This window comes from Carya illinoinensis, chromosome 1 (genome assembly GCF_018687715.1).
Source record: "Carya illinoinensis cultivar Pawnee chromosome 1, C.illinoinensisPawnee_v1, whole genome shotgun sequence".
Lineage (NCBI taxonomy): Eukaryota > Viridiplantae > Streptophyta > Magnoliopsida > Fagales > Juglandaceae > Carya > Carya illinoinensis.
This window is the reverse complement of record NC_056752.1, coordinates 8138811-8202468: the sequence shown is the minus strand read 5'-3', so window position 1 is coordinate 8202468 and position 63658 is coordinate 8138811. Positions and strand designations below refer to the sequence as shown.

The window sequence follows — 63658 nt, the reverse complement described above, 5'->3', positions numbered from 1 at the left end:
AGCAGCATTATCTTCGTATAAAATTGTTGGACTATCATTAATCACTGGAAGACCATACTTTTCTTAAATATGTTGGATCACTGATTTTAGCCAAATACATTCTCGACTTGCATCATGAATTGCAATGATCTCTGAGTGATTTGAAGAGGTAGCAGATAGTGTTTACTTAACAGATCTCCATGATATAGCATAATTTCCATAAGTAAATACATATCTAGTTTGAGATCTACCTCTGTGTAAATCTGAAAGATAACCTGCATCTGCATATCCAACTAATTGTAGACATGAACCATGTTGATAAAATAATCTCATATCAACCGTACCTTGGAGGTATCGAAGGACATGTTTAATGTCATTCTAATGTCTTCGAGTTGGTTTGGAACTATATCTTGCAAGTAAATTAACTGAAAATGCAATATCAGGCCGAGTGCAATTTACAAGATACATCAGGGCTCCAATTGTACTGAGATAAGGTATTTCAGGACTAAGAATTTCTTCATTGTCTTCACAAGGACGAAATGGATCTTTCTGCATATCAAGTGATCGAACAACCATTGGAGTACTCAGGGGATGAGCTTTGTCCATATAAAAGTGTTTCAAGACTTTGTCTGTATAATTTGACTGATGAATGAGAATTCCATTTTGCAAATGCTTTCGTTAAGGCGTTTATACCACATGCGTCTGGATTGTTTTAACCCATATAAAGATCTTTGAACCTTAATAGAATACATATTTCTGGATGTACTCAGATTAGAAGCTTCAGGCATTTTATAACCTTCAAGAATTTTCATATATATGTCATGATCTAATGATCCATATAAATATGCAGTGACCACATCCATCAACTGTATATCTAATCTTTTTGTAACTACCAAACTTATAAAAAATTTTAATGTGATTGCATCCATAACAGGAGAGTATGTTTCCTCATAATCAATCCCTGATTTCTGCAGGAAACCTTATGCAACAAGTCATGCTTTATATCACGCAATTTCATTACGCTTACGTATAAATACCCATTTATATCCAATAGGCATTACACCTTTTGGTGTTTGTACAATTGGTCCAAAGATCTCTTGCTTTACTAGCGAGTTTAATTCAACTTCAATAGCTAATTTCCATTTTAGCCAGTCATTTCTACGTTGACATTCTTCGACAGTTCTTGACTCAATTTCTTCATTACTTCTGGTAATATCAAGGGTCATTTTATATGAAAATATGTTATCGAAAACAGTTTTATTTCTATTCAAAATTTCTCTAGTACTCATGAAATGTATCGAGATCTCGTTATTTTCAAGTACCTGTCCCTCTTCAAGAAAGGAAATTTCATTAAATACCTCTTCAGAAGGTTCTTTTTTAGGAGATTTAGTCTCTTCAAGAGCATCAATTACTCTTATAGCCTGTGTTGTGGGTATGGACTCTTCAAGAGTACCAAATTCATTTTGTATTTTTCTCTTCCGAGGAATTTTGTCCTTAACACCGATAGGTCGTCCACGCTTCAGGCGTATCTTAGACTCACCTATTGTTTTTTTGGCAACTTGTCCTTCAGGGACTGCAATCCTTGCTGGAACATTAACAGCAGGAATATATGATTTTATCACACCTTTAGTGTCAGTAAATACATCCGATAATTGGTTTGCAACACTTTGCAAATAAATAATCTTTTGAACCTCTAGTTTACATTCTTTTGTACGAGAATCAAATTGGAAAATAGTTTTATTTTTCCAAGTAATTTCTTGTCGTGCTTTAGGCACCGACTTCTCATTACCCAATGTTGGAAAAATGAATTCGTCAAAATGACAATCCTCAAAACGTGCCTTAAACATATCCCCTGTAAGAGACTTAAGGTATCTAATAATAGATGGAGAATCAAATCCAACATATATCCGAAGTCTACATTGAGGGCCCATCTTTGTACGTTGTGGAGGTGCAATTGGAACATATACCGTACATCCAAAAATACAAAGATGAGAAATATTTAATTGCTGACCAAATGCAAGCTGTAATGGTAAATATTTGTGATATGCAGATGGCCTAACTCGAATCAACGATGCTGCATGAAGTATAGCATGTCCCCAGGCAGAAATATGAAGTTTTGATTTCATAAGTAAAGGTCTAGCGATTAGTTGAAGCCTTTTAATTAATGATTCAGCTAAACCATTTTGAGTGTGTGTGTGAGCAACTGGATGTTCAACATCTATTCCTATTGACATGTAATAATTATCAAAAGTTTAAGATGTAAACTCCCCTACATTATCCAATCGAATAGTTTTAATTGTATAGTCAGGGAATTGTGCTCGTAGCTTAATTATTTGGGCAAGAAGTTTAGTAAATGCAATATTTCTAGTGGAAAGTAGATAAACATGTGACCATCGACTTGATTCATCAATTAAAACCATAAAGTATCTGAATGGTCCACTTGATGGTTGAATAGGCCCACATATATCCCTATGAATCCTTTGTAAAAATGATGGAGATTCAAAAACAACATTTGAGATAGATGGTTTGATAATCAATTTACCTTGAGAACATGCAGAGCATGGATATTCATTGGGTAAGATAATCTTCTGATTCTTTAGGGGATGTCCATATAAATTATCAATTATTTGTCTCATCATTATTGATCCCGGATGTCCAAGGCGATCATGCCAAGTCATAAATATTTTGGGGTCAATGCACTTCTAGTGCATTACAATATGTGATTCAATTGTTCTCATTTCTATATAATACAATCCATATGAGAGAGCAGACAGTTTTTCTAATACGAGCTTCTGGCTCAAAATTGTTTTAGTAATGAGAAGATGCTCTTTATTGTCTTCGTTAGTGGTTTCAATATGACAACTATTACGACGTATATCCTTAAAACTCAGTAAATTTCTTCTGGATCGTGAAGAAAATATAGCATCATCAATACAAAATTTGGTGCATTAGGCAACACAATATAAGCTCTTCCAGAACCTTCAATTAGATTCGATGAACCAGAAATTGTATGAACATAGCATTTACTCAATGTTAGATTTTGAAAATATTTTTTATCCTTAAAAATCGTGTGAGTTGTAACACTATCAGCCAGACATACATTTCTATTATTCATCTCAAAGATAAAACGTTCATCAGTAAGACTCATGATTTTACAAAATATGTAAAACTTTTATTACTACAAAACATTGCAAAATATAAAAAAAAATATTTTATAATAAGATAAAGGAAATACATTAATTAAAAAGGAACACTTCCATCACCAATCAAATGATCAACTCAACCACTAGAATCCTCAAAGAAATTAGAAACATCAAGGCTTGTAATATCTTCTCCATCTATAGAATCTAAAGTATATGATGGTTCAGCAAAATTTGTTTCAAACTTTTTTGTTTTTTCTTTTATAGAAGATTGGTATAAGTCAACCAAGTGCTTAGCTGTATGACAGGCACGAGACCAATGTCCAGTCATACCACATCTATGGCATCCATCTTCATCTTTCTTTAAAAATTTGTTTTGAGGACGTTTGCCCTTCTCTGAGTTGAACCACTTCTGGTGGTACGGTGTATATATATTATTATCCCTTTTAGTGTGGTCACTTCTAGGACCTCCACTTCTATAGTTTTTCCTACCACGTCCACGCCCTCGTTTTCTTTGAAAAGATTCACCATTCGTTTCTGCGAATGATGTAAATCTAGTACCATTCACTTCAGGAAATGATATAGAACCAGTAAGACGTGACTGATGATTTCTTAATAAAAACTCACTATTTTGCTCAACTAATAAAAGACAAGATATAAGTTCAAAATATTTTTTGAACTTTCGCTCTGGATACTGCTGCTGCAGGAGCACATTCGATACATGAAAAGTAGTATATGTCTTCTCTAACAAGTCATCATCAGTGACTTTTTCATCACATAATTTCAATAGTGAGCTAATTTTAAAGAGTGCAGAGTTATACTCACTAATACTCTTAAAGTCTTGCAACCTCATGTGCATCCAATCATGACAAGCTTTTGGGAGGATTATAGTTTTCTGGTATTCATATCTCTCCCTTAAATCATTCCACAAAATAAATGGATCTTTTACCGTTAGATACCCAGTTTTTAATTCTTTATGAAGATGGTGCCGAAGGAAAATCATTGCCTTAGCACGGTCCTGCAGGGACCCTTGATTTCCTTCTTTAATTGTATCTCTCAGGTTCATCGCATCCAGATAGATCTCAGCATCAATGATCCAAAATAAATAATTTTTTCCAGAAATGTTAAGAGCAACGAATTCCAATTTTGTAAGATTTGACATTTTCTACATATATAAATCAGGAACATAAGTATGTTTATATTATAAATAAGAAATACATTCACAAACTTAAGAGAATAAACATAGAGTTTTCATCAAGTAATAATGAGTAATGTAACTTTTCATATAAACTACAAAAATATATTGAAAAACTTACTTGAAGTAGAAGACTACTAGCTTCAAACTCGTCAGAACCTTCGTACTGATAACGTGTTATGAAACTAAAAGAGAAATGATATTGCAAGAGAAAGAATATTGCAAGAGAAAGAGTTGTTATTCAAATGCAAAACTTGATGATATACAAGTGAATGATACCCATATATATAGGAGTACAAAGGAGTAGGTACGGTTCAATGGTCTTAATTGATGGCTTCAATAGTCTTAATTAATGACTATGTATGGACATACAAATAAGTTCATACATAACAAAACTCAAAATTTAAATTGATATAATTTTTATTAAAATCTAATTTTTTGACTAATTATATTAGATAAATATACATATTAATACACAAAATTGTTTACAATTAAATTTTTCCATGCCTTGATTTTTTTTCCCATTGATTGAAAAACGTATTGGATGAAGAAAAGCTAAGAACTTTAATTTCAAAGCCTTGGGGATTAAGGTATATGTCTCTACTTTGGTTGAGATCAGAAACCATTAGTTTTATGAGGAATTGAGATTAGTGAATGTTAGCTATTTTAAGGTTCTTCAATCGTTTGCTAGAAGTTGCCTCAATTGAATACATCTATGATCTAACATATGCGAACGATAGTAAAGAAAAAAAATATCAAATACATTGCACTTCGCACACATGGTTAATTGGCATTTTCTCCATCACAGACCACCTGAGTCTTTCTTTAATCAATAGTTTCCAACTTTCCATTCTCTATTTCCCAAGCAAAACTCCATAAAATTGTAAATTACAAGCGGAATTTTTGGTCATAAAGATTCTTCAAAGGAAATAGCATCAGCTCCTTCAAACCAAAGTTGTTACATAAAGTTTCCAAATGTAAATTTTGCTACATTTCTTGTATGTGATTAATCGGATTTCACTGCCATCTCCGGACCATTGAGTTCAAAATCAGTACAACACCTGTTACAACTTAATAGGATATCTAATTAAATCCCTTTATAAATAAGAAGAACCAATGAAGGTAAAAACTTTCAAACTATTCATTTTCATCCCCTTGTCAAAGGATTTTCAATTTCCCCTTAGCCACAGAAGCCTTTGCATGCTCCAGACGACACAATGCTTTTTGAGCTCCGGTCAAACCAGAACATGACCCAGTAGCCCCCAACGTGACAGCAAAATAAAGATAAACAGTGCATAGGAATGCCAGGAGAGCTAGAGCTGTTAAGAGAAAACGGTGCCTTTGGAGGAGTGTTGCCCAGCTCAATGGATCATCCCGTGCGAATTGCTTCCTGAATGATGGTGACCTACGATGAGGAGAGGCTAGAATGCTGTCAAGAACCATGGCTTATGCACTGCCTTTCTCAGCCAACCTGAAATTTGTGTGGAAGATGGCAGGTAAAAGGAGAACGTTAACGATTAAGGTGGCAAATCCAGGGATATATTGCCACAGTGCATATATGATCGTTCGCACACAATTAGAAAGGAGGAAAAAAACTCAATTCAACAGACCTGTTGTAACTGACAATCCACCAATTACTATAAGCATAATCATAAAACACTTTTATCACTAGAATTAATAAAAGAAGCAATCGACGAATAAAAAAGTTAGGTGATATATAAACTGTACTATTAGCATGAGAACAGCAGTGACAAAAGGGATCCCTTGTTTACTATAGAAAACTCAATGGAATTACTATTAGCATCAATGACTCGCGTAGAGGCTTTGAGGTGGTGGTTATATTCAAATCACAAACATCAGAATAAAAATAAAGGCTACAAGTATTTTTAAGGTCATTATAGAGACATCGTTATATGAAAGCAGAAAGGGAATTCTTGGCAAACCATAAGCCTTATATATTAGGGCTTGTTTGGATACTAAGAATACCTCCGAATATCTGTGAATAGTAGTGAAATGTGAAATGGTTGAGAATATTTGACAAAAGACTTGAGATGTGTTTTTTATTGGGTTTTGTGAAAGTAGATAGGAAAATTTGGACAAAAAGATTTTTTAAATAAGTTTTTTATTAATGTTTGTGAAAGCAAATAAGTAGATTTGTAAAATTATTTGAATATAATTTTTCTAGGGTTTTTTTTTTTTTTTTATAAGTAAATAATTTTATTGATCAATGAATAGGCATAGCCTATTACACAATGAGATATACAAAGGTATGCCCTTAACTATGTGGGCGCAATAGAGACAAGAAAATCATGTAAAGTGAGGCCATTAATGAAGGTTTTTACAATTTTCCTTCTTCACGGAAACCTGGGGAAATGAGTGGATGAAATTTTTCTCGCAGAAAATAGAAAAATATTTTAAGATTTTCTCATATATAAGTAAAAGAAATTTTATTAATACAAAAGTAGGCATAGCCCAAGTATACAAGTATAAAAAATCTATTAGGATTTAAAGATGTTTGCATTGAAGTTGAATACTTTTTAAAAAATACTTGTACCCAATCATGCAGTAACTCTATTACTTCTTTTGTAAATGGCAGTGCCCTGGAACCAATATTGAGAGAGAGAGAGAGAGAGAGAGAGAGAGAGAGATGCTAATTCCATTAGGAAGAACAGATCATTATCCTGATCATCTTTATTCACAATAAAGTTGCTCATACAGAATTCATGGCCATGACTACTAAAGTTAACTTTTCATTATCATGCAACTTCCACTAGACAAAATATTTGTTCAAGTGCATAAGAAGGAAAAACGCTAAAAATAATTTTCATGAGAACATAAGAACCCTTGGTGAAAAACTACCCATCTGCATTCTTGAATATTTTCATCTGCATTATTGAATATTTTGAGAAAATAAATGCACACGACCAACCAAAATCACAACCTAACTGGGCTGCATAGGTCTTACATACCTTGAACTTTAGCCATGAAACTGAATCATGAATAGGAAAAATCCAACATAAATAAAGAAACAACCCCAGAAGAAACAAAGATTAGCATATAGCAAAGAACTACTCAACCTAAATAAAGAAACAGTCATCAAAGTATTTTCAAGGATATAAGAAAGGTAGATTTCTTAGAACCTGCTTCAAGGCATTCTAATTCACCATACTTTTCAAAGCCATATATAATACAGCAACTAGCTATATATTTCCAATCAGTGAGAGGATGGTAAACCATGTAACCTAGATTTAAAGCAATACCACAGCAGCATAATTACCCAGTGACACTTTGAGTTGGTAAACAATACCTATCAAAAAAAGCCAATCAAACAAGACGTAATTAACCAGAGTCCAGAGTACAAAACCCAATCCAACAAGACGCAATTAACCATCTGATATTAAGCTAGAAACTTTCAGTCATACAAAATCTCCCCTGACAAATCCATTGGGAAACCAACTGCAGACAGCGTGACCTTTCATCTCTACATGGATGGGTCACCTCCTTGTCCAAAACAAGCTTTACTGTTAACAATTTATCACCATTTCATTGGCCTCTAGTGAATGAAGAGCTGTATGTTATAGTATCAGATTCTTTAACAACCTAAAGCCACTCCACATTTGCCTTTTTTAGGTGTCAAGTGAAAAGCTCATTACATTCTCCATGATTATATTTGTAAACAGAATCAGGTGAGCAAAAAAATAAAAGCTAGCAACTTGAAAAGAAGACATTGATGCTTTGGTTTCATTTTAAGGAACATGGTTATATACTGGCAATTCAAATAAAAGACCGATCCATTATTCAATGAGAAAAGGTTACGTCTGAAGGATCTTTCACACATATCATCCTATTGAGATAAGATGAAACATAAACCCTTGATTTTGCATAACCATTATGCAATACATATAATATTCATTCCTAAATCTCGAGTCCTAGCCAATTGCATGTAATTTGAGAGACCTTAATGCAAGCAAGTCATCTGGTATCCTTTTCTGTTTAAGGGCAAAAGTCACCACCATTATGTTTTTCGTATCTAGTTTTTGATTTACTACCTTGCATCTGACCCCATATGTAGCATTAATAAGCAAAGCAATAATTGACCTGGTGCCAAAGAGTTTCCGTAATCCTGGTTCTAAATCTATGTTTCTTCGTCCAAATCACAATCCTAAAGTTATGTCGAAACTCAAATGAAAATAAATCTGACCTATTATACACACACACACACACACACACAAGTACATCTGACCCACATGAAGATACGCACCCTTAAATCAGACATCTTATCACACAAACCAAATCCAGTTCATCTCCACATGAAAATTTATATCAGCAAACCCACCCCAACCTTCAAGAATAATCAAAACGCATAATCAAGAACCAAAATTTATCCTCAAAAATTGATTACGTATTCATACATATAAAGTCAGAACCTTAGATCTGAACCCAAATAAACAAGTAGGAGAAGAGAGAGACCTGCCGTTGAGGAAAAAGGGAAAATGAGATCTTCGCGAGGTGAATGTGGGAACTGAAGGGTATCGTTAGATTTACGTATTTTTTCAACTTTTTTTTTTTTTTATTGGTTTTTCTTTCCGTTTGCTATGCGTGTGCGATCTCCGCAAGACTCGGTTTGAAGATCCTTCACCAGGCCGAACCATTCACAGACACCATTCACGCGGTGACCACAAATAGTTAGCTTATTTAGATAGATCGAGAGAGAGAGAGAGATATTTGGTATGGTTGGCAACTTTGCGTGTGAACTGTAGAAGCCTCGCTGGTCTGAGTTGTTCCGCACTCTTTTTCTACTTAAAACTGATAAATCATGGCCTTTGGAATGGCTACTGGGGCACTACTCTCCATTCTCCAATTGGAAGCCTCTTGGCATTTTTTACTTTTTGTTTGTTTTTTTTTCGTTCCTTTTTTTCTCTATTCCTTTTAAGTAGCTTCAAGTATCTGGATTCCGACTATTGGGTCATGTTCCGGTTCAATATTTTATTCAAATAGTAATGTTAGATATTACTGTATTTATGGGTGAACATTTTATTCAAATAGTAATGTTAGATATTACTGCATTTATGGGTGAACGGCCACCCCACTCCCCCGCCTCTGTCCGCTCAGCTCCCGTCCGCCCTGCCTCTACATGGATAGGGCGACCCCTATCTATCATATACGAATAGGCAGAGGTGCGGGAAAGGAGGTGGAAACATCCCGCATATGCCAGTGCGAGGAAAGGATGATCTAGTCGTCTCATATGCAGGTATCACCCGTCAATATTTAAGTTTTACGTACTCATTTTAGAAAAATAATATTTTTTAATAAAAATTTAATTTTTTTATAAGTTTTAAATTTATTCTTTTTTCTTTTTAAATAAGTATACGTAACTTACACATTTTAAAATTAAAGTTATCATTTTTCTTGTTCAAAAGACAAGTAATATATGTATAATTATTTTATAATTAATCAATTTTGTCATCTCATTTAATTAACAATGAATTTCAATTCTATAAAATTGTCCTTCGTTTTCATATATAAAACTACCTTTCATTTTCGTATGGAAATAGAATTAGTTACAAATAATCATTTATTTATTTATTTAAAAACTTTCAAGTTATTAAGAAAATGTTTCAAATGAGTATTTTTCGAGTTTTTTGTTAATCATGGGACAAGATCTCTTAAGTATATGTTAGAGAGTTGAAGTGGAAGAGGAATGGTAGGTCTCGTGACATTTATTTATGTTCCATTGAATTTGTCATAAAAATAAAATATCAATAAATTCTAACCCCAACTTATGAATTGAATAAATTTATTTAAAAGCTCTTTTATTCACACGTACGCCAAACACGCCGTTAAATTCAAAAACTTATCACATTATTTATTATAACAAAATATAATGGATTAGGTAATGAATTACAAAGTGAGCTTATAAATAATATGACTCTTATGTGTTTATATCTCTCATTCCATAGTCTAGAGTTTGGATAGAAAATCGACTGTATGGATCCAAATCTAAAAATGATTGACTTAAAAAAAGAAAGAAAAAAAGGGCACACGGCTTGGACTTGAAGATGTGGAATAAAAGAAATATAAATGTATAAATATCGATCCCACAATGCATATATTGATGTCTGTATAAATCTTTTTGGCAGCACTAGTAGTCTACATACCCAATAAATATTGGTTAGCTCCACAGTCACCGCTGGTAGCTCTCAGTAGTTGATTTTGTGTGTGTGTTTTTTTTCATGTATTTTTTAATACTTTTAATTTTCTTTTGAAAAAATCACATTATTAAAAAAATATTTACTTAATTATTAAGTTAAACAAATTTAAAAAAATTCCCAACGAACGACAGCTACCAGTGGGCTCCTCAGCATTTTCCATAATTATTATAGGACTCTCTTTGGAAAAATTGTAAAACTTACAAAAATTTGAGTGAAAAACAAGTTTACTCAATTTTTTAATCCCTCTTATTTTAGACCTAAAAATTTGAGTAAAATTCTAGAATATTGTAATCCTTTTAAAAGATATATTTCAGTTGAGAACTTGTTAAAATGTGTTTTTGTAAGAATTAGAGCACTCTCAATGGTTTCTCTATTTTTCATTTTTTTTGTAAAATAGAAAACAATATATCAAAATAAGGCTTCTATTGGATTATGTAAATTAATGTAAAATACCTTGCCGCGATGGATTGATTTCCTGCTGAGCCACGACGGGCTAAAAACCAAGGGTCATGAAGTCTTGAAGGACGGACTGGTTTTGAAAATACCTTGCCAAGCTGCGACGAGCTATTTCTTGCCGAGCCACGATGGATGGAGATCGACCCACCTAGCCGTGATGGACTGATGTTGTGACCCCCAATCACCCATCCCCAATCACACTACATGATTTTTTGTTATGATTTTCTCTTTAAGAGTTTTGTGATTTTTGGGGATTTTTTGCCATTAACTTCATCCTAATTATGGCACCAAGTGTCGTTCTTTATGGCCTTGTCAATGCCTTGTTTTTTTGCAATTAACATCATCCTGATTTTCTCCTCTCGTTCACCCTCGACAAAGAGACCCCATAACTCTTCTCACTTTCATCCATCGCCCCTCGACACCACACAGCTATAGAAATCCACCCATCGTCGTTACATTGGTGCTCATTTGGAGTCTTGTGCTCAAACCATGGATGCAGATATCCTCGAACCACAGTTAGGATGTTAAAGGGACCCCACGTACTAAGCAATATTGGACTGTGGAGAAGAAAAAAGTATTAGTTCCAATTGATGATTCAAATTCATAATTTCTGTAAAATAACCTACCTAAGAAACTAAAATATTATGTATTTTCAATTTGAAGAGTTTTGTTTCAAGTTTATTGCAATTGGTGATTTCTGTAAAGTAGAATACACAGACTAACAGGGTAGGACGACGAACTGGCTGTGTCGAATTGCTAGCGATAGTCTGGTAGTAGTGGCAATGGCTAGTGGAAGCAACAAGCCCAAATCGTATGGTAGAAGAGGGAAGGGTAAACAATTCGTTCGTAGGGCTTTTAATTCTAGCTAGCAATCTCATGCAGTGCTCCTGATGGTTTTAACTTATGCAATGCATGAGATGGAACCTTATTATTGGAGGCTGTTAAAGGGCTAAAAACAACGTGACTTTCCTAAGCATTTTTCTTTATTTATAAAATATGAAAAAGTTATAATATTATCAAAATATTATATTTTAATAAAAAGAAAAATGGCTTTTCAATGGAGAAAGTGAATGGCCGAACCGTGTTGTGATTCAATGGAGAAAGATATAACTTGACGCGATATCTTAGAATGTTAATTTTTTTTTTTTTAAATATATCTAACATATCATATTTTAGTACATTAGTTTATAGTTTATTATTGTTAGATTCATTTATGAGCGAAACATATTATATATATATATATATATATATATATATATATATATATATATATATATATATATCTCTATTCTATTATAATAAATGGTTATCTAACTGCAACAATAACACATTTTTTTTATTAACTTTTCTTATTTTTCAATTAAATTAATTAAATTCATTACTTTCTTGTTTTAAGGATACAATTTTCTTTTTCTACCTCTCTCTCTCTCATTCCCGACTCTCTCTCTCATCTCATATCATCTCGAACCTCTCTCACACTTTCCGATATCTGCCTCTCTACCTACCCCCTCAAACCCACTCTCTCACACATTTCTCTAAAACACTCATATCTTAATCTAAATATAAATGTTCAGATCTGAAAGAAAAAAATAGGCAATAAAGAGCAACAAGTACAAAATGAAAAAAAAAAGAAAGAACTCACAAAAAAAAAAACACTTAGATCTAAACAAGATCTGTTCAAATATGTCGAAATTAAAAAAATTATATCAAAACACATGATTGGATTTATCATCCAACATCCCAAAAATATCTCAAATCTTATATGTTTTTTGAGTGTGATGATAGTATTTATTATGGTAACAATGATGTTATTCTTATTTATCTATATTAGTTTAATGTATCTTAACTTTAATTTTAAACTAATCTTTTTATTTTCTAATGTATCTAAATATGTAATTATTATACTTACCGACCTATCATTATCCAAATATATATGATAAAGTTTTTTTTTTTTTTGGTCTCTATGCATTAAATTATTCATTAATCAAGTTTTTTATAAAAAAAAATCATATTATTTCTGTAAAAAATATGTTTAACTCAACTAGACAAACGTACTTTACACGTATTCCTGACTTAATGTATGTGTATATATATATTTATATAATCCTCATATTTAATTATAGAGCATATCTCAATGTTCGACCGGCCTAATACCACTACTATTGGCATCACAACGCCCACCAGTACTTATTATCTCAAATTTGTTTTTGTTATATACAAAATAATAATTGATGGGGAGGAATACTTCTCTAATTAAATCATAAATAGTCAACCAAATGATATGATAACATGTCTCTCCTTTCAAAACATTTAAAAAAAAAACAAAACAAAACACATCCTCACTTCATTTCATCCAAATCAAGGAATACAAACAATGTCATTAATAACACAAATTTGAATATCAATAGGTCCATCTTCTATCCAGTATTTCTCTCCTTCATGTTGTAGATCCAGTTTTGCTAGAGTCAGCACCTTTGTTGCTTTCTCTATTATTTGTGAAAAATTACAATTTAGTCCCTAAAATAAGGATTTCACATACTAACTCCAAATCTTATCAAAATTTATATTAATTGTGTAAATTTGTCATAAATCCCAATATCAAATTAGAAAGATTTAAAACAAACTACAACTATGAGAACTACTCCTTGGCCAATTCATCTATAGGCTAAAAACTTTATGTTTTGTTGCAATTTGACCAACCATCAAACCAACATGCTTAAATTGATTTTTGCAACACTAAAAAATCACATTCTTAGTTCTAAATCATGCTAAAACTATACACTTGATAAAAACTCTTAAACTCACTACATCAACAAAAATGTTAAAACACCAACTTTAGGTCAAACAGAACTAACCATTGATGTTCTTGATCTAATACTTCCAAATTAACTCAAAGGACTCCAAAAATCTATAATCACATTGTTAGCATTTTTATCATTCAAACCTAAATGATAGCATGCTTTATTAAACAACCAACATGACAAAAATAGAACCTACACAATTGATTTGCACTAAATCAGGAAAATCGACTATAATATGCTTTAGACTTAAAATAAAATCACTAGATCCTGGATTTCTATGCAATAAATATTCAAATAACAAAATCATATATCTCACATTCAAATTCTAACTTGATCTAAGCATTAAATCTAGCATTACTTAGCTAAAATTTCATCCAAACAACAGCTCACACTCGAGAGCAACATATGTGAAGATCAAAGCCAGTAGATCAAGTTTCTATAATCAAAAGCCACAATTTACCAAAACAAAAATTGTTTTGAGTCTTCCAGTTTCCAACATTTCAAAATCATGCAAAATTCTTTTATAAAAATATTAACATGCTATAAATCCAAACCTAACTTGTATATAAAGATGTTAACACTTTACCATAGCAAGATCTACCCAATCTTTCATAAGAAACTTCACAAAACTTTAAAAGTTTCATAAAAAAATCAAAATTATCACCACTGTGACCTTTGCATCATCCAACCAAACTTTCACCAATCAAAACTCTATGAAAATTTGTCAACATATACCCACTTAAACTAGACTCAAAATGAAACAAAAAACATGAATCGAGTTATAAAGGGCTGAAAATGCAAGGATAAAAACTGCCAGAAATTTTCCTATAGAGCAATCTCAATTTCTCTCTAGAAAAGTGATGGAAAAAAATTTTAAGGTACCATTTGGATAGTAAGTTGAGATGAGATGAATTTAGATAACAGTTGAAATTTGAATAAAATATTATTAGAATATTTTTTTAATATTATTATTATTTTAAAAATTTAAAAAGTTGAATTGTTTATTATATATATTTTGTATGAGAATTTGAAAAAATTATAATAATAAGATAAGATAGGATAAAACATTTTCACTATCCAAATGGGGCATGTTGAGTGAAAATGAGAGAGGTGTGTGATATAAAGGAGGGGCAAACATGAGGGTGGTTGAGTGCCCCTTGGTTGGTAGGGTGGCAACCGAAACGAAGGGGACAAAGGGGCTGCACAGCTGTTGTTTCTGGCTATAGTTTGGTTGAGTGGATGGCTAGTTATGTGAACCCCTTTTTTTTTTTTTTTTTTTAAATTTCCATAAGCAACTATTGGATTTTGGTTGGATCAAGTCCAAATTAAATTTTCTTGTCCCAAGTGATTATAACAAAGATGTAAGAGAGTGGTTAAAAGTATATGAGTATATAATTGAGTGGTTAATAGTATAAGAAGGTGATTTAATCAAGTAATTAAACACTTAATCAAAACCAACCACTTTAAGATTTGGAAACCAAGTTCAGGGTTTATGCCCTCACATGGAGTTCAGGGTTTTGGTTGAATTCCAATGTTTTAGAGTTTCACTAAGGTTAAAATTCTCTTTTGGTTAACCAAATAGTATTTCAGTTAGACGGAATAGCATTTGACATAGGTGGCATAATCACATGACTTTATTTATGCTCCATTTCATCATCCTTTATTCTCTATATGACAAGTGTCCTATTACTATTCTAATGAATGGCTAGAATTGTTCCATGTGTCCATCCAAAAATAAAGCTAGAATTGTTCCATGTGTTTATCCAAAATACTCATAGTTATTCTAAGTGAATTTGGAGATTTTACATGGCAATTTGATAATTATTTGAACTGATTGCTATGTGGCGCCATCTCTCGTGTTCTATTCATCCGAAAAATTGTAAAATTTTTTATTATACCATAAAATTTGAAATAATTATACAAGTCTAGTGGTATAATTCGTTTTGCAAAATTTGACTTCTAAGTACCCCTAATTAAATAAATGGGCACTCTTGACTACTATTCATATGAGAAACAAAAAACATATTATTGCACTATAAACTTCTAAATATTCATCCAAGGCTAATGGTGCAATATGTTTCGCCAAATATACTCCTAAGTGTCTTAAATAAAAAGAAAGTCAACTCTATCAATATAGTCAATCGCTCCATAGTCGGTCACTAATGGTGCAATCTGCTTCATCAAAATATACTCCTAAGTGTCTTAAATAAAAGGAAAGGCAACTCTCTCACTATAGTGGGTTAGGATCCAATTATGTTAAAAGACTAAAACCTAATCGGTCTCTCGATTTACAAAATAATTTCGAGATTTCATAACATTTTCTTAAGGTCTAAAGAAATTCATCTACTGAGTTTATTTTGAGTCGTTACACAGCTTGTATGCCAAAAGGTACAAATGTAAGTTTGGGGTCACTGAAAGTGGACTCCTTGGGCCGTATTATTTCTGAAAGTGGTGTTATAGCAGACCCAACAAAGATTTCCTCCATATTGGAGTGGCCAATTCTTAATATTGAAATTTTTGAGGGGTTTTGTAGGCCTCATAGGCTACTACAAAAAGTTTATTAGACAATATAGTTCACCTGTAGCCCCATTGACAATTTTTTTAAACAAAAACTCATTTGTGTCGTCTGATGAAGCTACAAAAGGCCCTCCTCCAGTTGAACTAGGTTGTTACCCAATCTCTTGTTGACACTACCTATTTTGTTTAGGAGTTCATGATCAAATGTGATGCTTCTGGAGTAGGGTAAGGGGCTGGTTTAATGCAAGAAGGCCAACCAATAGCCTTTTTCATTACGGCTTTGAAGGGGAAAGCCTTACTACTCTCTACATATGAGAATGAACTCTTGGCATTGGTGTCTGCATTAGGAAAGTGAAAGCCCTGCATGTTGGGTCAGATTTTTAAAGTTAAAATTGACCAACAAGCACTGAAATATTTGTTAGAGTAGAAGATAGTGAGTGAAACACATCAGAAGTGGATTTCAAAGCTCATGAACAATGATTTCATAATAGAGTATAAGTGGAGAAGGCATAACAAAGTAGCAGTGCCTTGTCTCGAAAAATGGAATATGAGACAGCCACTTCATCTCTGATATCCTTCCCCACACCAGTCTGGATAGAAGAGCTCAAGCAAAACTATGTACTTTCTAATAAAATACCCAGCATTGTAACTCAACGTCAGCAATAGATAGAGGTTCCCAAGGAGTATTGTAGGGCCTACTGCTAAGGAAAGGGAAGTTGGTGGTGTTCCCATGTTTTTCATGATTCATGTTTGAAGAAGAAACAGGGTGAAGAAATTACTCCTTTGCCACTACCACCTTTGGACAATGAGGGAAGCATTTAGTTTGAACCTGAGCCTATTGTTGAGAGCAGAATGAGAAAGATGGGCAACTAGGCTTATACTCAGTTCCTCATCAAGTGATTGGCAGCACCTCTGGAAGATAACTCTTGGGGAGTCTTCGTGGAAGGTGCATAACCTCTACCTCCACCTTGTGGGCAGGGTTTTCTAAGGGGGTGAAATTTTCTGTCATGGGTGCCTTGTGGACAATGCCTTAAATGGGAGAAGATTGTCATGGTGCCTTGAGGATAAGGCTTTGAAGGGAATGTGATTGTCACGGATAACAGAATTAACGGCTGAAAATGAGGAAGGAAGGCAAAGCGAAAAATGGTGCATCTTGGGAATTAATAAAACAGTGTTTCATCTAAGGAGGATAAGAAAGTATGTGTTTCATGTGTAGTAGCTTGCGATTTGTATACTTTAATAATACAGTGTGTTTTAGACCACTATAAGAACAAGACCTGTGTGTTTATAAGCGAGAATTGTTCAGTAAGGGGCATCTTGTGAATTGTATGACCTTGTGTGGAGGTTGGGAGTTCCTAAAAATTTCCCTGGAGATTTTCGTTGCATTCTTGAATGGAACTTGCTCATCTTGGTTCTATGTTTCTTGCTCTTTTATATTGAATTTTTCTATTTTTCCTTCACTGAGTTGTGGAGCTTGCTTGACTGTGGTTTTGCCATGATCCGTGTGCTTGGTAGGAGGGGGAGGTGTGCATGACAGAGGACTGAGCGTAGAGGGTCTTGGGCGGTGGTTCTTGTGGAAAATGGGCTAGGAGGAGGAAGGCTTGGCATGCATGAAAGGAGCTGTTGTGTTCGATCATGTGTGTGCCTCCATATATATCTATCTATATCTATATTAATAAACGTCTATGTCATTGCTACAGTAGCCTTTCTCATTCCGTTTCTGTTTTTAATTTTGTGCTGATTGTCCGTGTAAGTCTTCACAGTACAGTTATCTTTGCAATTATTTTTTACATCTGTCAGTTCACTTTTGTCCATTTTCAATGCATGGTTACAGTTATTCTTTACATCCATCAGTTCACTTTTGACCTTTCCAATGCATCAGTTCACTTTTGTTCTCGTCAGTTCACTTTTGTCCCCTTCCAATGCATGGTTAACCAGGTATCAATATAGCCTTTGTCCATCATCAGTGCATGCATGCAGGTAACATGTCAGCCATGCTTTCAGTCCATTAAAAAAACATTACTGATAAGTATTAAATAAATAAAACTCTTCTAACCAATTTCCAAATGTCAGCCATGCTAAAATTACGAATCTAACTAATAACTTAAAAAATCAAAACCCAATGTAGCTAATAAAAAATATCAAAACTGAGAATCATGCTTCTGGCGCACTAAAAAAATGATCACTGATGATTATTAAATGCATGCGTGCAGGTAACGTGTCAGCCATGCACAAGTAATTCCAACATAGCTAATGGGCTTCTCAATCTTCGCTGCTCCAGGTAAAATAGTAATTCCATCTATCCTACAAACAACTAAGGCCTCAATAAATCTGTCAATTAGCTGTCAATTCTAACATAGTAATTCCAACATTCTTTCAACACTTTCTGCACAAGTAAAATTAAATCTATCAGATTAAATAAATCAACACTTTCAGCCTAAATAAAATTCTTTCCAATGCATTGTTAACGAGGTATCAATATAGGCTTTGTCCATATCAGTACATGCGTGCAGGTAACGTGTAAGCCATGCTTTCAATTCATTAAAAAAACATTACTGATAAGTATTAAATAAATCAACCTCTTCCAGTCAGTTTCCAAATGTCAGCCATGCTTCCATCGTATTAAAAAATAACGAATCTAACTAATAAATTAAAAAATCAAAACCCAATGTAGCTAATAAAAAAATCAAAACTGAGAATCATGCTTCCAGCCCACTAAAAGCATGATCACTGATGATTATTAAATGCATGCGTGCAGGTAACGTGTCAGCCAAGCACAAGTAATTCCAACATAGCTACTACCATACTACCATACAATAGTAATTCCATCTGTCCTACAAATAAACTACGGCCTCAATATATCTGTTAATTAGCTGTCAATTCCAACATAGTAATTCCAACATTCTTTCAACATTTACTACTAGCTTGTTTCGTGTAGTTGGTTTGGTGTTTTCTTTAGAGGTACATATTTCCTTAAGTGTGTTATTTCTTGGTTCTTCTCTCTTCTCTATAGAACAGTGCACTTTAAAATGGCCTTTATGACTTATTTTTGGTTTACTGTATGCTGGTTGTGAGAACTAATTTGATGATTTTTCCCTGAGGTACATATTTTTCCATTGTTTACTGTAGTACTTATTATTTTCTGTGAATTTTTTTCAGGTATTGTTGGTTGGAGACTTTCAGAGTTTTACACATCTCTGGTTTTTATCTTTGTAAGTATATAGTGTGGTTTACTTTGTTATTTTTAATACTCTTGTGTATTCTTACAGTTTGTGGGTCGAAGTGTGGACTGTGCATGAACTGTGTTTCAAATTACTCTTATACTCTTATTATAAATAAGGAAGTTTAAACACACTGTTAAACACACAATATCTTATTTCTATTTCTTAATTCTTATGCATCTAAATGTATAAAAACTTTTAAAGAAACTGTAAACAAATGGAACAACAGTTTAATCATATGCCACCAAAAAAATAAATGAGATCAATTAAATTGAAAAATGAAAAAGATTTCTATTTCTTAATTCTTATGCATCTAAATGTATAAAAACTTTTAAAAAAACTGTAAACAAATGGAACAACAGTTAAATCATGTGCCACCAAAAAAATAAATCAGATCAATTAAATCGAAAAATGAAAAAGAGAATAAAACAATTACACGCAAACCAAAATAATCTGCCTATACATAGGTATAAATAAGGAAGTTTAAATTATCAAATATGAATGACCCACAAACAGAAGAAATAATGCATGGATACTACTTCAAAGAAACCATCACAAAGGGATGCCCATGCATCGAGCTACATGTAATGAGTAACTCAAATTCTATGTTTCACAGAAAACAACAAGCTGCAGAAATTGTACAGAATCATGAAATGACTTGTACATGATTTGTGATAGTCAGGACGATACATCTTCTAGAAGATATTCTAGAAGATCTAATTGCCATGAAATTAGTATTTATGAGCTGTAGGCACTAAAATTAGCATTTATGCTAATTTTAACATTCACCTTGTTACCCACTACCAAAATCCTCATCATCATAACATAACCCATGCCTTCCATCCTAATTATTTCTAACTCTAATAAAAAGAAAAGAAGGAAAAATAAAAAATAAAAAATAAAAAACAGAGCTTTACTCGAATCTACATTTTTTTTATATATAATTTTCTGATCTAAATAGTTTTTTATAATTTGAATATAGAGACCTCACTATATTAAATATTATTGGTAACCCTGATATTTAAAATTATAAAAAGTTTTAAATTCACTCTACTTCCCTATCAAGGGTAGAAACAATAGGCCAGAGAAAATGACCTATGGAAGTGGTGGATCAAGCATTCATAGGAAGCATACCTACTTTAAATAAATAAATAAATAAAAAAGAAATCAAAGATTAAGCAGATTAGACTCAAGCTGGATGAATGAGTTTTTAATTTTGTTATGCTTTGCCACCAAATAAAAAACAAATTAATTAATTTTTTTTTTTCCAAATTTTGGGAATAATATGGCTAGGCAGGAAGGAGACATCAATCCACATTCACAGCTCGTGTGAATGGACCAATGCATGTTTCTCCACACTTTTCCTGCTTAGATGCTGTGTAGAGAATCAATCATACTGGTCAATCCAATGTTGGATTCGGATTGTTCTTAACTCTAAGCTAAGCTATGGATGTAATTTGAGTCATAAAGAACAAAAGAGTACACAACCAAGATAACACAGTGACTGGGATCAATACAGTTAAAGAGAATTACAGAAACTGTACGGAAGCCTAAAAAACTATTTCAAACGATAATTGATAAAAGAGGAGATGTATAGATTTTCCAGACTTGGACCCAAAAGAGAAGAGTCCACGCAATGATCTAATGTTGTAGAAGCAAAAGAATATCTTCTAGAATTATCAAAAAAAAAAAAAAAGAATATCTTCTAGAAGATGTTAGGTAATAAGCCGAGCATAAATGCTAATTTTAGTGCCTACAACTTCATAATTAGCATTGAAATTAGTTGTTATTTCAATTTTCAACAATACCAACTTGAAAGGACAGATCGATAGGTCCTTTGGGGATAAACTTTTCCTAAAATATAGAAAGGTAGACTTGAACCCGTTAGGGCAACCGGCATCTCCTGAGCTATATCAACACCTAAACAGGTCAAGAGCAGTGAAAGTATTGAACCTTTCTAATAGAGAGTGAGAGATCCGAACCTGAAGTAAAATAAAAGAAACCCATCAATCATGATATACAATAAAAAAGAAACCCAATTTTTTTTTTCAGAAACAAAGAAATCGGATCCTTTAAACAAAAATAAAAAATAAAAATCATACCTTGGATCCTCTACCACAAGATGAAGATGGCCTCACAGATCGGTGGAGATGGGCTCACAGAAGAGGATGTGTGGAGGTGGTTCAATGGAGGAGGTGGGTGACGATGAAGGAGCTCGGGCATGAAGGAAGAAGGAGAAGGAAGAAAAACGAAGAGGAGAAGAAAAATAGAAGAGGGAAAGGGAAGTGAGGTGCAGCGCAGGGAGAAGGGTAAGCGATGAAGCCCTAGGAGATTTCCAAACGACGCCGTTTTCGGCTTAGGGGCTAAGCACCCCTCACTCACACGGGCTGGGCCCTCACACACACCCCGTCGGCCCAACAGAAAAAAAACACAAAAGCCATCAATAAAAGGCCCAATCCGAAAAAAGAACCCAAAAGAATAATCAATAAAATAATTATTTAAAATACAAAAAACATAGCGACATCACATCTAATTATTTCTTAATCTATTTTAATAAAAAAAATCCAACATGCATTATATATACATACAATCTAAAAAAATTTGACACAAGTTTATAAATATAGTTTAATAGAAGTTTCGAGAATAAAGTGAATTTAAATTATACTTAATTACTTGTTGATGAAGAAATGGATCCCTTTTTCAGAATAAAGAAAATACAATAGAGATAGACATTTAGATAATAAAAATAAAATATAGATAAAGTTATAGATACAAATACATATTAAAATGATAAAACCAGAGCTAAACATAGGGAGAGAGAGAGAGAGAGAGACAGAGGCTTAGATATAGATAATAAAAGTATAATATAGATAAAGCTATAGATACAAATACATATTAAAATGATAAAACCAGAGCTAAACATAGGGAGAGAGACAGAGACAGAGACAGAGGCTTACTGAAATGCCAGCGGTGAGGGTTTCATCTGTTAGTTTGCTACATTATGATTTTTTGAATTTGTTAATTTGCTACATTATTAAAAAAAATTATAAAATAATGATAAAACCAAAAACACTTAGGACATTCTTCCTTTCCAAGAAAAGAGAATATAATTTAACATATTTTTGAATTTGTGAATTCACTACACTATTCAAAAAATCAAAATTTATATTTTGATGATAAAATCAAAAACACTTAGGATATTTTATGAAATATCTTTTTCTTTTTAATCTCTTTTTCTATGCAAGGGATGAAAGTTTTCAGTATTTTGAAAATTATTATTATAATAAGTTTTGTTATTGCTAAAAAATGTAATAAATATGCCAAATTCTAAATCTTTTTTCCTAAGTATTTTAGAAAGATTTTGGTTTTTTTCCATTGTTTAATTTATTAATGAAAAGTTAAAAACTTTTTGGTTAATTGTATGCAACCATATTTATTACAACATATATTTTATTCTCTATGCATTAAATTATCGATTGAAATCAATTTTTAAGGGAAGAAAAAAAAATTCAACAATTTATGTATGTGTGTGTGTGCGTGTGTGTATATAATACAATCAAAACTTACAATATTTTTTGTGTCTAAACAGTAATTGTTCTCATCAAGAGATCTAAATATATAAAAGACTCTCTATTGTTCACTTCAAGACCTGTAAGTGCCTTTATATATATATATATATATATATATATATATATATATATATATTATATATCTGTTTTTGCTGGTCCCTGCTTATAATTTTTTTGCGAGTACTTGCTTTGAATAGCAAATTAATTTTGAGAAATATTTTATTCAATAATTTTGATATGTGATATCAATCTGTGCCTTTTATAAGTTCCATTTTCATGGTATTTTTTCATTCCATGTATTATTTTGTTATCTTCATTTCCTTGTTGATTTAAAGTATAAATAATTTGGTTGTATGTATTTTTCAACATATGAATCAACGAAATTGTTTATAGCATTTAAAATGCATCATGAATGTATGGATTTCGCATTAAGCAGTTGTTATTTATTCATTTAGTTTTGGTTGTGTGGAAGAGTATCCAACTTTTGGAAGAACCATTTGCTTCGTTAACATAATGAGAAGTGGTAAGATTGTGTTAATAAGTTATGTAGCATTTGTTTTGAAATAGTAATATTAATTTTGTTAAAGTTAAGTTTGGAGACTATTTTTTGAAGATCATAGAAAACAACGAGCGAAGAATATCCCGTATAAAGATTTACCAGAAGAGAAAAAGGAAGAACTTCGTAGAAAACAGAGAGAAAGATATGCTAAAAAAAAGCATCTAGCAGCAATTCCCTCCAATTAAAAGATTTAACTTCATTTGGTAGTGATCAACTGACTACATCAATTGATGAACTTTCAAATGATGATGTCCAACATATAAACATCATTCAAGACTTTACTGTTCTACAAAAGGTGTCAAAGAGACACCGAATTTTCGATGCTGATGTTGACATCGGTGAATTGATTTCATCTCATGAAGTATGTGTCCCTCCTGGCGTAAATATCTCTGCGATTGATTCAGAGGCAACTTCATCATTACACAATGTGACAGATAGTTCTAATTGTCCGAGTGATTCTATGGATTTTCTGATACATAAATCAGGAAATACATACATAGATGAAACAACCATCTCTAATCAATTTCCAGTTCAACAGGTTTGCCTGAAATTATTTTGTCATCTTTATTATTCAAACATCGTTATATTCTTTTTCATTGAAATTTGAGAACATTCTATTCAAATAGGCTCCATGTGTTGTTCGGGAACAATCAAGTTTTGAAACAGCTATACCGCCACCTTGTAGGGGTAAGAAACCAGTATAATTATATTATTCATTCTTCTAATTCCATTATCAACTCTTGCCACTCTTTCAGTAGTGTGCTTGGTTAAACCATTCAAAGAACAATCGATGAGTTTACACCTATTGTCTTATGTTCACTTTTGAACTTAATAGGTGAGGGGCATCACCGCTCTGCTGGACTTAGGCAATTATTACAAGTCGTTCCATCCGAAGCGTATTCTTTGCCATATGTGCCTTGTTGCAGACATTGTAAAGCAAAGCGATTCTATCACGAAACAAACAGATTTTGTTGTGCTGATGGGACAATTTCTTTGGCTACAAATGCTGTCCCTGATCAACTTTATGATCTTTTCACCTCCAACACAGATGAATCTGCGCATTTTAAGACCTATGTTCGGACTTATAATAATAAGTTCGCGTTTACATCTTTTGGAGTTAAATTCGATAGGGATCTTTGCAGACGGAATAGAGGAATTTATACCTTTCAAACTCAGGGACAGATCTATCACTATATCAATAATTTAATCCCTTTAAATGGTCGTCCTTCTTATCTCCAATTGTATTTCTATGATACGGAGCATGAATTAGAAAATCACATTTCTGATTCAGACAGAATGAATCCATCAATTATAGCTCAACTCATCGATATTCTTCGCATCAATCCATATTCTGTGTTTTTCCGGTCTCTTAGTGATTTGCCAAATTTGGAAAATCAAGTAATCCATATAAAATCAGATGCTGGTCTAGATCAACGTGTATTCAATGCTCCGACATCTTCACAGGTTGCAGCAATATGGGTTGAAAATGAAGATGCAGATCAACTAGGAAGACGAGACATTTGTGTCTTTAGTCATTCTGGTGGAAGTCATATAGTTCAATATTATTTTGATTGTTATGATCCACTTCAGTATCCGTTGTTATTTCCTCTTGGCGATACTGGTTGGCATCAAGGCATTCAAAGGGTCAATAGTGGAAGCACATTAACAAGTAATGAAACAATCCGATCAATAGATCCTCACCAATCAATATCAGCAAAAGAATTACTTAGAAGAGAACAGCGAGGTTATAGTATAATCTTAATCTTCTCATTTTGTACTTAGTTTCTAGACGTCCAATTTTGTAATATTTCATTCCCCTACAACTTTTGCAGCATTAAACAAAAAAAGGAAGGATCCAATTGTTTCGTGCCGTGAATATTATTGCTACAAGTTACAAATCAGAGAAAATGTCAGATCAATTTTGTTACTGTCTGATCGTTTATTGCAACAATTTGTTGTTGATATGTATGTTAAGATCGAGACGTCGAGGTTAGATTATTTTCGTAGCAAACAACAACATATTCGATCTGAGTTATATCAAGGTATTGTTGATACCATTACACTTGGGGAAACTGATGCTTCTAATGTTGGAAAACGGATTATTCTACCTTCGTCATTTATTGGGGGTTCAAGAGATATGCGAAAAAGATATATGGAAGCAATGGCTTTAGTTCAGCGTTATGGTAAACCAGACATTTTTTTAACAATGACGTGCAATCCAAACTGGCAAGAAATTTCAAATGAATTACGCCTGCATGAAGAGAGTCAAAATCGGCCTGATTTGGTTGCTCGAGTCTTTCATGCAAAATTAGAAGAATTAAAGGATCGATTATTCAAGCAGCAGATATTTGGAAAAGTCTCCGCATATGTTTATGTTATTGAGCACCAAAAAAGAGGGCTTCCACATGCGCATTTTTTAATTATATTACAGAGGGATTGGAAACTCTATGCACCTGAATCTTTTGATGAGATTGTATCGGCAGAAATACCTGATAGAAATACAAATTTGCACTTGCATAATGCTATTATCAAGCATATGATGCATGGACCATGTGGAGTGTTGAATCCAACAAATGTTTGCATGAAAAGAAATAGTTGTTGCAAAAGTCAATATCCAAAAAGTTTTGCATCAGGTACGACTATTGGAAATGATTGCTTCCCAATATATAAGCGTTCTGACAATGGAATAACTGTCAAAGTGAGAGGCCATAATTTGGATAACCGTTGGGTTGTTCCATATAATCCGTATTTGCTTGCAACATTTGACTGTCACATTAATGTCGAGATTTGTTCTACGGTAAAAGTAGTGAAATATCTTTATAAGTATATTTACAAAGGGCATGATCGTGTTGCTTTCAATTTGCTTTCTGAACAAAACAATCAACAAATTGATGAAATCCAACAATTCCAATCGGCCCGATGGATTGCTCAACCTGAAGCTATGTGGAGAATATATGGCTTCATTGTTAATGAAATGTACCCAGCAGTATATAGCTTACATTTACATCTTGAGGATCAACACCGAGTAACTTTTCGAGCAAATGAAGACTTAATCAATGTTCTCAACTCTGATCGGTCTACAAAATCAATGTTAACAGAATTCTTTGCATTAAACCGGGTAGATGAAAATACCAGGTCATTGTTATACAAAGAATTTCCAGAATTTTATGTTTGGAATCAACAATACAAAGAGTGGACTCGTCGGAAAAAAAAAACTGTTATAGGTCGAATTGTTACAGCAAATCCATTTGAAGGTGAGAGGTATTATCTGTGGATATTGTTAAATCATGTAAGAGGACCTTTATCGTTTGAAGATCTTAGGACAGTTGATGGTGTTGTGGCTCCAATATTTCGTGAAGCAGCAACTATGCACGGTTTGCTACAAAGAGACAGTAGCTTAGAAGATTGTTTACATGAAGCATCTCTATATCAAATGCCGTCCAGTTTGAGGCGACTATTTGCAACTATTTTAGTTTATTGTAATCCAACCAATCCGAGAGAGCTTTGGGAACGTTTTGAGGAAGATATGTCAGTTGATTTTAGGTTGACTGAAGATTCTATGTTGAATGTAAGAATGCAAGTTTTGCGCTCAATCTCTTTTACACTTGAATCAATGGGGAAAGACATTAATTCGTTCCATCTCCTTGATGATGACATTTGTTTTGATGAAGACCAACTCGAGTCTAGGGAAATCGACGATGAATTAGCAGTTGAAATTCCAGAAGAAGATATTGTTGCATCAGAAGCCGTTAATAGTAAACAACGGCATGTCTATAATTCAGTTTTGGGAAAAGTTTTTTCTAATGAAGCTGCTACATTCTTTGTTGATGGCCCTGGTGGGACAGGAAAGACATTCCTGTACAAGGCACTTCTTGCCGCAGTGAGATCAAGAAAATTAGTTGCACTTGCAACTGCTTCATCTGGTGTTGCAGCATCTATCCTTCCTGGAGGTCGAACAGCACACTCGCGCTTTAAGATTCCACTGGATACTGATGAACATAGCATGTGTTGTGTTAGTAAACAAAGTGACCTTGCAAAGTTACTACGTGTGGCAAGGTTAATTATATGGGATGAGGCCCTTATGTCAAGAAAACAACATGTAGAAGCATTAGATAAAATGCTACGAGACATTAATGATTCAGAGTTAACATTCGGTGGAAAAGTTGTCGTTTTTGGTGGAGATTTTCGCCAGGTTTTACCTGTGGTTCGTAAAGGAACAAGACAAGAACATGTTGATGCCAGTTTGGTTTCTTCTTATTTGTGGCCTACATTGATCAAGTTTCATTTAACTGAAAATATGCGAGCAAGATTAGATCCAGCCTTTTCAGAATATGTGTTAGGATTGGGCAATGGAATGCCACCAATCACAGTTGATGAAACTATAAAAATTCTTGATGGCATGCTTGTTCCGTACGAAGATGACTGTACTTCTTTGGATCATTTAATAGATGCTGTTTTTCATGATATTCATGAATATTCAATAAATATTTCAGCTATGATGAATCGGGCCATATTAACTCTAAAGAACAGTTATGTTGATGAAATAAATGCATTACTAATTCATAGATTTCCTGGTGAGCTTAAGCAATATTATAGCTTTGATGAAGCAATAGATGCATCTGAACAATCAGTTATGGAGGATTTTTTAAATACTCTAACCCCAAATGGACTTCCTCCTCATGAATTGTTATTGAAGATAAACTGTCCTATCATGCTACTTAGAAACATTAATCCTTCAGAAGGATTATGCAACAGAACACGTCTAATTTGTCGGGTTTTTGATCGAAATGTCATTGATGCAGAAATCGCAATTGGGCACCACAGCGGAAAAAGAGTTTTTATTCCAACAATCCCATTCTTACCAAATGTTGATGAAAATAGTGGATTCCCATTCAAACGAACTCAATTCCCTATCAGATTAAGTTTTGCAATGACTATAAATAAGTCACAAGGGCAAACATTGGATTTTGTTGGAATATATTTACCTCAACCTGTTTTCTCACATGGTCAATTATATGTGGCTCTATCAAGAGCAAAGACTGCATCTACGGTAAGGATTTTACTATGACCAGTGTCAATTGAACGATCAGAAAAGAACTGCACAAAAAATATTGTCTATACGGAATTATTAAGATTAGCATCTTCAGATTAATGTTAAATGGGTAATGATTCAATTGTATAATTTCAGTTTAATTACTTTAACAAAATTGTGCAGTTAATAGAATTTTCTTTTCTGTATATTTAGTATTGTGTTTTTTAAATCATTATACTCTTAAATTGTCTTTGTAATTTTTTTTTTTAATTTAGTATTGGGTTTACTATAATTACACATTTAATATCTTTGTGTGTGAACAGCTTTAAAGATGCGGACGGTTTATACATCGATAAAAGATATCACTCCAAGTACAAGAGACTGGAAAATCAAAATGATTGTGGCAGAGAAATCACCCAAATGAACAGGCCAACGCTCACTAGTGAAGTATCAAAGCCTAACATTAATTGATCCAGAGGTATGGTATTTATCTCTATCTATTGTCTTATATTTTTTTTAATGGATTAAAAACTGGAAAATGATTTTGTTATTTTTGCATTCTATCTATTAAGTTTTGTTTTTATTTTTTATTTTTTTACTACTAATTTGTTGGGTCTTTTGATGTTTGACTTTTTAAATCTTTGGCTTCCTTATATAACTGTCGATGATGTTTTATTAATTTAGTTATCTTCCTGTAATACATTTAAAAACAAAAATTTTACACATAACTCAAAACAATTTAAAATCAAAGAAAATCATTATACTCAATTATTTATTACAATTTATTTTTTGTAAATTATTCGTTACAATGTTTTATATTATACAAGGAAATTGGCTGCAGGCTACGATATTTGATAAGGATATTGATTCGCGAAAAGATACTTTGCATATTTTCCAGTCATATTACATCGGTAATGCATATGTGAAGCCATTGGATCCGAAATATAGAATTGAAACACATGAATATCAATGGATCTTGAATGCTAAAACGATAATTGAGGAAGTTCCAAAGGATGAAGAACAATTGGAGCCGCCAAAGTACCAATTCATTCCGTTTAATGAATTAGATGCTTACAAGAATTCAATTGCAGAAATAGGTAATTCACTCTTTATTTTAAAATATTTAATTATCAATATACTAAAAATTTAAATCTTATTTGTCAGATATTTTAGCTGTTGCAATCAAAATCAAGCCATGTAGAGAGATAACTTCAGCGCATGGATCAACAACTATTCAAGAGATATATGTTATCGATAAGGGTAAAAATATTTTTTGAGTAGTTCACTCTTTTTGAATTATGTTTCAATTTTTATTTCTTGCATATTCTGCTAATTCTTTTTTTATTCCAATTTTGTAGCTTAAACCCCATATGTTTAACTATGTGGGGTCGATTTGTGCAAGATGAATGCAAAAAAATTTCAGAGATAATTGAGACGAAGCCAGTTATACTTGGAACAAAAATAAGAGTTGGTTCATATAATGGTATTTTTAATAATTAACAATCTTATATTTTCTTTTACATTGTATATGCTTGCATTAATTATGATGCCTATTTCTAATGAAGGATTATCTCTATCATCACGTCCGAAAAGTAAATTTATGATCAATCCTGTTATTCCTGAGGCAACTTCATTGCACGAGTGGTAATCATCATAAATAAGTAATTATTTGTTTCATACAATTTGAATATTGAAATTTTCATATTTTTATTTCTTATATTGTATTTGTTTTTATGAATTTTAAGGGCGGCGATTAATGATTTATTACTCAAGAGTATTATTGCAAAAAGTTTGACATACCCATCTGCATCTCTATCTTCTGTTGGCATTCGGAAAATAATCAAGAATTGTGATGTTGTTGAGTTCATCAAAAGTTTGCAACCCATGGCGGTAAAATCCTATTTTTAGTAACAGATTTAAATATTTATACAATCAATTCTTCTAAAAAATTGTTTCTAATGTGATGCAGAAAACAAAATTTTGGATAAAGACGAAGATAATTGTGGTTGATTTGCGCCAGATATTTTTTTACATGTCATGTATTGGCTGTAATAAAGGAACTGGATATGATTACAATGATACATTCCTTTGTTACCATTGCAAACACCAAAGCATTTCCCAACCACGGTATGTATTTTTCAAATTTTTTGTTTGATAATTTATGTAATAGATTTAATATATAACTTTTATTGATACTAACTTAAAATGATATTTCCAACAAATTTATAGTTGCCGAGCATATGTTGAACTCGACGATGGTACAGGAAGACTATCTGCTGTCATGTTTGGTAAAGTTATAGAAGAAGCATTCGATTGTTCGACAGTAGAACTTATGAATCATACTGGAGATGTACGTCTTCTTATTCTCCATTCGCTTTATTGTTGCAAGTAGAAAAGTCTATCTCAAAATTTTTAACATATTTAGTGCATTATATATAAATCCATTGAGGTTTATATTAAAAAAACTTTTAAAAGTAAATTATAACAAAAATCGTTAAAATTGATTTAAAAACATTGCATTAACAAATTTGTGTTAATTTAGAAGACATAAATTTTTAGCATCTAAGTTATTTAAATTTTTATTAATTATGCAATTATAATTAAAAATTTCCTTTACAGGAACATTTGTCATATATAGAAAATTTTGTGGCACAAGTTTCACAGAATGAGTGGAAGGTTGAACTTTTAGTAGATCTCGATCGACTCAACCAAAAGCAGTACAAGAATTTCAATGTTATCTCTATCGAAGCTGTGCAGGATGACACAAAATGATGAATCAGAGTAAAAGCATCAAATGACTTATATTTTGAACTGATGTTTTTGTTGAGCTCGTATTAAACTTATCACATGTGTTGGACTAAGTTATGTTTTGAACTAATGTTTTTGTTGGGCTTGTATTAAACTTATCACATGAAATTTTGCTAAAACTATCAATGTTATAAATATGTGTTAGACTACATCATATTTTGAACTAATACTTTTATCTTTTAATCTATACAAGCATGTAATTATTATACTATACTTAATTATCATTATCTTAAATATTAGTTAGATTTCACAACTTTTTCTATAAGTTTTAAATTATTGATTGAAATAAATTTTTTTATAAAATATATACTTTTCTTTTAAATAATTATTTCATTAAACTAGAGCAACGTGCAATATAATACCTAGTAATATATATGTACATGTATGCACTAAACTGGGTTTTCTGAAGGTCATAGACAGCGGCAACATGAACCCAGAGGGAAGACGCACAGTGCATGGGCTGGCTAATATATGTACATGTCTGATAGGTATTTGGGTTTGGGCCCTTATGTGGGTCTTGTGGGTTTTCTTTGGGTCCTATCATGGGCTTAACAAATGAGTTGGACCGTATAATGGTCCAAACCTTATTTTTGGGCTTGCCTATATTTTCTTGTGCCTAGTCACTTCAAAACTTTAATGGGCTATCTAAAATTTCAAAATGAGTCCAAACCGTCCAATAAATATTTTTGGGCTAGAAATTAAATTCTTGAGATAGTACTCAATACATATGGGCCCACTTGCTCTATATATATATTAAAATCTCATAAAATCCCCCGTAATAAATTTTGGGATTGCGGTCTATTCAAAATTATCTAATAAACCTCATGGCTTCGGAAAAATTGCCCTAGTTTAGGCCCAATAATATTCCATCCCTAGAAATACTGAACTGGTCATTACAACTCTTTCTCGAGTCGAGGATTCTTTTCTATCTAAAATCAATGGAGACCAAAAGACATGAATTTATAAACCGAGTAGTAATGTTTGAAGTTAGGTAATGAAAGAAGCCTAGGTGTTTAAGTTGGAAACGCTAGGTTGGGCGGCAAAGGATTGCATATTGGAGATAATATCAAATCAAGAATTTTATTTGATTATTATCCTTATTTAATTTTCATAATTATCAAATCATGAGATTGGATTTTCATAATGATGAGAATATTTACATTATTTAATCTTTATGTAACTTCTCTATAATAGGAACCTATATTTTATATTTAATCACAACTGATAATAGCAAGAATGTAGCCATCAAAGCCTCTCTTCCTAATTCTTCTTGCTTCTCCATTTCAATTTCCATTATATTTTAATTTTTATCATGATACTAAAACTCTTGGCTAATGCCAGGCTGGCTAGTACATTTTCTTTAAAAAAAAAAAATATTAAAAAATTCTATTCTCAACTCTGTGTATAGAACACACCTAATGAAGTACTTACATAATATTTAGAAGATAAAATTTAAAATTTGAATTTTACAAATCAAATATTACTATTCAAGTGATATAGATGATATGCTAAACATACTAGCTTGAGAATAAATCAATAACTCTTTCTTTTAAAGCTCTTCCAATAGCTTTATCTCCCACATAATTTTCATTTACTGTTCGACTATGTTTCATTTCAAATCCACGCATTTGGAATATCTTTATTAGTTGTAAGCCATTTCATTGGATTTTCTTGGTCTATTATGAGCATTGTTTGAAGCCTTAGACCCAATCATGATGTTTTGATTTTGGTCATATATTTTACTAAGACCATATGTAACTCATTATCGGCTCAATCTTTCGGCCTATTGTTAGCTCTTTGTTGGATTTGGCTCATTATCAACCTATTGTTGGCCATAACTTTAGATTTGATAATCAATATACAGATATGAATGCAATATTCAAATTTCAAACTCAACATTTCAAAATTATCCACCTTGAGTCTAATGAGAATATTAGAGATAATAGTAAATCAAGAATTTAATTTGATTATTATCCTAATTTTATTTTTATAACTATCAAATCAAGTGATATTAGATTTCAACAATAATAAAGATATATATTTACCTTATCTATTCTCTATATAACTTCTATATAAATAGGGATTTATGTTTTTTATTTAATCATAATTGAGAATAGAAAAGATATAATCATCCCCTCTCTCATTCTTCTCTTTTCTTTTTTATATTTTCTATTATTTATATCTATTCTATTATAATAAGTGACTATTTAATTGCTATAATAACTTTTCTTATTTTTCCGTTTTTTTATTTTTTTATTTTTTCCGTTATGTCTATTAAGTTCGTTACTTTCTTGTTTTAGGGATACAATTATCTTTTTCCATCTCTTTTTTATTCCCAATTTCCCCTCTCCTCTCATCTTGAACCTCTTTCCCACTCTTCGATGTCTACTTCTCTACCTACCTTCCTTAAATCCTTCATCTCACATATTTTTCTAAAATACTCAGATTTTAATCTAAGTATAAATGTTTATATATGTAGGAAAAAAATAGGTAATAAAAAACAAGAAGTACAAAACGAAAAAAAAAAAAAATCCCCACAAAGAAAAACACTCGAATCTAAATAAGATTTGTTTAAATATGTCGAGATTAAAAAAAAAATTATATCAAAATACATTATTTGGATTCATCATTTAACATCTAAAAAAAATCTCAAGTTTTATGCATTTTTTTAGTGTGGTGATAATATTTATTTTGGTAATAAAAATGTTATTTTTATGTGTCTATATTATTCTAATTTATTTTAACTTTAATTTTAAACAATCTTTTTATTTGATATTTAAAAAATTAAATTATTTATTATATTTTATATATAATTTTAAAAAAATTATAATAATAAAATAAAATATGATAAAATTTACCCTTTCAATGTCCAACTCTTTGTCGAGCTGAGGATTCTTCTCTGCCTTGATTTATATCTGAATTCAACGGTCCATGGAGACCAAAAGACAATAATTTATAGAGTAGTATCGTCCGAAGTGATGTGGTGAGACCGTGAGAGAAGTCTAGGTGTTTTAGCTGGAAAAGCTAGGCTAGCTACATCTCGAGAAAGGCATGTACTATTGCATGGTGCACGTGAAGCATAAGGAACAAGTGTGGCAGATCATTATGCATGGCCGTATGGACACGCCAGCAATCTTTCTATTTAGTACCATCCGTCGGTAGTGCATAGGTTGCATTCAGGTTTGGCACCGTATGTTCAATGTCTTTCTCAAGACGTAACTTTGGTTCGTTTGGTTTTATATATTTTTTTTATCCAAATTTAGAAAATATTTAGATTGAGAGAATTTTTTTAAAATTCACAAAAGGAAATTCCAGTCATCTAATATTTGTCTACATCTTTACGACAGCAAATAATAATTGTTCATTTTTTTTTTTAAATCAAGTGTAATATACCGTCAGATCATTTAAAAAAAATAATTTATATAAACTTTAAATAGACAAATTTTATACAGACTTTTATAGAAAAGTATAATCCATCTTAATCTTAAAAAAGTACTTATTATTACTCGAAGAAAAATTGATTATCGATCTATGCCTTTACATACAATTTTACCAATCAAAACTGGCCACGACAATTTCTTATTGATATTTTAAATTGTGATCATGTATCGAGTAGGAGTAGAAAAATCCAAAAGATAAAATTGAGAATTGATTCAAAACTTGTTTGATTATACAAATTATAAGACGAGATAAAAATTAAAAATTGAATATAAATAAAATATTATTAGAATATAAATTTTTAATTTTAATTTTATTTTAAAATTTAAAAAAGTTGAATATTTATTATATTTTATGTAAGAGTACAAAAATTGTAATAATTATATAAGATTATATGAGATGAGATGGAATAAAATAATTTAGTTTGTATAACTAAATTAGATCTTAATGATTAAGTGCATGTTTGGAATTGCGGTAGAAAATATTACTTTTAACTTAAAGTTTATAGCTTAGAGCTTAACACAATAAGCTTTACTATTAAAAAGTTATTTATTGTTTGGGATCTGTATGTCTATAACACTTTTAAACATACTAATTTGTTTGGAAATAAATTTAAAAAGCACTTTTTGACATAAAAAATACATAAAAAGGCATATACTTGATAAAAATAAAATATTATAATAAAATAATAACAAAAATAGTCTAATAGATTTTTCAATAATTATAATGAAAAAGAAAATTTTTCAACGATGCATAAGTGATAGGAGAAGAATGAAAAATATTGATGGGCAAAGTCTTGAGTAGATTATACGGGAATAATAAAAAATATAAATTGGCAAAATTATCATTGTGTTAAAATGATGAGGGTCATTTCGTAATGTACATAGCACGGTAAAATAGAGATTATTTTTTCTAAAGTGCTTCTGACAAAAAGCATCACTTTGGTACTTTTGTTGAAACGTAGTTTTCTGCTTTTTCTTAGTTTAGAAGTACTTTAATGTAAAACTACTAAACAGATAAATTTTGTCATATAAGCACTTTATACCATACTACCGCACTTTTTAGACCTCCCACTGCAATCCCAAACAGGCCCTAACTATTTCAAGAAAATGATTAAAACTTTTGAGACAGTTTATTCGAGCCGAGATTTTTTTAAGCTCGGTTTGGAACCCGGTTAAGCAAGTCTAAGATGTGGCTTTTGACTTGGGTTTTACTTAGGCTGAAAATTACATCACGGGCAGGTACAGATAGTACAGTTGGGCAAGTTTGAGGAGTGAGATGAGATGATAATTTTGTAAATAGTAGTAAAATAGTTTCTTAAGAATAGTAAGATAGTTTGAGTTGAGTATTTTTTATATTTTGATAAATGAGAGAGAAAAGATTAAATAAAAAATATTATAAAATTAAACTATTGTAAGAATATAGTTTTATAATATTATTTTTATTTGAGAATTTGAAAAAGTTAAAATTTTTTTATTATTACTATTCTAATGTATTTTAACTTTAATTTTAAACAATTTTTTTATTTGATATTTAAAAAATTAATTAATTAATTATATTTTATATATAATTTTAAAAAAATTATAATAATAAAATAAAAATGAGATAAAATTTACCCTTTCAATATCAAACTCTTTCTCGAGCTGAGGAATCTTTTCTGCCTTGATTTATCTCTGAAATCAATGGTCCATGGAGACCAAAAGACAACAATTTATAGAGTAGGACCGTCCGAAGTGATGTGGTGAGAAAAGTCTAGGTGTTTTAGCTGGAAACGCTAGGCTAGCTGCAGGGAGGCAAAGGCATGTATTATTGCATGGTGCACGTGAAGCATAAGGAACAAGTGTGGTAGATTATGTATGGTAGCGTGGACAGGCCAGAAATCTTTCTATTTTACCATCCGTGGGTAGTGCAGACGTTGCATTCAGGTTTGGGACCATATGTTCAATGTCTTTCTCAAGACGTAACTTTGGTTCGCTTGGTTTTATATATTTTTTTATCCAAATTTAGAAAATATTTAGATTGAGAGAATTTTTTTAAAATTCACAAAAGGAAATTCCAGTCATCTAATGTTTGTCAACATCTTTACGACAGGAAATAATAATTGTTCATTTTTTTTTTTTAAATCAAGTGTAATATACCGTCAGATCATTTTAAAAAAAATAATTTATATAAACTTTGAATAGACATATTTTATACAGACTTTTATAGAAAAGTATAATTCATCTTATTGATATTTTAAATTGTGATCATGTATCGAGTAGGAGTAGAGAAATCCAAAAGATAAAATTGAGAATTGATTCAAACCTTATTTGATTATATAAATTATAAAGCGAGATAAAATTAAAAATTAAATATAAATAAAATATTATTAAAATATTAAATTTTATTTTTATTTTTATTTTGAGATTTAAAAAAATTGAATATTTATTATATTTTGTGTAGGAGTACAAAAATTATAATAATTATATAAGATTATATGAGATGAGATGAAATAGTTTAGTTTGTATAACTAAATTAGATCTTAATGATTAATTATTTCAAGAAAATGATTAAAACTTTTGAGACAGTTTATTCGAGCCGAGATTTTTTTAAGCCCGGTTTGGAACCTGGTTAAGCAAGTCTAAGATGTGGTTTTCGACTTGGGTTTTACTTAGGCCGAAAATTACATCACGGACAGGTACAGATAGTATAGTTGGGCAAGTTTGAGGAGTGAGATGAGATGAGAATTTTGTAAATAATAGTAAAATAGTTTTTTAATAATAGTAAGATAGTTTGAGTTGAGTACTTTTATATTTTGAGAAATGGGAGAGAAAAAATTAAATAAAAAATATTATAAAATTAATATATTGTAAGAATATAGTTTTATAATATTATTTTTATTTGAGAATTTGAAAAAGTTAAAATTGTTTTTTATTTTTTATTTAAAAGTTTGAAAAAATTATAATAATTAGCTTGAAAAAGTTGTAATAATTAGTTTAAAAATTTTGTATTTGAATTATATTTGAGATTAATAAGTGATAAAATAAAATGAGATTAAATAAGAATTCAAAAATTTTATATGTAGTCATTCTTGCATACTCTTTTGTACACTCCACCGATTTAATTGGTTATGTATTAAAAAAATTGATGGAGTTAATCACATTAGTGGAGCGCGCAGGAAATACGTAAAAATGATTGTATGTAGCATTACTTATGAGGAGTGAATTTTGTATTTTATCCCATGCCCCAAACCTGCCCTAAAACTCAATACCTATAACCTAGTTTCTATTTAAAAAAGAAAGAAATGATAATTACAATCATGAGTTTGTAAATACTGTACAATCATTTTGAAAAAAATGAATAAATATAGAATCTACATGAAAAAATAATTAAATTTTTAATAATAAATTACACTCTCTTTCAAAATGACTATACAACATCTATACAATCTTTAATTGTATGTAATATTTCTCTTAAAAAAAATTAAGTTTACTTACAAAACACCGCTGTTTTATTTTTAATGCCCCCCGGGGCGATCTATATTTCTCTCTCTCTACTTTCTAATATTCTATACTTGGGACTTTTGGTAGTAGCCCAGCTTCTTCCATGCTTTTTCCACTCCAACGCAACATGATTTTCATCTGCACTTTTCTTGATTTCTTGATTTTACTAAAATAAAAAATATGATTTTAAATTTAATTAGAATGAACTTAAATATATATATTTTTTCAAAAAAAGTTAAATCCGGAATCCGGGTTTCCAAGTTTTCAAAGCCCGTCCGGGTTTTGGCCCAAGTCACAATTCAAATATATCCAGACGAGAACCCAAGCCAGATTTGAATCCCGGGTTCTGGATTGGGTATATCTGGATTTCCAGTCCAGAACTCGGATGTATAGCCCTATAATTAAGGCTCAATTAGTTGCTTTAATTATTTTATATCTTCTATTTGCAACAAATTTATTAATGTTGTATGTGAAGAATTTTCTATATCTACAACAATAACAAATCAAAGTGAAATGCTCGTGAATTCGTCTAAAGTAAAAAAATCTCCTTGAATGGTCCAGCACCACTTTGCCAACGCTACTTTGCAACATAGATTCCTACATGAGTTTATCATGACTTGGCGTTGAATAAAAGTTCAACCCCTAAATCCATGTCCCAGCAACTAGTATTCCTAAAGCCATTGTAGGAGTTACTCGCAATTAAAATACACATCGATAAATATGATTGAAAATGACAAAATTTAAGACAAATAGCGGCATCATTTAAGCACGAAAACTATATGCAAACAAAAAGAATAACTGCAACTCTTTTGCTGGGACAGATAAAAACATAAAAACAAAATTTTAGTGCATATATGTGCAAGTAGCACTTGGGTAAGAGGTGTTTAATTGATCATGAGTTTTGTTATGTACAAGCAAAGTCGCGTATTAATCTGCGTATCAATACTGATTCTTTCATATTCAAAATTTAAGTTAGTACTATTTTCAATAAAATCTATTTTTTAACTAATCACATTAGATTGATGCACATATTAGTACACAGTTGTACTTGTAACTAAATTTTTTCTTAATTCAAAACTTTGAACCAAAATATATACCAAATACAATCAATCATTCCCCTCCTCGTCTCCTATAGAACAACTGCAAGACAGATGCACATAACTACAAATGGACACCAATAATTACACTCATGACTAGTACCGAACTGGAACTAATATTTTAACAAAAGCAAGACAAATATTCAACCTCTGCACTGGCCACTGGAGAATAACTGTAAACTTATTTGCCGTCTATCATATATTAGTTTTCGTACAAAATGACCAACTAACTAATAAACCATCATCAATTTGACTTGGCTAGAGATGTGGTATTCAGTCACAAAACGTAAATACCTCAAAGGCCAGAGATAAGTCCCTATTCATCCACTAAGAGAAAACATTAAACACTAGTCTGAAAACAATTACTAGAATGGTAATACCTTGAATAATTGATGGTATTGTTTGAACTCCAGCTAGATATTTGATAAGATAGGGAAACAGCTCCAACAGCAATATGATGAGGTTTGAATTGAAGCCACAATGAGCTTCGAAGCCTACAAAAAAAAAAAAAAAAAAAAAAAAACTATCAACTTTAGAAGGTGATAGTAAAGTAGCGGTACATGCACCATAAATCAGAACATGAATAGTCAAACCTACCATATGAGGCAACACAAAAGAGCATTCATTCCCTCGTACAACGAAACATACATTATTTCCACATTGCCAAAATTATGTCAGCTACAAATATATAATAGTCATATATCGAAAAAGCTAAAAAAAAAATAAGACAATGTAGTCAACCATTAGTTTCAAGTCAAAAGTTATTTTCCTTACCAACTAAAAATGCAACAGTTCAGGTAGAATAGTATCCAAGAATTTCTGCAGGACTGCTGATAGAGTACCAAAACTATAACAAACAAGTTGTACTCATCTAGTGAACACAACAAACTCCCTGGAGAAATTTTGTTGCAGGCTTTTAATTCCAGAGACATGCAATTCAAACAAGAAAGCAAATACCAACATCCTCTACTTCTGGACAGGCTGGTTAACTCGCATGCTTTCATGCTAATGCGGCATACATTTAACAACTATAGAATACAACCCAAAATCTTTATTGGAGGGAGTATTGTAGCTAGGCATATATATATAACAAAACAAGCATCATTTTATATCAAATTGAATAAAACATTAGGTTCAAGTTCTCACCAATACAAACAAATTCATGACTGAGAGGGAGGTTTTGAAGCCCTATAAAAATATTATGCAAACAAAAACACTTCTTTTGCCACAAGATTCTGACCAGTTCAAACACCCAAAATATTAAGACATGAACATATGCTTTTCCAACCACCACAACATTCAGACCAGTTTAAGCAAAAAAAAGCTATCTGAAAAATAAAAAATTGAAAGAATCCATAACATGAAATTTACCCTTGTGAAGCACAATAGCCATTGAGGGAAGAGAGAATATTGATCTCGGCAGTCTAGGGAAAAAATTGAATCCTCAAAATCCAAATAGTCTTTGTTGCTACAAGAGTTGATTTCCTCTGCAAATGGTTGAAGACTGTCCAAGCCCAGTGTTCCTACTTCCTTGGTTGAAAAAAGTTGGAAAAAATGGAACGTAAATAAAAAAAAAAAACATAGAGAAGGGAAGATAGGGAGTGTTTGGTGAGGGAAGAGAGAAAGTGAGATAAAGAGAGGGGGAGGGAGAAAGGAGAAGGTACAATGATGGAGAGAAGGAAGAGAAAGAAGAGAAACAAAAAGGGAAACTGAAAAACGAGAGAAGGAAGAAGATGATTGTTGGGAATAGGGCTGTAATTGAGCCGAGCCGAGCTGGTTTTTGGCTTGTCGAGCTCGGCTCGACTCAAAATACTTGAACTCGAGATTTTTTTTTAAATTTTTGTTTGACCTCAATTCGATAAGTTAAAATTTCAATTCGAGCTCGAGATCGAGCTCGTCCTACAAACGAGTTTGAGTCGAGCCGAGCTCGACCTCGAACTCGACCTCGAATTGTTTTTTTTAATATGATTTAATAATTAATAAATTAAATAAATAAAAAAGAACTAATATCAAATTTATACAACTAACAAGTAAAAAAATTTATAAATAATTAATATCTAATTAGTTAATATTTATCCAAAATAACAATATATTAAATGCCTACATATATTATAAATACATACACTTAATATGATAGCATATATCTATTTCATATATGGTTCCCACATACTAGTATATGAAATTATTAAATTTTAAAAACTAATTATTATACAAATTATAAAATATACCTATGAAATATATTCACCATATAGACATAAGTAATTAGAATTACATATTATATATTTAATTATAAAAGTGGTATGCTTATATTATTAGCTAATACATATATACATGCATAGGTGTATGTATATATTTATCAATATATGAATGAGTTTTAATCAAGTCGAGCTAACGAGTCGACTTGAGCATAAATGAGCGAGCCTAAACGAGTCTTAGCCGAGTCGAGTCGAGTTTTGTCAGGTATGTGTCATTTACAAATCGAGCGGGTATCTACTTTTACGAACGGGCCTTTCTTTTTTCATGAGCCGAGTTCGATTCGAGTTTAACCGAGCAAGTACCGAGTGAGCTATCAAATAGACTGGTTCATTTACTGCCCTAGTTGGGAAATATATTTAGATTAAAAAATTGTTTTGGAGATGAATAGTAAAATGCTAAATTGGTGAATAGTTTGGCTATATTGTAGCTCAAAAGTGGAGCATTAGAGTTTTGACTACTCTAATGCATACTACTCTAGTAAAAATTAGGTAAAATTTGACTTGGCACAGGCATTTCGTTATCTTCCATCCTTTCTTCCTAGCCACAAATCATATATGTATATATATATGATTCTTACTCTATTAATTTCGGGACCTCATATTATAATTGTGTTCTTGTTGGTGAAATTACACAATAATATAATGAAAATTACAATGAAGTTAAAATTGAAACGAAGCTAGTTTGGACCGAGGCACATAAATTTCGTTTTCTTTAAGGAGATTCAAACCCTCTGCAGTGTACAAAGTTTCAAATTCACCGATACATTAGAACTATTCTTGACTTGACTCATTCATGATACAACAGCCAAACTGATCGTCTTATAGTCCGAACCAACTCTGCGCAAGTGGTTGAGCCCAAAGCTTCACTAAAAAAAATCTCTTTATTGTTTGGAAAATGTCTAAAAAATATACACAATTTTCCTTTCTCTTTTTCTCAAAATGAACAACACAATGCTTACGTCCAACAGAGAAATAACATCAATCTTAATTCGAAACTATACTCTGGAAACCAACCTCAATTTATTTTAAAAACAAATTAGCCGTTTTGTTAGAGATTCGGAAAACCAAGGCCATAAAAGAATTGACATCCGAATAAATATTAGAGAGAAAAAGAAACGGCTTCCATCCATACGGTAACCGTGCAACAAATGAAAGAATAAATTGATGTTTTAATTTAAGAAACGTCAAAAGCAATCATCACCCAAATTTAAATGTAAAAACCAACTGTAGGAGCTTAAGAGACTATTAACAAGAGTCAGTAAAAACGTAAAAATGTTAATGGACTTTTAAAAGACGTTAGTAATAATCATCACTAAAAAAAAAAAACGTAATAGATAAAAATTATTTATTAAAAAATACCAACAGTTTTATTTTGGAAGCGCCATATTCAGGAACAAAACCATGAAAACTTGCACTTCACAGTTGATTTACTAGAATTTCTTAGCATTTTACAGACTAAACGTTTCATTGATTTGTTGCATGAGATTGAGTGGATTTACTACTTTTAGGAAGATGACTTTTAAGAGGATCGTTCTTCCAAAGATTGGAGCTCTTCATTGATTTACGATACCTATTTTGACGAAGACAACCCAGTGGAGGAGGTCACTATTTTTATTGAAAAGTAGAAAATTTTGAAAAAGAAAATGGTGGTGAATTTTTGAAGTTTGAAGATGAAACAACTTTTGAGACAATTAATTATGTTGATTTTTTTAGAGTTGAGGATTTTTTTTTTCAAATTATCCTATACAAAATATTGTTTTTGGATTTGAGATACTCAATGTTATTTTATTTCAAGCTTTCAAATCAATTTCAAATTTTCCATGATTATTGGGACAAGACTATAAAATAAGAGAAAAATGAGTTTAACTGGACATCCAAAATATCAAGTAAAAAAAGTTTAGAGTTTGAGGATAAATTCTCTCTAATCTAGTGAGAGTGATGCAAACTTAAACTGATATGAGGTATTCATATTCATATGTTACATTGATTAAGCTGAACTAGCTTAAGAAGTTGAATTTATGCGCGCAAATATAACAAGAAAAACTTAATCTTCTCTAGATTGGGCCAATATAAGTGTTTTCTTTTCTTCCTCAAACCTTCTATTTAAGTTCACTTTTTTTTTCTTTGGAAATATTTGGTTCCGAGTTTTAGAAGTGATATAGATTTCAATTTTGGCCAAATTGTTTGTAGGATTTTTGTTTACTTTCATATTTAATTTTCATGTAATAATTTGAATATTTTCTTTTCAAAATTTTTTTTTTTCATAATTTCAAATTTTACATCTTATTAAGCCCAGCTTGTTGGGTTCATTAAATAATTTTGAATCTTATCATTAATCAATATTTTTCATAAATTTCTCATAGTTTTGCATTTTTTTTTAAATTTCAATCCTTAATTTATGTTGAATAATTAGCCATCAGAATAGTCCTAACTCTTTCTAGCATAAACAATGAAAAGCATTATGACCAAACTAAAGAGAAGAATCGCTTGTTTCTCTTCAAATTTATTCCAATATTTTAATATAAAGTGGATTTGTTGTAGAGTCTTCTAGAGAGAACAAAATGAACGTACCCATGGTTATTTTATTTTTTGGTCTGTACTGATCCTTTAAGATGTTATTTGGATAGTAATATGAGATACGATAGTTTTATATTAAAGTTAAAAGTTGAATAAAATATTATTGTTATTTTAAAATTTAAAAAAATTGATTCGGGATTTGAAAATATTGAACTTTTTTATTATATTTTGTGTAAGAATTAAAAAAAATTATAATTATAAGATGAATGAAATAAAATAAATTAAGAGTATTTCTCTACGTCAGCTCTGGTGTCAAGCGTTGACAATAATCTTCTCTCTTGCAGATGGAGTAATTGCATGCCTTTGAATTTTCCCAATTCGTACTCGTGTTTTATGGCAACCGAAACTCTTGCCTGTATTTCATAATGTTTTGAATTTATAGCTCTTAATGATGTGGGGCATTTAATCAATTTATAGCTCTATTTTAAATGGAAAATAATTATGTGATGGGTAAATATATGGTAGTGTACACTATAAAGCAAATCCAATATATATATTGATTAACACAAGACTCAAGAGCCCATGCATAGGCACTCATCAACACGCCTAGAAGAAACAAGAAATCCAACTGTCCTTCAAACTAAAACGTAGAAATTAAGGACCGACCAACTAAAAAGTATGAACACTACTACATAGATACGTAGTATGTATAGCGTCCATTTCCTAGATGAAATAATATGTTTTGATCATTTAAAAGAACTGATCAAAAACTTGAAATGATTAAAAAGTTTATTTCAAATTGCATGCGAGGACCCAACTTTCCATCAGAAATCTAAGTGCTTGGAACCGACATGTATTCATGACATAATTTAATTTGCAAGAAAATTTTGAAATTCAAATCTCTTACAAATTAAATCATGTCTTGTCAATGGTACGTGTTTATAGTGTGTTCTTCGTCCCGACTTATAAATAGAAGTATTTTTCTTAATAATTATTATTCAGCAAGATAAAGTGAAGCTGCCAAACGTGGCTTTGCATGTGCAAGTAAGGGTTTGGCCATGAAAAGTTCATTCGCGGACTCAGAGAGGTCAATCTCCTCTTGGTTCGGCGGCAAACTCCATGAAAATCCTTGAAGAAGCCTTGCCAAAAGCATCACAGTCATGGCAGAGCCGAGCCCGATGCCAATGCAACCTCGCCTTCCCGTACTGAATGAAATGAAGCGCAGCTCATGCTCTGCAAGTTCCACCTCCCGATCATTGGCCATCGATGATCCATCCTCCTTCTTCAGATGTCGATCTGGTTTGAACCTCAAGGGTTCTTTCCAGACGCGAGGGTTGCGGCCGAGACCATATCGGCTCAAGATGACATGACTTCCTTTCGGGATGAAATAGCCAGCCACAGTCGCGTCTTGCATTGAGACATGGGGGACGTTAAAGGGTGCAATTGGGTGAAGCCGGAAACCTTCCCTTGCACAAGCCTTGACATAATTGAGCTGTGGAATATCGGATTCTTCAACCCATCTCTTCTTTCCAACCACCCTGTCAATTTCTTCTACAGCTGTTTGTAGGAGCTCCGGTTGGTTGAGAATTTCTGCTAGTGTCCACTCTATGCAGTTAGAAGGATTATCCACTGTTGCAAGCATCAGTTCCTGCACGCACATGATTGATTGAAAACAATTCAATCCAATTAAATCTTATTATTAATGGCGTTTTTTTAAGGGGGAAAAAAGCTTCTAATTAGATTTATATAAATCATTTAGTTAAATTTAGATATTTTCTACAATACTAATATTAGTGTGGATATTTAAAATAGGAGAGAAAAACACTATTTAGGATTTATGAAAGATGTGAAGTATCTTGCAATGTTATATATTAAAAGAGAAATGCTACTTATTATCTCAATTATCATTATTCCTGGCCTCTCAACATCTTATGATATAGTATTAGATGATTATAAACTATTTCTTATATTTCACTTGTGAAATAATTATTTAATACTATATTTTAAGATGACCAGAGGATGATGAGAAAATGAACGATGAATAAATTTATTGATATTAAAAATGCATGGTATTAGGTATTCTTATTAATATTTAATTTTTATCTTACCGTGATTTGAGCTTTGATCTCTTCCACTGAAAAAGCTGCTTTCCCATTCGAATCCTTTGCCAAAATGAAAGCGTCGAGCAAGTCCTCGGCCTCCGTCTTCTCCCCGTCTCTCCATTGCCGTAGTCTCTCATCGACGATCGGATCTTCGTAACTAGTAACGATCTTCATAGCCTCACTTACAATCTTCCCATGACCATCTAAATCTAGTGCTGTTAAGCATGGCAAGTAATCCGATAAAGCAAATGCATTAAGATGGATGAGTATGGTGAAAAGTGATTCAACGTGTTCTACTTCCTCAACTCCAGGTCCTCCATCCTTCTTTCCTTTGCCAAAGTACCTTCTGTTGAATACCATCTTCCTAATGACATTTCCACAGTAATGACGTGTAGCAAGTCTCACGTCCACAACTGAACCACTAATTGACTGATCATCAGCAAGGCTGTGATCAATCGCAGCATTCTTACATTGATTATAAATGAAACGAACAAGATTATCAGCTTCTTCGGTCCTCTTATTGAGTAGCCACCGAGTTGTTTTTGAGTTGATTATCTGAGAAGCCACCAACTTTTTCATCTTCTTATATTGATCTCCCCACGGCACCAAAGCTGTCGACTTAAAGCCGCGAGTAGCATATTTAGTCGACATAAAAAGAGGTCTTGATGCAAACACGATATCGTGCTTTTTCAAGAACTCCCGGGCAAGTTCCGGTGAAGTTACCGGAATTACATGAACACCTCCTAGACGAATACAAGCGATTTCCGTATTGAGTGATTCCAGAAGGCCATGTATCCACCGAAATGCGGGCTTATTCCTCCACATTTCTGGGAGGTTTCCAACTATTGGCCACGGAGTTGGGCCCGGTGGGAGTGCTGGAGTTTGCTTGCAGATTTTTCCATGGAATTTCCACTTGATCAATATGAGAGGAAAAAGAAAAATGAGCATGGTAAGAAAGGCAGAGATCATGGTTAAACGCATCGGCAACATTTTTTCTGAGGAACCATAACCATGGTTGATCACGTCCCTCATGGTAAAGATCAGGAAGTAAGAAAACATGGCTTCTTTTCTAGGTATATTGTTTGCGAATGTATTTGCTTGGTAGGCTATAAGTTAATGCATACAGCAGATCAAGAGATCCAGCTTTATTTGAATGACAACTTCTTCAGGAAAGTGAAAGAGCACTAAGCAGAACTCTTTCTCGAGCTGAGGATTCTTTTCTGCCCTGACTTATCTCTGAAATCATGGAGCCAAAAGGCACGAATTTATAGAGTAGTATTGTTCGAAGTCGTGTCGTGAGAGAAGTCTTACGTGTTTTAGCAGAAAACGCTAGGCTGCAGGCCGGAGGCAAATTAAGGCACGTCATGCATGGTGCTCGTGAAGGGTAGAAAGGAAAAAGTTTGACATCTTGGCCGGTGAATTTCCAAGTCATTCTATGCACAATCTTTATATTTTGAGTTGAGCTACTGTGACGCCGCGTCTACAGTTGTAATTTTTTTTTTCTTCTTTTCATATTTTTTTAATAATAAAAATATTTTTTAAAAATAAAAAAAATCACTTCTTTAATCACTAAACAAATATATATATATATATATATATTTTTAACTAACAGTCAAGTGGAGCGATATTCTTCGAGTGGCATACCAATGTTTTTCTTATTTTTTATATGTAAAACTTAATTAAATTTTTTTTATTAACTTAAACTTTTAAGATAAATAATAATTTCACAAGGTTATGTATGGTATGGAGCAATCTTTCCATTTTTGGGGTTACTTAAGATTCTCAAATAAATTCAGTGCCATTGGAATTTTTCTGATTTTTACCTGTACACATGATCAATATATTATTTATGTTGATCTCTTCAATAAAATGTAATTGGTTTTAGTTATTTTTTGAAAAGTTGTAAAAGAGAAATTAGATAAAAGCTGGCAAGTTGCCATTTCATGATAATAACTCAAAATTGTGAAAAATAATATTATTTATCCCACTTTTAATTATCGTTCTTTTATTCTCTTTTAATATAATACAAAATCATAATAAATGTAATTTTAGATAATTCTTGATTCGATATGCAAATACACTCTATCAGATATTATGATATGCAAATTTATTAAAATTAAAATTAAGATTATGCAATATCTGATAGAATCAACTCTCATAATTGATCTATGAATAAAATAACCAAATTTGTATATGCAGTCACTTTTATATACTTTTTACATACTTCACTGATATATATGTTTTGTTGTATTATTATTTTTTTAAATACAAAATAATTGTTCATATCAATAGAATGTACAAAGAATATAAAAAAAATGATTGTACCTAATATTTCTCATAAAATAATGAAAGAAAAATTCTATAGTACTAAATTTCTCTGACAAATTAAATCTTACCATATATGTCATATAATAGAAAATGTGCTTTGCATGCTAATCCGTTAAAAAAAGATAAAAATTAAATAAAACGTTCAAAGCATTCCATTAATAGAATGGGAACCGGCAAATTACAGGCACGTGAAAGTCGAACCCCAACACCAATCAGGAGAATAGTCTTTCATTTTTAGAAGTAGTATAACCACGGTATCAATAGAATGCATAAAGAATATAAAAAAAATGATTGTAGGTAATATTTTTCATAAAATAATAAAAAAAAAATTCTATACTAAATTTCTTTGATAAATTAAATCTTATCATTTATGTCATATAAATAGAAAATGTGCTTGGCATGCTAACCCGTTACAAAAAGATGAAAGTTAAATAAAACGTTCAAAGCATTCCATTAATAGAATGGGGACCGGCCAATTACAGGCACGTGAAAGTCGGACCCTAACACCAATCAGAAGAACAGTCTTTCGTTTCTAGAAGTAGCTAAGTATTGTCCGTGGCTAGCTAGATGCATGCATTGCTCTCGATCAGTTTCGGGACTTTACGTACACTTACGTCTTTTTCATGATGTAACGTCTTTGGTTCGTTTGGTTTTAAATTTTCTTTCTTTTTTAATTTTCGAGTTCAGGAAATGGAAAATGATCATTGGGTGACTGATCTCAAACATGAACTCTAAATATACCTCTTTTTGTATTTTTTATTTTTTTAAAAAAATTTAATAATTAAAGAAGTGATTATTAGTAAAATTATGAATTTTTTTTTAACTATTAAGGATGTTTAAAAAATATTTAAAAGAAAAAAAAATGCAATCATATGATCATATTTTAAGTGCACGTATGAAATCATCCTAGCATTGTTCTTAGAAAATATTTAGATTGAGAGGATTTTTCTCAAATTTCCAAAATGAAATTCTATCCATGATCTAACTAATACTAATTGTACTCTACGTCGACTTCACGACAGAAAATCTAAAAAAAAATTTTAACAATCAAAACCGACCACAACGTACAGCATCTAATTATTGATATTTTAAATTGTGATGGAGCAGTGAATTGAATATGATTTTCATTGATCTAGCACAACATGATTTTCATATGTAGTTTCTTGTTTTCTGTTTAATGAAAATGATTTTCCAGTTAAATGGTCATATCAATGAATATGTTATCTACGTTTATGGGGGATCTCTTTAATATGAATATGACATAGCAACAAATAAAGGGTTTGTTGGACTTGTATAAAACTTGTTGTGCCTCCGTCCTGTCCGAAAATCACACAAAATAATTTTAAAGTGGTTCAGCAAATTGCTTACGTTCACTGGAGCCTCTTTTATAGAATTTGTACAAGATTTACAGATAAATCTACAAGTTCTCTCTCTCACGTCCCTCTTTTTCTTTCTTTTCTCTTCTCCTTACTGCTCTGTTGCCACGCCCCCTTTGATCTCTCACCGTAGTGAGAATGGATTTTTTTGCACACTTAAGCTCTCCTATTTATAGGAGAGCAGACCACTACGCTGCAGCAATCTGCTGCATGATGTTTGGGAAGGTGCCTAACAAAACAAAAGCACCGAACGGTGCCTAATAAGCCAAAAGAGAAACGGTGCATGTTTCTCACACACGTAGGGTGGCTTTTTAACAATCACCCTCTCCACCCAAGTGTGCCACACCAGACTACTTACAAACTGATTCATTCTTCAAATGAATGCACCTCTTTCTTTGACATGAGAGATTTCTGCTATCGAATACATTCAAATGCATCTGCAGGTACGTCTTCAAATGGATCTCCAGATGCCTCTCCAAATGCATTTTCAAATGCATTAGCATCGTCTACATCCACAGAACTTGTAAGGGATTTTCTTCAGAGGAAATTTACAAGTGCTTCACTGCACAATCTCAACTCTCTAGGATTCTTCTTTCACTCGACTCCATGAGTCCGCACTCATGTACACCTTGAGCAAACCGAGCTTCACTCGAGCCACAACCGAGCGAACAATCTATCTGGTGCCTTTACAGCTTTCAAACCAAGCTCCAAAATCCTACAATCACACCAATCTCCAACTTGGAGACTGGTTCTCAATATACTAGCCTCTATCTCCAGCATGATCCCTTATCATCTATACAATTTTACAGCTCATGTCTTCAACTTAGAAGACTAACTAAAGTGATGCATAACTTTAGTTCATCACGCACAGTGCCCTTAATCAACACATCTATATAGGGCAACACATCTCCCACTGCACTGGGAAGCAATGGTCTCGCACGGACCTTGATACATATCAGAGAACCTGTTGGTGAGGTCTCCATCTCTGACTTGGGCGACTCATCATCCTGCTGCTGTCTTTAGTTGCATGTGCCCATCTTGTGTGCAGTCTCCGACTTGCATAATCTTCATTCTTGCAAGATTTTTCTTCATACCATAGCTAACTACCTTCATTCAGCAGGATATAGTTTAAGGTAGTAACCACCATGGAGGTCTGATCGTCTTGGTAGTTATGTGATCATCAACTTTAGGTGTAGACGTCCCTGGAACATCTGACATTCTGTTCCCATCTCTCACACCTTTACTTCATGTCGTGGTCTAGGGAGTTTTCTTCAGATTTAGATGAGGAAAAGTAAAACTGACTTCTTTTTACTTGCTCATCTAATTCACACGACTATTACCACGAGTCAAGACCAATGAATCATTCGTGACCTTCCATATCTTTTTGAAGAAACACTACTGAATGACTGCTGTCTTCAAGCTGTCTTTAATAGCATTGTGCACTGCAAGAAATGCAACGCCATGTATTTCTTCAGTCACCATATTCACAGCATCATTCACAATTTTCTCCTGATTTTAGCAGTCTCTTGTGGCCTGTCTTGCCACAATTTCTAACGAGTCATCTGTTGTCTAGATCTTGACTTGCCTCTATCCTTACTATCAACATTCAGGACCAACAACTCGAGATCTTGCCAGAATCTCTTCTGCGCACCTCCTCATCTAGGATAAGATCTCTTACATTGAGAAACTTTAACTTCGACTTCTTTGCAGAATTACTCATAGCCATTCTCATGACCTCCCAACCTTTTAACCACAACGTCAAATGCTATCGGGCAACAATAGTACCTTCTGTCTTTTCTGAAGTTGAACAATTTCTTCATCAGCACTTTGTTATTTGCAACTGACTTTTCACAGAAAGCCACAATGAGATCCGATACGGTTCTCCTCTTAATAACAAAATGCTCCATGAATTGTATGACTGCCAAAACCTGCTGATATAATAAGTTAATCAGCATCGTTCAATGATCAGAAGTTTGCTCCTCAAACTTCACGATCCTAACTGGCTTACATCAAGCCCAAACGAACTGAGTCTATCTCGACTCCAACTGGCTACGATCAAGCCCAAAACAAACGAGTCCGTCACGACTCCAACTAGCTGGCCCTAAACACATGAGTCCATCATGACTCCAACCGGTTGCGATCAAGCCCAAAACAAATGAGTCCATCATGACTCCGACTGGCTACGATCAAGCCCACAACTAATCTGCAACTATGAACGGTTCAGATCGAAAATACCGATAGTGAATCTCAACATTCCCACTGTACCGATGAGTCCGGAATGATCCAAATAGTTTGACATCACCATTTGATCATCGCAATTAGACTCCAACTGGCATAGATCTAGCCCAAAATGATCTGCAACTCATCGATAGTTCAGATCGACAGTACCGATGGTGAATCTCCACATTCCAACCATACGGATGAGTCCTGAATGATCCAAATAGTTGGAAAGTACTATTTGATCGTTGAAATCGGACTCCGAATGGCTTAGATCTAGCCCAAAAAAGATCTGAAAAATGGACAGTTCTGATCTGTCTGGCGCGTTGGATGCACGCGCCGGGTAGGGGGTCTGGGGGCGCGTTGGCGCGTGGACAACACGCGCTGCAGTAGCTGTGTGCGCGTGAGGCGCGTGTCATTCACGCGCTGAACCTCTGTAGGGCGCGTGGGGGCGCGTGTCCGTCACGCGTCTTCTTCCTCTGGAGCGCGTGGGGGAGCGTGGGCACGTGTGGATCACTCGTCCTCAACCTCCGATGCACGTGGGGCATGTGGGTTGCAGCAGATGCATGCGCCGATCTTCTAGGGGCGCGTGTGAGCTCGTCCGACCTTCGTTTTCGATTCCGTTTGCGGCAACGGATTCGTCTCAATGCAAGGAGCACCCTGGAGTTGTCAAAAATTGATTTTGAGCAACTTGAATTTTCAGACAGCTCGAACCAGAGCTCTGATACCAATTGTTGTGCCTCCGTCCTGTCCGAAAATCACACAAAATAATTTTAAAGTGGTTCAGCAAATTGCTTACGTCTACTGGAGCCTCTTTTATAGAATTTGTACAAGATTTACAGATAAATCTACAAATTCTCTCTCTCTCTCTCTCTCTCTCTCTCTCTCTCTCTCTCTCTCTCTCTCTCACGTCCCTCTTTTTCTTTCTTTTCTCTTCTCTCCACTGCTCTGCTGCCACGCCCCCTTTGATCTCTCACCGTAGTGAGGATGAATTTTTCTGTACACTTAAGCTCTCCTATTTATAGGAGAGCAAACCACTACGCTGCAGCAATCTGCTGCATGATGTTTGGGAAGGTGCCTAACAAAACAAAAGTACCGAACGGTGCCTAATAAGCCAAAAGAGAAACGGTGCATGTTTCTCACACACGTAGGGTGGCTTTTTAACAAAACTCGTATAATCTTTCCTATATTTAGGCCAGTGGTACTAAGATCATGATGACAAGGTAGAACACCCTTTTAAATCCACATACTAATGTATACATACAGTAAGAAAGAAAAGACCTAAAGTTAATTATGTGCTCCATTTCAAGAAAATCCCATATGTCTTAATGTTTTATTATTTTTGAACTTTATCAAACAAGTTTCTCAGCTTGTTCATCCACTCATAAATAAGACAATTAATAATACCTAAGAGAATAACTTATAACCGGTGTCTCCTATAATGGGTGATAATCGGAAACCATTGGCAACGTGCCATGTAAAGTGTTGATAAAGACCTTACATCTCTGCAGCACAGGGGATCCATTCCCCCCTCTTTTTCTGCACTATTACTCTCTCTCCTTCCCAATTCTTTCTTTTCTCCTTCACGAAAACCTTAACCCCAAACCCTCACGAAATTGAACCCAAAATCATCCCTCACCATCTCTCTCATTTTTCATTGAACGAGAAGGGCTTCAAATTTGAAGAATATAATATTTCACCTTCAGACTTAGAAGTAGGAAGACTTGAAGCATTGTTGTTTTCACTGAACGATGGAATGGTCAGGCTGGAAGGAGTTGATGCATGACTGCTTTTGCTATGATTTTTTGAGACTCCCGATCCTGGTAGGAGAAGAAAGAGTTTGTTATAGCAAAAAAATATAAACAAGCAGTTTCTACCAAAATTCCGGTCCTGAAGCTGAAAATAATGCCTATTTTGGACTATTCCAAAATCTTAAACCCAACTCACCAAAAATCTTGCACGTTAGAAAATAGATATTTGATTAAATTCAGTATTTTTTTATTTAAAAAATGGTAAGGCAATAGGATTAACAGAGGGAAAAAAAAATTAGCGAGGCATCATGGATTCTGAATCCACAGAAGAAAACAAAGGGCAAAAAAAAAAAAAAAAAAAAAAAGAGAGAAAAAAGCATAAAGCAAATAACTTAGGGGTGTTCACGTGTACTTAGTTTGGCCTACTACTAACTTCACGGAATTGACTGAGAAAAAAAAATAGCTGTAGTTCGATTTTGTGGGTTTGGGTTAGAGTTTACGTGAAGGAAGAAGAAAAGACTCAGGAAGGAGAGTTATGGAATGGGAGAGAGAGAGATGGATTTCTACAGACCAAATTCATCGAAGAGAGAGAGAGAGAGCAGTGAAAGGGGGGAGTCCGGGGAAAGGATCCCCTGCAGTGCAGTCGCTGCATGTGTCTTCCTCAACTCCTAACATGACAACTTCTTATTGGTTTCTGATATGCTTCCATTATAGGTGACAACGATCTGAAGCGGTTCTCAATACCTAAATGTTAAATAATAATGGATGAAAAATATTTTGGTTCTCGATCTCTCTGTTTTTCATTTTGGTAATTGAAACATGATAAAGGCCAAGAATATATAAGAAGTTTGGGATTTCAAGATTTCGTGCTATAAGAAAGTTAAATATTACTTTTCATTATTGATTTAATCACACTACTTAGTCTTTTCCAGCACTACAAAATTACTGCAAAAAGTCAAAATTTCGCTGCAAATAATTTCTTCTAGCAAATTCATTTTTGTTGAGGGTTGGTTGCTAAAAATCAGTTGCGATATCTTTTAAAAATCGGGGAAATAAACTTATTTCCGGCTATTTGAATTCACAATGAATACAAAGTCTGCCAAGAAAAATCCCTACAGTTATTGATATCATCACTGAGAAGGCTTATTTCAAGGGAATAGTTTTTGCTGCAACGACATTGGATATCTTAGTCACTGCGACTAAGGATATCTTACATTTCAAGATACAAATGTGTGGGCGTCTAGATCTTCTTTATTTTTTTTTTTTGAAATCATTATATGTATTCCTCATAATACTGTAATACAAAGTAGCATTACATATTGGAAACTATTCACGTTCCACAATAACATCCTCAATTTCAAGAGCTTTTCTAGCTAAGCTATGGGCCTCCTGGTTGAAGGATCATTTAGTATGTATCACTTGCCAGCTTGTGAATCTGGATAGGGTCTGTTTGACCTCTGAGATGATCATCCCAGCCTGTCCCCAATTCTCATTGTCTCCATTTATCTCTTTGACAACTTTGAGAGCATCTCCTTCCAGAATTATCTTCCTTAATCCCATGTCAATGCCTAGTAAAGTAGCTTGCAATGCTGCATACGATTCTGCAAGGTAAGGATCAGGATAGAGGGGTTTGTTCATCTTCATGGTTCCCATGACTTGACCTTCCCAGTTTTTGATGATTGTGCCAATGCCCACTGAACAATTCACTCAAATCTCATATGCCTATAAATAACTCAATTGAGATTTTTAAATTCACAACAACAAGAACATACGCACATTATTATAAGTTTTTCAACATTAATTCAAATATTTCAATCTCTCTTTTCTAAGTATTGAGCCTAAACCCTTGTTTATTTTAAGAGAGATATGGTTTGTGATGTGTTGTTCTTATTTCACACATTGCGGAGTGTTTTCTAATAATGTACTCACTATCAACTCTTGTATTAGTAAAATGGTATGTATAACTCTTGTGCATGTAGAAGGCATTCTATGTAAGAAATAGTTGAAACATCACATGTAAGGTAATTGCAAGTATAAAGCGTGTTCTACACAGATTCTTTGTAACGGTATTGCTCAGAAGTGTAATAGGTTGCTATCACCACCTGAAGAAGGTTGAATAGTGAATTTGAGAATCCTCAACGGATAGCTCGAGTTGAAGATGTAAGCAATGGGGCCAAATTTCGTTAAAATACTGAGTTTATTTCTCTCTTACTCTTATTCTTTATATTTATTTCTGTTTCATATTTTGTTTATAGTTTATATTAGTTCGAAATAGAAGTCATCATCCCATTTGAACACACACCTTTTTTATTCAGACAAAGCAGCTTCTATTTGAACATAAATATTTTGACCAAAATAAAGTTCGAACCACATACGGTTCAATGTTCAAAAGGATCAAATCCATCTCCGAATGCTCATCTGAACAAATAAAACAAATCATTCGAATTATTATCACTCTTATTCGAACAACAATAGTGTTACCTAATTACATTCGAAACATTTACGTTACAACGTTCAAAAGATTATAGCCCTTACCTGAACGTCGTTTGAATTAAGAACTTTCTTATTTGAACAGTTTGAGTTAATGTTAGAACAGTAACTGCATACCTTCAAACCATATATGGTCTCAACATTTGAACGGACGTAAATCTTATTTGAACAGTCATGTCCTCAATATTTGAACGACCTCACATCCCCTTTGAATGTGACTAAATTGTTCGAATACTACTCTGATATCGTAACATTTTGAACAATATTCTATGTTTGAATGAAAGTTGGTTGTTCGAATGCCTATTAGGGATGAAATGATTTCTTTATGAAATTTCTTCCCTTTTGAACGAACTTCGAATGTGTGGGGAAATTTCATCCCAAATGATATTTTCTATCATGAAATTTTTTTCTCCTCAATGATTATTTTTTGCACATATGTACCTATTGTGACGAATTAGAAATGTAATTTTTTTTCATCCCTAAATGTCTTCTGGGATGGAAATCCCACCCTTTTGGGATGAAATTTTTTATCCCGAAAGAGGGTTTCTATTGTAGTGAATGAAGTTTTCTATTTTCAAGTCATTGATTCTGTCATCAATTGAAGAAAATGGTTGTCGTGTCATTGTTTCTCACTTTCCAGCTAGGTCATTAACTTGGGGTTCTTTGATGTTGGTGATCGTAGATATACTTTCGCTTTAACCATAACTTAAAAAATGAACTCATCTTCATCGCAAATATCTAATTTCGAATTAGTGTTTTTATTGTAACAATCATGCATGTACTTCTGTAAATCATAAATGGTACTCAATCAAATGATCATAGTGATCAACATATTTCTCGATCGTGTCTTCTCACGAAATTAACAAATAACAAGTGAAATATTTCTCAACATAATTGCATGTCATGCACTGCTTATAAACTAAATAATTTATTGATAAGATATATTTTTATTGATAACTGCATACTTTGCAAGGACGTACGTACGTACGTACAGCAAATTACCCATGATTACCGCTTCTTTGCCAAACACAGGAGAGCTCGGCCATGCATAGGCGGCCAACAAGCCTAAAAGAAACAAGAAATCCAACCGCGCGTGTCCTAGCTAGCTAGCTCCCAACTAAAACGTAGAAATTAAGGACCGACCAACTAAAAAGTATGAACACTACTACATAGATACGTAGTATGTATAGCGTCCATTTCCTAGATGAAATATCTTTTGATCATTTAAAAGAACTGATCAAAAACTTGAAATGATTAAAAAGTTTATGTCAAATTGCATCCAAGGACCCAACTTTCTATCAGAAATCTAAGTGCTTGGAACTAGTCTTGGTAGTAGAAAAATTCTATTTATAAGTGAGTGTATAAAACACACATTTCATACCACCGACATGCATTCATGACAGAATTTGATTTGCAAGAAAATTTTGAAATTCAAATCTCTTACAAATTAAATCATGTCATGTCAATGGTATGTGTCTATAGTATGTTTTTCGTCCCGACTTATAAATAGAAGTATTTTTCTTAATAGTTATTATTCAGCAGGATAAAGTGAAGCCGCCAAACGTGGCTTTGCATGTGCAAGTAAGGGTTTGGCCATGAAAAGTTCATTCACGGACTCAGAGAGGTCAATCTCCTCTTGGTTCGGCGGCAAACTCCACGAAAATCCTTGAAGAAGCCTTGCCAAAAGCATCACAGTCATGGCAGAGCCGAGCGCGATGCCCATGCAACCTCGCCTTCCCGTACTGAACGAAATGAAGCGCAGCTCATGCTCTGCAAGTTCCACCTCTGGATCATCAGCCATCGATGATCCATCCTCCTTCTTCAGATGTCGATCTGGTTTGAACCTCAAGGGTTCTTTCCAGACGCGAGGGTTGCGGCCGAGACCATATCGGCTCAAGATGACATGACTTCCTTTCGGGATGAAATAGCCAGCCACAGTCGCGTCTTGCATTGAGACATGGGGGACGTTAAAGGGTGCAACTGGGTGAAGCCGGAAACCTTCCCTTGCACAAGCCTTGACATAATTGAGCTGTGGAATATCGGATTCTTCAACCCATCTCTTCTTCCCAACTACCCTGTCAATTTCTTTTACAGCTTTTTGTAGGAGCTCCGGTTGGTTGAGCATTTCTGCTAGTGTCCACTCTATGCAGTTGGAAGGATTATCCACTGTTGCAAGCACCAGTTCCTGCACGCACACGATTGAAAACAATTGAAGTAAATGATTAATAGATAATTATTGAAAACAATCCAATTAAATCTTATTATTAATGGTTTTTTTTTTTGGGGGGGGGGGGGGTGGCTTCGAGGAATAAGTGTTCAAATTAGATTTATATAAATCATTTATTTTAAATTTAGATATTTAAAATAGGAGAGAAAAACACTATCTAGGGTTTGTGGAAGACGTAAACTATCTTGCAACGTTATATATTAAAATGCATGGTAGTAGGTATTCTTGTTAATATTTCATTTTTGTCTTACCGTTATTTGAGCTTTGATCTCTTCCACTGAAAAAGCTGCTTTCCCATTCGAATCTTTTGCCAAAATGAAAGCGTCGAGCAAGTCCTCGGCCTCCGTCTTCTCTCCTTCTCTCCATTGCCGTAATCTCTCATCGACGATCGGATCTTCATAACTAGTAACGATCTTCATAGCCTCACTTACAATCTTCCCATGACCATCTAAATCTAGTGCTGTTAAGCATGGCAGGTAATCCGATAAAGCAAATGCATTAAGATGGTCGAGTATGGTGAAAAGTGCTTCAATGTGTTCGACTTCCTCAACTCCAGGTCCTCCATCCTTCTTTCCTTTGCCAAAGTACCTTCTGTTGAATATCATCTTCCTAATGACATTTCCACAGTAATGACGTGCAGCAAGTCTCACGTCCACAACTGAACCAGTAATTGACTGATCATCCGCAAGGCTGTCAATCGCAGCATTCTTACACTGATTATAAATGAAACGAACAAGATTATCAGCTTCTTCGGTCCTCTTATTGAGTAGCCACCGAGTTGTTTTTGAGTTGATTATCTGAGAAGCCACCAACTTTTTCATCTTCTTATATTGATCACCCCACGGCACCAAAACTGTAGACTTAAAGCCGCGACTAGCATATTTATTCGACATAAAAAGAGGTCTTGATGCAAACACGATATCGTGCTTTTTCAAGAACTCCCGGGCAAGTTCCGGTGATTTTACCGGAATAACACAAACACCTCCTAGACGTATACAAGCGATTTCCGTATTGAGTGATTCCAGAAGGCCATGTATCCACCGAAATGCTGGCTTATTCCTCCACATTTCCGGGAGGTTTCCAACTATTGGCCACGGTGTTGGGCCCGGTGGGAGCGCTGGAGTTTGCTTGATGTTTTTCCCATTGGGTTTCCTCTTGATCAATAATATGATAGGAAAAAGAAAAATGAGCATGGTAAGAAAGGCAGAGATCGAGGTTAAGACCATCGGAAACATGATTTTTTCGCCATAACCATGGTTGACGGCCCTCATGGTAAAGAATAGGAAGGAATAAAACATGGTTTCTTTTCTAGGTATATCGTTTGCGAATGTATATGCTCGGTAAGCTATACGTTAATGCATGCAGGGCTTAAGAGAACCGATTTATTCGAATGACAACTTCAGGAAAGTGAAAGAGCACTAAGCAGAACTCTTTCTCGAGCTGAGGATTCTTTTCTGAAATCAATGGAGATCAAAAGACACGAATTTATAGATTAGTAGGGTTCGAAATCGTGTGTTACTAGAGAAGTCTACGTGTTTTAGCTGAAACCGGCGAACCGCTAGGCTGCATGCAGACCGGTGGCAAATTAAGGCATGCAATGCATGGTGCACGTGAAGGAGGAGGAAAAAGTTCAACATCTTGGTCGGTCAATTTCCGACTCATTCTATCCACAAACTTTATTTTTTATATATAAAATTTTCAGATGAAAAAAAATATAAAATCTACGACTAATTCTTTCCGTCCTCTCTTCAATAAAAAAATGTAATTGATTTTAGTTATATTTTGAAAAGTTGTGAGTGAAATTAGATAAAAGCTGGCAAGTTGCTATTTCATGATAATAACTTAAAATTGTGAAAAATACTATTTGTCCCACTTTTAATTATAGTTCTTTTAATCTCTCTTAATGTAATACAAAATAATTAATAAATAAGTAAAATATAATAAGTAATTTTAGATAATTTAATATCGAATCTTGAAATAATTTTTATTTCGATATGCAAATATATGATATAACCAACCGATCTATCAGATATTGTGATATGCAAATATAAGGTACAATTGAAATTAAAATTATGCAATATCTGATAGAATCAATTCTAATAGGTTTATGAATAAAATAATAAAAATTATATATATAGTCATTTTTACGTATTTTTTATTTTATTCATATGATTGATTACGTTATTTTTTTAATATAAAATAATTGTTTATATCAATAAAATGTGTAAATAATACGTAAAAGTAATTATATATAATATTTTTTATAAAATAATAAAAGAAAAATTTTATTTTAAATTTTTTTTAATAAATCAGATTTTGCCATGTGATTTGGACGTGACCCGTCACAAAAAGATGAAAATTACATAAAACGTTCAAAGCATTCCATTCATAGGGTGGGAACCGGCCAAGTACAGGCACGTGAAAGTCGGACCCTTAACACCAATCAGGAGAACAGTCTTTCGTTTTTAGGAGTAGTGTCCGTGATGTCTTTTTCAGGATGTTAGGTCTTTAATTGGGATGTTTGGTTTTAAATTTTAAATTTTAAAATTTCTTTCTTTCTTTTTTTTTTTCGAGTTTAGAAAATGAAAAATGATTGGGTGACTCCAAACGCTCACCACAATTAATGTGCCTGTTCATGTATTTTAACATTTTTTTTAATAATTAAAAATGTTTAAATAAATATTTAAAAGAAAAAAAAATTACAATATTAAACCAGGCCGGGGCCTATTTGAGGTGCACGTCTTTACGACGGAAAATTTAAAAAATAATTTTTCATTTATTTTAAATCGATCAAGTAGTTTAATGTACTGTCGAGATCTTTTCAAAAAACAGAAAAAAAAAATAATAATTTGATTATCGACGCGGCCTTTACATACAACTTTACAAATCAAAACCGACCACAACAGCTGGAAGTTCTAATGGAATGCTCATTGTTGGAAAAATAACCCATTTCGTATAAAACTTTTAAGCATTTTAATTTATTGGGATACAAACGAGTGTGAACTATGAAGTTGGCATATGTTGAAGAAATATAGTTGTTAAAAAATATATCCATTGAATAAATATAGCTGTTAAAAATATATATCTGTTGGATAAATATAATTATTGAAAAAAGTAAGATTGAGAAAAATATATTTATTTTAGAGATATGATAGTTGGAAAAATATAAACGTTGAAAAAATATGACCGTTGTAAAAAAAAAACATTAAATAATTTTATTCGTTCGAATAATATGAACGTTAAAAAATTAATACTTAATTTTTAATAATGAGTAAACATTTAAATTACAATTAAAATTAAAATAAATAAAAATGTCAAAATCAATATTTTAATAGAATAGTGATAGATTTGTTGAATCTGTTATTTAGTATTGTTGAAAAGTAGTTAGCTTGTAAAAGCTAGTAAATTTTCTAGTCAAATTTTGGTCAAACTTTATTAGTTCACTACTAATGCTCTAATACGAAGATAAATTTTATCTAGCAGTCAGATCAATTATATCTAGAAGTCTAAAAACATAAAACTATATCTACCTCTATATAGCAGGGCGAGGCTCGTGACCAACTTGTTTAACCCATAACATTCCTATGTTTCTTATTAGGCACATAATCAAAAATTAATAAGATATTCTTTCAATCTAAATATTCTTTTGGGGAGTCGCAATGGGTAGTCTTTCAATCCAAAGATAATATTTAGTAATTAGTTTACAAGACAACTAATAATAAATTTATATCGGTTTCTTGTCTCATAGTTGTTTGAATGAAACGTTATCAAGAAGAAATGTGTGGATTTCTTTGTTACTTCACTAAACAGTCTCTCAAGCCTCAACAAATGTAGTAACAATATTGAGTGAATAGTAAATAAAGTTCGAGTAACAATTTTGGCATATGAATGTTTAGATTGATTTTTTAAATTACTCAAGTGGAATTTCAAACATCATTTAAGAATAAGTAAAATCCTATTATTTGGAAAACAACTTTCTTTTCAATACTAATGAGCTGATATACCAAGTAATGCATTATTTTATTATTATATTAATGTCATTTACTTGTCTTACCTGTTATACCGGCAATCTAATTTTACTTGTTATTGTATGAGTTTTGTCAACAAAATAAATAGATAAAGTCAGAAAATCCACCATGAAGATCCAACTACATATTCAGTGCGAAGAATGATTCAAGAGATGCAAATGATGATGTTTCAACATTTTATGCCTCAAGTTCCATTTTAAACATTCTATAATTTTTTTTAATATTTTGTACCATGACCCTAACTTAGAGTTTTATTGTAGTCTCAAAACATTTTTATGACCAATTGTTGGATCATATGTTATGCTTGAATTGGTGGTCGTATATATACTTTCCCTTTAACCATAACTAAAAAAAATGAACTCATCTTCGTCGCAAATATCTAATTTCCAATTAATGTTTTTCTCCTAACAATCATGCATGCAGCATGTACTTCTCTAAACCATAAATAGTACTCAATTAAATGATCATATTGATCAACATGTTTCTCGATCGTGTCTACTCACGAAACAAGTGAAATATTTCTTAACATGATTGCATGTCATGCTCTGTTTACAAACTAAACAATTTATTGATAAGATATATTTTTATTGATTACTGCATACATTGCAAGGACGTGCACGTCCGTACGTACAGCAAATTACTGATGATTAGCGCTTGTTTGCCAAACACAAGAGCCCATGCATAGGCGGCCAACACGCCTAAAAGAAACAAGAAGTAATCATCAGTACTGTAAACAAGAAGTCTAGGTGTTTTGGAAACGCTAGGCTAACTGCAGGGAGGCAAAGGCATGCAATGCATGGTACACGATAAGTAACTGCAGGGAGGCAAAGGCATGCAATGCATGGTACACGTGAAGCATTA

At 32.8% G+C, this 63658-nt stretch overlaps 4 protein-coding genes across 4 annotated transcripts; 1 reads left to right on the top strand and 3 right to left on the bottom strand.

Moving 5' to 3' along the window:
• Nucleotides 1-5230: 5230 nt before the first annotated feature.
• On the bottom strand, nucleotides 5231-9190 carry LOC122309136. The gene is made up of 2 exons (XM_043122506.1): nucleotides 8785-9190; nucleotides 5231-5785 (listed from the first exon to the last, which is right to left on the bottom strand). Exon 2 carries the CDS (start codon nucleotides 5755-5757, stop codon nucleotides 5473-5475), a length of 285 nt encoding a protein of 94 aa, XP_042978440.1. The 5' UTR covers nucleotides 5758-5785; nucleotides 8785-9190; the 3' UTR covers nucleotides 5231-5472.
• A 9363-nt stretch (nucleotides 9191-18553) lies between these two features.
• Nucleotides 18554-31453, top strand: LOC122302706. Its single transcript, XM_043114138.1, has 12 exons — nucleotides 18554-18581; nucleotides 19460-19512; nucleotides 23945-24187; nucleotides 24276-24336; nucleotides 24485-25393; nucleotides 25482-28699; nucleotides 29523-29778; nucleotides 30247-30325; nucleotides 30427-30571; nucleotides 30651-30808; nucleotides 30911-31031; nucleotides 31301-31453. The coding sequence occupies exons 1-12, from the start codon at nucleotides 18554-18556 to the stop codon at nucleotides 31451-31453; spliced, it is 5424 nt and encodes a 1807-aa protein (XP_042970072.1).
• A 13352-nt stretch (nucleotides 31454-44805) lies between these two features.
• LOC122309131 (tryptophan N-monooxygenase CYP79A68-like) lies at nucleotides 44806-47602 on the bottom strand. Its single transcript, XM_043122498.1, has 2 exons — nucleotides 46387-47602; nucleotides 44806-45926 (listed from the first exon to the last, which is right to left on the bottom strand). The coding sequence occupies exons 1-2, from the start codon at nucleotides 47437-47439 to the stop codon at nucleotides 45273-45275; spliced, it is 1707 nt and encodes a 568-aa protein (XP_042978432.1). The 5' UTR covers nucleotides 47440-47602; the 3' UTR covers nucleotides 44806-45272.
• A 9844-nt stretch (nucleotides 47603-57446) lies between these two features.
• LOC122301699 (tryptophan N-monooxygenase CYP79A68-like) lies at nucleotides 57447-60208 on the bottom strand. Its single transcript, XM_043113093.1, has 2 exons — nucleotides 59021-60208; nucleotides 57447-58727 (listed from the first exon to the last, which is right to left on the bottom strand). Exons 1-2 carry the CDS (start codon nucleotides 60065-60067, stop codon nucleotides 58074-58076), a joined length of 1701 nt encoding a protein of 566 aa, XP_042969027.1. The 5' UTR covers nucleotides 60068-60208; the 3' UTR covers nucleotides 57447-58073.
• Between the last annotated feature and the right edge of the window lie 3450 nt (nucleotides 60209-63658).

Coding starts and splice junctions, on each gene's coding strand:
- LOC122302706 (XM_043114138.1), top strand. CDS start 18,554: ATGGGCTTCTCAATCTTCGCTGCTCCAG. Junction 24,188..24,275: donor ATCAATTTCCAGTTCAACAG/GTTTGCCTGAAA, acceptor CTATTCAAATAG/GCTCCATGTGTTGTTCGGGA. Junction 29,779..30,246: donor GAATTCAATTGCAGAAATAG/GTAATTCACTCT, acceptor TTTCTAATGAAG/GATTATCTCTATCATCACGT.
- LOC122309131 (XM_043122498.1), bottom strand. CDS start 47,439: ATGTTTTCTTACTTCCTGATCTTTACCATGAGGGACGTGATCAACCAT. Junction 45,927..46,386: donor AGATCAAAGCTCAAATCACG/GTAAGATAAAAA, acceptor ATGTGCGTGCAG/GAACTGATGCTTGCAACAGT.
- LOC122309136 (XM_043122506.1), bottom strand. CDS start 5,757: ATGGTTCTTGACAGCATTCTAGCCTCTCCTCATCGTAGGTCACCATCA.
- LOC122301699 (XM_043113093.1), bottom strand. CDS start 60,067: ATGTTTTATTCCTTCCTATTCTTTACCATGAGGGCCGTCAACCATGGT. Junction 58,728..59,020: donor AGATCAAAGCTCAAATAACG/GTAAGACAAAAA, acceptor GTGTGCGTGCAG/GAACTGGTGCTTGCAACAGT.